The 69,863-nt window shown below is 47.7% G+C and overlaps 2 protein-coding genes, 1 long non-coding RNA gene, 1 other non-coding gene and 3 pseudogenes across 9 annotated transcripts; 3 read left to right on the forward strand and 4 right to left on the reverse strand.

The window, feature by feature from the left end:
• Positions 1–3,030: 3,030 nt before the first annotated feature.
• On the reverse strand, positions 3,031–3,140 carry LOC111761275 (U6 spliceosomal RNA). The gene has a single exon (XR_002794682.1). It is a non-coding gene; the product is annotated as a U6 spliceosomal RNA (small nuclear RNA).
• A 1,112-nt stretch (positions 3,141–4,252) lies between these two features.
• LOC101425694 (mitotic-spindle organizing protein 2B) lies at positions 4,253–16,123 on the reverse strand. 2 transcript variants are annotated; one of them, XM_004480979.4, is made up of 3 exons: positions 15,578–16,123; positions 15,237–15,385; positions 4,253–7,918 (listed from the first exon to the last, which is right to left on the reverse strand). In XM_004480979.4, the coding sequence occupies exons 1-3, from the start codon at positions 15,739–15,741 to the stop codon at positions 7,761–7,763; spliced, it is 471 nt and encodes a 156-aa protein (XP_004481036.1). In that variant the 5' UTR covers positions 15,742–16,123; the 3' UTR covers positions 4,253–7,760. The 2 variants fall into 2 exon arrangements, with proteins under 2 accessions (XP_004481036.1, XP_058137768.1); XM_058281785.2 differs by lacking the exon at positions 4,253–7,918 and adding an exon at positions 14,145–14,455 and having other exon boundaries at positions 15,578–16,063.
• Positions 16,124–16,160: 37 nt separating this feature from the next.
• SMPD4 (sphingomyelin phosphodiesterase 4) lies at positions 16,161–40,364 on the forward strand. 5 transcript variants are annotated; one of them, XM_004480975.4, is made up of 20 exons: positions 16,161–16,326; positions 20,175–20,258; positions 21,919–22,005; positions 23,036–23,178; positions 26,052–26,127; positions 26,576–26,684; positions 26,791–26,843; positions 27,580–27,731; positions 28,667–28,799; positions 30,262–30,333; positions 33,122–33,208; positions 35,154–35,299; positions 35,961–36,051; positions 36,523–36,623; positions 36,966–37,129; positions 37,669–37,874; positions 38,225–38,458; positions 38,679–38,810; positions 38,923–39,051; positions 39,190–40,364. In XM_004480975.4, the coding sequence occupies exons 1-20, from the start codon at positions 16,267–16,269 to the stop codon at positions 39,517–39,519; spliced, it is 2,589 nt and encodes an 862-aa protein (XP_004481032.1). In that variant the 5' UTR covers positions 16,161–16,266; the 3' UTR covers positions 39,520–40,364. The 5 variants fall into 5 exon arrangements, with proteins under 5 accessions (XP_004481032.1, XP_004481033.1, XP_071066022.1 ...); XM_023585349.3 differs by having other exon boundaries at positions 16,259–16,326; positions 23,036–23,182; XM_023585350.3 differs by having other exon boundaries at positions 16,259–16,326; positions 26,529–26,684.
• On the reverse strand, positions 40,293–41,830 carry LOC139436987 (uncharacterized). Its single transcript, XR_011646538.1, has 2 exons — positions 41,728–41,830; positions 40,293–41,643 (listed from the first exon to the last, which is right to left on the reverse strand). It is a non-coding gene; the product is annotated as an uncharacterized lncRNA (long non-coding RNA).
• Positions 41,831–45,587: 3,757 nt separating this feature from the next.
• On the forward strand, positions 45,588–53,824 carry LOC111761272 (general transcription factor II-I pseudogene; annotated as a pseudogene).
• A 1,162-nt stretch (positions 53,825–54,986) lies between these two features.
• Positions 54,987–58,363, reverse strand: LOC101433469 (keratin, type I cytoskeletal 18 pseudogene; annotated as a pseudogene).
• Positions 58,364–64,663: 6,300 nt separating this feature from the next.
• LOC139436949 (general transcription factor II-I-like) lies at positions 64,664–66,504 on the forward strand (annotated as a pseudogene).
• Positions 66,505–69,863: the final 3,359 nt, after the last annotated feature.

Below are 69,863 nucleotides of genomic sequence, written 5' to 3' on the forward strand. Positions count from 1 at the left end.
TTTCAATCAGCCCTGCTTCCCATCATGCTAGAATGCGGTGATAAATGGAAGCTATCAATCTCTTTCCATCTTAGGTTCAAACTTTAGTCCTTCTTATCCTTCTTAGTACTGAACTTCAGCCAGCCGATTTTACTAATCAGTGGCTAAACTCAGTGTGTGACCATCTCTTCCTCCCCCGTTTTTAGGATATGGAGCTTCCCACCCCAGCTGGGCAATAGCTTTTGAGCTGCCAGTGGAGGATGGGCTGTACTCAAGCATCTTCACTACAGATGCACAGTATCCTGCATCTCTTCTTCCAAGGATGTGGCAGGATGCTCTTTTGGTCTTCTGGTCCCCCCAACATGTGATTAAAACAGTTCTGAGGGCTCTGGAGACACCCAGGCACTATGGTCAGGGCAGCTAGCTCATGAGTTTGGTGCCTTGCCAGTGGGTCATACTTTGGGATTTGTGCTCCCCAGTGTGACAGAACTGGACTCAGTTATGGTTTCCCTACCCATGGCTCTTGGGTCCTTTCTGTTTGAACCTATAGTTGGTGCTGGAGTTGGAGGTATATGCCCAAGAGCTTTGAATCTTTGGGCTGTTCATGTGCCAGCTGGGCCCTGAGCCTCAGCAGAGTTGCAACACCTACTCTCCAGTTCATTGGACTCACCAGGACAACTAACAAGGAGGTGATGATGGACAACCTCTGTATCAAGGAACCAGGAGGGTCCACAACTGCAAGCAAGAGAGTCCCATCCATCAGCTGTATGGGACTGAAGCCCCCTCTCAATTAGAGATGGAGTGAGTGTCACCATCCCAGAATCCTCAGGTTTGGGAATGAACTATGGCCTAGAGTGGACTTACTGGTATTCTACTATAGATTTCTTGTGATTCTAGTGATGGAAGAATTTATATCACTGATGTGGAGGCAGTGGCCACTGGAGGTTATATGATCAGGGAGAGGGATAGCAGGTGTAATAAGGGGGCATTTTCAGAACTTGGGAATTGTCCTGAATGACATTGCAACAACAGATACAGGCCATTGTACATCTTGCCATAACCTACAGAATTGTATGGGAGTGTAAACTACAAAGTGAACTAAAATCCACACTTAGTGACAATACTTCAAAATGTGTTCACCAATTGCAATGAATGTACCACACTAATGAAGAATATTGTTAAAGAGGATAAATGTAGGTGATGTGGGGCACAGGGCACAAGGGAGTCTGCTATGTTTTTTTATGTAACATCTATATACTCTAAATATCTTTAAAAAAAATAAAAAATAAAAAATTACCAAAAATAAAGATAGCTCTGATTACTAACTGCACTGTAGGGCAAGCTGACTCTTAGAGCCCCTTACTTGCTGCCATCTTGCCCCTCCCTTGTCACATGCCTTTTCTGGGTCAATCAAAATGATCCTATGGTTTTTCTCCTTTGATTTGTTATTGTGGTATATTACATTAACTGATTTGCTTATGTTGAACCACCCATGAATACCTGGGATAAACCCACTTGAATATGGCGTGTAATTCCTTTGATGTGCTGTTGGAATCTATTTGAAAATATTTTATTGAGGATTTTTGCATTTGTATTCATTAGAGAGATTGGTCTATTGGTCTTATTTTATTCTAGTATCTTTATCTGCTATAGAGTTAGGTTAATGTTGGCTTCATAGAATGAGTTAGGTAGTGTTCTCTTCAATTATTTGGAATAGTGTGAGCAGGACTGGTTTTAATTCTTCTTGGAATGACTAGTAGAATTCATTTGTGAAGCCTTCTAGTCCTGGGCTTTCCTTTGTTGGAAGATATTTTTTCCTTAAAAATTTTTATTAAAACATATTCATAAACCATACAGTTCATCTAAAGTATATAATCAGTGGCATTTTGGTATAGTCAGAGTTGTGCATTAATCACTTCAGTCAATATTAGAGCATTTTCATTTACTCCCCTAAAAAGGAAATATAAAACAAAAACAGATGCACAAACAACCTACCCCTTTGTAGCCACCTCTCAGTCTATCCTTCCCCTGCCATATAAAAATTGCTAATCTATTTCTGTCTTTGTAATTTATTTGCATTTATATTTTGCATAGGTGGAATTAAACAATGTATATTACTTTTCCCCCAATATAAGCACCAATTTTATTCCTAATAATCTCACAATTTTAAAAAAAGTAATTTCTTAAACTTTTTATAAAAAGTAACCCAAGTGTCATTATATCTGGAAATTCTGGCTTGTACCTAAATACTATCTTAGTTGAACTGAAACAGTCAAAAAATTCCATAGTTTCTATAGATTTCATTTAAACAGCTTAAAAATAAAAACCTTTCTATTTAGCTTTCATGATAAATGATGCTACTAATAACTTCACTTGGTAGAATTTTAGTTACTTTCATGATTTTTACAGTTTTACAAATAGGGAACACATATATAATATATATATAACAAGCCAGTCAATTGGCTTGCATTGGAGACCAGGGAGTTGCATTTTGCTAAACCCAAATTGAACAGAGTTGAATTTAGGTTAGTACAGAGAAAGACATGCTCTGGACATGTTGTTCTTGCTATTTCTTGAAGTGCCAGATGAATCATAAAGTGTTGAAAGTGCTTATTACTATTGATTTTGTAAAATTCCTATAGAACAACACTAGGCTTTTCTAGTATTTGAAGATCAAGCTTTGGAGTTTGAAGCAACAGAGACCAAGTATGAAAAAATAAAGTATTGCTACAGACTCCCAGAAAAGGCTGCAAGAATTAGAGTCCACTATTATCTGAAGCAGACTATCAGAGACATTGGACAAGAGTCCTTTACTGGATATTCTTAGAGGACTATTACTGGTTCAGTTTGATTTTCCCAAAACAAGGTTTTTTCTTTATCTGTCTTCAAGTCCAAACAAAGAGAATCAGATGTCTGAGCCAGATAATCAGCTTATTAAAAATTTACTCTCTCCCAGCTTCCTATGATGCATTGCTTCTTTGCTATGCTATTTCAGCTTTGAGTGTCTGCTTTGAGAACAAGTGAAGTTGATAAAAAATCTCAGTGGTAAATAAAAAATATGAACACTTCACGAATTTGTGTGTCATCCTTGCATAGTAGGGACCATGCTAATCTTCTCTGTATTGCTCCAGTTTTAGTGTATGTGCTTCCGAAGTGAGCACTGTATTACTTAATGCACAATTTCTTTTATTTACTTTGTTTTTTTTTTTAACATTTCTCTCCACCCCCTTGTTGCTTCTCATTTGCTGTGTTTGTTTCCTTCCTTTTTTCTTTATGCGGTACTGGGCACCAAACCTGGGACCTCTGATGTGGGAGGGAGGTGCCTATCCACTTCAGTCACCTCCACTTCCTGCTTTTGTTCTGTCTCTCGTGTTTTTCCTCCCCGCGTGTCTTGTCAAGTCATCTTGTTGTGTCAGCTCTCCACACCTGTCACATCAGCTCGCTGTCATCTTTTAGGAGGCACCAGAAAGCTCTGCTCCCTACTTTGTTGGGTCTCTCATTATGTTTTTTCTTCTTGTATCTCGTGTCAGCTTCCCACATCTGCCCGTTGAACCAGCTCACTGTCTTCTTAGGAGGCACCAGGATCTGAGTGACCTCCCATGTGGCAGGTGGGAGCAAGTTGCCTGAGCCACATCCACTTCCCATGTTTCCTTTTATAAAGGATATTTATTTGGGGTAGAATCTTACAGTCATGGGCCATAAAGATTAAGTTACTTCCCTTGCCAAAGACTGTTGCCACATGTTGGAACAAGATGGCTCCGGTCTCTGCTAGGGTTCAGCCTTCCTCTTCCTCCTTAGGCTCCACGGTACCAGCTTCTTCTGATCTCAGACAGGCCAGCATAAGGCTCATCGCACTCCCCAGGTATTGTTTCTTTCTGGGCTTTCATAGCTGTTCAGAGCTCTGGTCTCTTCAGCTGCAAACTACCAGATGAACTATTCAGCTCTTTCCCCAGGGCTCCAGCATCCAAAACAAAACTCTCTGTGTTCTCCTTCTCTGTGTATCTACTTCCCTGTCTTTGATTGAGCATCCGTTTGTATAGCGCACAAAGCAGCTGGGGGTGGGAAATCAAACCAAGCTGCCCAAAAAAAGCCCTAATCTTGATTTAATAGAGTAAAAAGTGAAACCTCTGAATCTAATACAATCTAATATGCCCAGAGAAGCAGATCAGTTTACAAACACAATGCCTATCTATTTCTGTAGTACATAAATAATATCAAACTGCTACAACATCCTATATGGTTTTTGATTCAAAGAAAAACCATCACAATCTTCTTGTGAAGAAAATGGCAAATCTTTATTTCTCTCTTGGTTAGCATCCTAACCCTTGGCCTGACTGTACGGATTTGTGTGAATCGTCACATGACTCCTCATGGAGCCCTTCCTGTGGTTTCCAGCTCTGGAGCTCTAGATTCCTGAATCCTGTCAGTTCTTCCTATATCAGACCTCTGCCTACTCCTGCCTGGCTGGTCACGCCTCCTCCTGTGGTTCAGCCCTGTTGTCTCTGCAGGGCCACTGCAGTGTTCTTCACTTGTATTTATGTCCTGTAATTCTGAGTCAGCTGGCTGGTGGCCCAGCTGCCTGATTCTGTACATAAAGCTTCCTCTGCACTCAGTTACACCTCATCACCAGATTGCCTGTGGCTACTTCTGAGCCAGGGCAGCAGAGTGATGTGGGTGGGGCAGTGCTCTGTGGTGCCTAAGGCCTAAAATGTGTGCTGTTGGCCCCTTCAAGGCAAAGTTCGCTGACCCCTGTCCTAGTTGACCTTTTATGCTGCTCCCAGTTAGGTGTCTGTAAAACCTCTGGTCATCTTACCCCCTAGCTCTAAAACTCCCTTTTGGTCCATTCTTGGACAGTCCCACACTCCCCTCCCTCCTGCTTAATTAAGCACATGACAGGACACTTCCTGTTGCTGTGACAACAGCAACCCATACCCTTAATAGTCTGCCACCTTTGCACGTGCATGAGCTGGAGGGCAAAGGGGATGTGAACTGCCCTTATCACAGCTACATCCTCTGAACACCTCTGCATGGAAAATGTTCCGGTACAAAATTCACCACCATCTTGTGGAAGCAGGTGGAGCACATCATCTCGAAGGAACACAAAGCAGTGTCCATTTTCAGAGGGAAGACATTCCCTTCACCTGGTTTACCTGGGATGCAGTGCCCTCGGGCAGCTGGGGAGCCAGCCAGGGAGGCTTCCTCTGGTTCCTTGTCTTGGAAACCATCATCCTATTGTCCTGACACCCTGGCTGGCACAAAGGGCTCAGTGAAGGTTTGCAGGGGAGCCGAGCTTCACCCTGGAGGCCACATGGCAACGATGGCGTGTCTTCTCTTCTGCTCTAGCAAAATAGCTGCCATTTGACCCCAATCTAAAGCTCCTCTTCTCCCCCCTTCTCTGACAGGGTGGCATTAACTACCAGCCCCCCCCCCCCCGCTGTCATCCCCGGGGGCAGCTGGCCAAGGTGCCCCGGGCCACGTGCATGCTGAGCAACACCACCGCCAAACCCAAGGACTGGGCGCGCCTCAACCGCAAGTTCCACCTCATGTACACCAAGCTGCCTTCGTGCACTGGTACGTGGGGAAGGCATGGAGGAAGGAGTTCTCGGAGGCCTGCGAGGACCGGGCCACCCTGGAGGATTATGAAGAGGTGGGCATGGACTCCATGGAGGCCAAGGCTGAGGAATGGGAGGAATCCTAATGGGGAAAGTGCAGCCAGGAGGCCTCCCTTTCCACCAGCCCCTCCCCCTTTGCCTTGGCTCTTTACAGTTGTTGACGATTAGAGTTCCTGTGTCCCACCTCTTGTCTGTGCTGATGCTCCACTGGGCCACACAGGAGTGTGGCCAGGATCCCCACACCTCCTGCTACGTGGAGGACAGCCTGCCCCAGTCCACGGTTCCACCCTGTCGGGGTGGTTATGGGACACTGCCAACACCCCTCCCCGGTTTGAAGAAGCCACTGCTCAAATGACAAGACTCGGGAGAGAGAGCTCAGCGTTTCTCATCTAAGGCTTCAAAGTGGAAAGAAGTACAAGATTCTAGCAGAGTTTGTTTTCTCAAACCAAATGTGCTGTTGTTTTGGCTGCTTCTTTGATGGGACGTGCTGAGGAAGGTACAATAAAAGCTTAGAACGGGAGTGTCCAACCCGCAGGTCCATGTAAGGGCTTAGATGTGTGCATGGGGGTATAGTAGAAAAGCTCTTGGTAGATGGCCTCTCAATGTTTGGAATTTTCCATGATGGCAGTGTCCTTTTTCATGGTGGATAGACGACCACACGTGAATAGTTGATGCTAGATGATACAGAGGTTTCAGAGCCAAGTCACGTCAGCTGGACCTCTCTGACTTCTGAGATTTGAGGAGCACGTGATTCATTGATTCCATGAATCACATAACGAGACCCCAGTAAAACCTCTACACCAAAGCCCAGAAAGGTTCTGTGATTGATGCTACACATCAAAGTGCTGGAAAGGGATGTGTTGTGGTCCATATGGAGAGGACACAGAAACTTAACCCTGGAGACCCTCCCAGACCTCACCCCAGGAGTCTTTTTTTTTTTAAGATTTTGTTTATTTCTCTTCCCTTCCCCCCTGTTGTCTGCTCTGTGTCCATTTGCTGTGTGTTATTCTGCATCCGCTTACATTGTCAGGCAGCACAGGGAAACTGCCTCTTTCTTGTTGCATCATCTTGCTGCATTAGCTCTGTGTGTGCAGCTCCACTCCTGGGCAGGCTGTGTGCTTTTTTCCTTGCGGGGCGCACTCCTTGCACGTGGGGTTCCCCTATGCAGGGGGATACCCGTGTGGCACAGCACTCCTTGCGCATGGCAGCACTGCACGTGGGCCAGCTCACCGCATGGGTCAGGAGGCCCTGGGTTTTGAACCCTGGACCCTCCATATGGTAGGCACTTGCTCTATCAGTTGAGCCGCGTCTGCTTTCCAAGGAGTCTCTGCTTTTGACTGCTTCTGCTGTGAACCCTTTCCTACAGATAAATCTGTGGTCAGCAGGCTTTCCCAAGCTCTGAGTTATTCTAGCATATTAGTGAACCTGATGGGGTGGTGGAACTCCCATATGTCTAGCCAGGAGGTTAGAAGTGGGAGTGGCCCTGGGACCCCTGAACTTGCAGCCAGCATCCGAGTGAGGGGTGTCCTATGGAGGGCGGTCCTTTACTTGCAGAGTCTGCCCTCACTCCAGCTGGTCATAGTCAGAATTGTCTTGTAGTTGTTGTCTAGAGCCTTTACACTGTTTAGGTAGGGGGTAACCACAAAATTCCCAAAATGTTGGGTCGTTATTTCTCCTAGGGAAAAGGATGATTGCTTTTCCAGGATGATGAATTTTCCAGGGCATGCACAACCCACAGATTAGGACCTCTAGGTTACAAAAAAAAAAAAAAAAAAAAATTCCTCTTCTGACTTAATTGTCCCATGATCGTTTGAAAGACAGCTTTCTTCCCTCCATGCTGAAGCCAACCCCACCTTACACTGTCCATGGCCTCAGCAGAAATCACTGCACTTTCCACCTTCAGCAAAAGGCGAAGCCACAACTAGGACCAGTCCCCAGAGTACCTAATTCTACACCTTCAGCCTTATTACAGATCCCTAATTTGGAGTGAGATGACCTTTATTCAAATAGTGATAGACAACATCTTAAACCGGATCCTCATGTTTTTCCAAAAAGATTTTTCCCAGAAGGAAATGGCAGGAGGCCTCTTGTCTGCAGATGGTGGAGCCAGCAGTCAGGGTGATAGCAGTCTCTGCCCCTGTCCGCAATGTCCCAGGACGTGCTGCCGTTCTAGGTGCTGCCCCGAGTGGGGCTTTTCCCGGGCCCGCCCCCCTTGGGCAGCCTGGTGGCACTGGGCTGGCGCGGCCTCCTCTGGCTGGATCCTTCCCTGCCGCTGCGTTCCACCAGGGCCGGGGCACCGCCGACAGCAGTGCTCCCTTTATTTCTCCCTGAGAAGACACAGAGCACATGGTTAGGAGCCCCCAGAATCGCCTGCCCACTCCACTCATGTTCCCCGAGATGGTCCGTTCCTGTCCGGTAGCATTTGCAGCTAGGGACCCCACACCAGCACCAAGAGACTTGCAGCCCAGGGCTGCCGAAAGTCAGCACGTCCAAGGGAAGTCCTTGAAAGGGGCAGAAGCAGCACCAGCAGACATCGGGAAAGTTTTGAAACAGCAAAAGTCATGGGCCAACGTGACCAACAGTTAGCTGAACTGGTTAGCTCTTGTCCTAGAGGGCATTCAGCCTGCCTGTGAACACTGTACTCAGTTAGAGGGGCCCGACAGAAGGGCTGCACAGGACCCTCTGGCACCCAGCCACTTGCCTCCCTGCCTCTCCAGAACATTCTCACCTGAATCATCCATCTGAGCTGCATTGAATACACCCTTGATAAAGTAGGAAGCACACTGGTTAGCAGACAGGTAAGTCAAGGTTTTTGGTTCTGGACTCTGGCAAGTTTTTTTTTAAGGAGGTATTGGGGATTGAACCCAGGACCTTGTACATCATGGGAAGCAGGCACTCAAGCACTGAGCTACAACCACTCTCCTGGAAACTCTCTTTACACACTTTCTCCTACCCAACTTCTCAGCTACTTTTAGCCATCTTTTCTGTTATACGAGACTATTAGGATCTTCTGTTATCAATGATGTCCCCTAAGTTTCATCCTATGAATGATTACTGATAAACCTTAACATTATTTTAAGTTTGAATATTATGACTAAAGGATACTCTTAAAATTAATTTTTTTTAAAGTTCAAATACTTTCCAGACATTTTTGTCTTCCATGCTCTAGTAAGACTATGTAGCATGGGCAGGCTCAGCTCCACCTTGGGCTCATCATGCTTTACCGGCTGTCCTGTTAACTTCGGCTCCCAGGCTTGGTTTCTGGCCTTGATGGGGTGGCTCAAGAAGTATCAAAGATACATTTTTGATGTATCATTTATGTAATCTAAAGCTTCCTTAAAAATAAAACTAAATAAAAAAATAATAATAGAGCAATGTCCAAATTCAAGCCCATTTCATAGGTAGACATCTTTGGTTCCACTTTCCAAATTCTATTTTCTTTAAGTATCTAAGAAATTTAGTGGCTATAGTTCTTCCCCAAGTTAGAAACCACATTTGCAGAGTTATTTGCAGATACACAGTGGTCAAGCCTTCTCATACTACGGCTTGGCTCTTTGGTGTTGTGATTGGTTCCTGGCGAGGCTCGAACACCTGACATTTTCTCTCTGATCGCTAGTTGGTCCTATCCAGATAAATCATTTCCTCCTCAGATACAGGTGAATTTTGGTTTCCTTACTTTACTCTCTTCTCTTTGGATTGTTGCGGACAGACTGGAAGATGTGCCAAAATGGCTTGACGACGCTAAGCCAGAGAAGAGGGGACAAAATATGCTGGGTACCAGGAAGTCCCACTTGGTCACAAGCCCCACCCCAAGTGTCCTCTTCTCTGCTCAGCTTTAACCAGAGTCTGTGTCCATCCTTCTCCCCCAAGCCCCACCTTGATCTTTGTCCTTCCACAGGCCTCTAGCTCACGTTCAGTCAAATCACCTGCCCTGTGAACTGAGTTCCTGGAGGGAAAGATGCAACAGGGTGTCCTAGGGGGTTTGTTAAGTCATTTCCTTTTCACGATTCGTCACCTTCTTGAGCAAGAGGCAGCACCTTTGAAGTACTATAGACTTTCATTCCTTCAGGATTTCAAACTTGCTCTCTTCTGGTTTCTAATACTTTTATCTAAATTCTTCCTAGGATTCCTGCAGGGATAGGATGGCCTGACTTAGGAGAATTTCTGCAAAGTTGTTCTTTGGGGAACAAGAGGGTACTTGTTGCCTGGTGGGGTCAGGTGGGTTGCAGTGGTCCCACATTCAGAACTCGACAGCTCCTTCTTTTGATTTTCTTTCACCTCACCTGTCTGGGCTTCATACTCAAGTATTCATATACACGTGACTCAACAAAGATGTAACGAAGGGTGTCCAAGCCCAAGGAGGAGAGCAGGCAGAAGCATGTGGGGGGTGAAGGTGTGCCAAATCAGCTGACCACAGAGCAGATGGACACAAAACAGAATGATCCTAAGCTGTTACCACACCTTACTTTTCATAAAAAGTGCTAGTATTCTGATCCCCCCCACTGGACGATGGGCAAAGATCCCATCTCCTATGGGTGGATGGGCACTGCCATCAGCACCCTCTGCGCCCCCCCTCCGCACATGCTAGCATCCTGAGGCCCCAGTGGTCCCAGAACTGAGGTCTGCAGCCATGAGACAGAGGAGTCAGAGCAGGGCCCTGAAGCAGAAAGAGCTGCATTCAGCCTGGCTTGGCCACTCCCTCTCTGGAGACTAGGAGCCAAACCCAACATCAGGGGCTAAAGCATAAACTGCAGGCTGGGGCAGAAGGGCTGTGGTGACAGATGCTCACAGGCCCAGTTCCTCACGGCCTTCTTACATGTGCCTAATACAGACATGATCATTCATTTTTAAAAACAGGCTGGCTTCTCAAAATATTATACAAGAGAATTGCCATATGACCCAACAAACTCACTTCTAGGTGTATCCCCAAAAGAAATGAAAGCAGGGATGCAAGCAGATACACTTCTATACCAATGTCCATAGCCGTATTATTCACCATAGCCAAAAGTGGGAACAACCCATGGGTGTATCAGCAGATGTATGAAAAAACAAAAAGGAATGAAGTTCTGACACCTGCTACAATATGGTGGACCTTGAAGACATCATGTTGAGTGAAACAAGCCAGACACAAAAGGACAAATACCATGTAGTACCACTTATATGAAATCAGAATATGTAAATTCAGTCAAATTAGAATTCAGGTTTCCAGGGGTGGGGGTGGGGAATGGAGAATTAATGCTTAATGGGTGCAGGTTTCCTTTCGGGGTGATGGGAAAGTTTTGGTCAGGACATTGGTGAAGGCTCAACACTGAATGTAATGAACACCACTAAAGTGTACACTCAAAAAATGGTTAAAATGGCACATTTTATGTTATATATATGTCACCACAATAAAATTAAACAAAACCGGGCTGGCTTATTCTCTTGAATAAGTGGCTTCCCTCACTACTGAAACCAGCTGTGACCACTTGGCATTTTGTGACACCCCCTCCCATTGGAGCAAAATCCTCCAAACGCACCACCCTGAGAACTGGGGAGTTTATTTCTGGTGTGGCCTGTGTGAGCCCCAACACTGACCCCCGCGGGATGGAGTAGGCCCCATGGACACGGTTTCTTCCCTGACTTCCTGCCAGGCCCTGAGAACCATTCTCCTGTCATTCCACCCTCCATTCTCCTGGCCTAGTGGGGCACCCTTGCAGTGAGGACATGAGAGGAGAGAATGAGAGGTGAGGATGGAGAGGACACATTCCAGGGAGGTGGAGGGTCCTCTTCCAAGCCTTGCCTGTGACCTTTTCCAGGACACACTGCGGAAGGAGTGCATCTCCACTTGGGTGTCATAACATTTAACCACCGGAAATTTCCCATTTTAGTCATTTTGAAGTGTAGCGTTCACAAGGTTGTGCTACTGTCACTGCCCATCACCAAAACTCTTCCATCCCCCCAAACAAAAACTCTGTCACCATTAAAGCTCCAACTCCCTATTCTCCACCTCCGGTAACCTCTAATCCATTTTCTGGCTCTATGGACACGCCTGCTCTAGATATTTCACAAGTAGAATTGTATAGTATCTCTCGATCAATGGCACAGCAAAAGGGCCTCCCCAGTATGGCTTGCCCTGGTGGGAAGGGGCCAGTCCCCTCCCCAGGTAAAGTGCACAGCTCTCCTGCAAAGCCAGCTGGCAGAGCCTGGTGGACCCAAGAGGGTGGATGGCCAGGACAGCCCATCACTCTGCAAGTGGAGAGTCCTTGGGCCAGTTTAGCAACCCTCTGGTCTGGCATACAGCAGGGGCTTACTAAATGCTTCCAGAGCGCACAAAGATGTTAACAAATATGTGCACGTTTCCTCTTAGAAAGGTGTTCTCACATAGGGCTTCTCCGGGCCCCCACCCCCATCCATTACTTGGCGTTGCTGTGAATGTTCCAGAACAGTGCTGCCCCACAGAACTGGAATGCAAGCCACACCGTGGAATTTTAAGGTTTCTACTAGCCACGTTCAAATATAAAGAGAAAAGGTAAAGCTAATTTAAATACTATATTTTAAATTACCCAGTTATCCAATATACAAACGTTTCAAGATGTAATCAATTGGAATGAAATCTCACATGCTTTCATAGCACATCTATATTTGGACTAGCCACGTGTAGCTCGTGGCTCCATCTCAGAGAGTGTGGCCCTGGGCAAGGCATGCAGGCTCTGGACACAACTTCTCAACATGTTAGACGGACATCTTTCTAAAAACTTGTAGCTTCTCTGATAGAGAGAGAATACTCAATCGAATTAAATTTTCCCTGAGTGACTCCAGACACCCTGGCCAACGCAACCCTCATCTGATTGTGCTTTCACCATCCTGTTTTCCCCGCCTTTCTGCTGGACATGAGCGAGCTGGTGGCCCTGCAGGCTGCAGCTCACTGTCAAGCCCTTGATTCTTACTCCCTTAGTGGGGCTCTAGCTCCAAAGTAACTTCACACTTGAGTTCTGTGGGAAATCTCTGGCCATTTAACCCCAATAGCCCTAATACCTCATGGTCATCCTAGGTCACCATATCCTCCTCCCACCCTACCCCCATCACATCCCTCTGACAGCTCCCACACTTTCTCCAACCCAGATCTGCCATTAACGGGGCCACTGGCAGGTCGGTGTGGACAGCTGCTGTGACATACTTCTTGCCTGGTGGCCTTTGCCTCTTGGCTGCAGCACACTTCTGCATGGCCCCCTACCAGCCCCAATCCCCTGCAGTTCTCCCCAGGCTCCTCTCGTCCCCACTGGGCCTCTCTAGAATAGGGCGCACCCCAGGAGCCTGTGTCCTGTACCCCTGGCCTCCTGTTGCATAGCCTAGCAGAATCCCAGGCAGGGGGCCTGCTTCCTTGTGCAGGAATCGGCCCTGCGGGACCGCCCTCCATTCACATCTGTTCTCACCCTCGCTACTCCCTCAGAACCCCTCTTCAGGTATACAGTGCTCCCTAGTCCTTCTACTTCTATCTGCCTGTGCTTCCAGTGCCATCCCTACATGTTACCCAGTGGCTCTCATCCTTGCGTCTGCCAAGATACAGCTGCCTCCACCACCCTCACCTCTTGCTTCAGGCTCTGAGCTCTTGGATATCCCTCCCTGATGGGTATCCCTCTGAAGTTCCCCTAAAGCCAGCCCCCCTCTCCAATCCTAGACCTGGTTTCCTCTTGGCTATCCTCCCTGGTCCCTCCTCTTTGCTTGCATCCCCAGCTCTAGTAGATCCCCGAGGCTTGCCCCCAACATACCTTTTGATTGTCTTCCTCCTGCTATCCCAGACCAGGCCTGGCTCCCACCTAACATTGGGACACAAGCCTCATCGATGCTTCAGCTCACCCCATTCTAGCTGTGGAGAGTCTGAGGGCCACAGGGTAACACACAAAGTGCTGGCCCTTTCACCCTACTTATTAACCTTTGCTGCTACAGTAAGGCCAAAGCCCTCAAGGTTCTGGAAGCTTCTGTGGTGACTGGACAAGGTACACTGGCCTCCCCTTCAGCCTTGTCTCTATCACTGCTGGTTTCTATATTAATTACTCCTCTGTCTGGAAAGTCACCCATAGATGCCCCTTTTCCACCTTGTTGCCTGCCCAAGCCTAATCCGCCCCTGGCCTGAGCTGTGCGATGAGGCATCTGCCCCCACAGTTGGGGGCTCTCTCAGAGAGACAGCACCCCCCAAACACCCCTGGTTCTTGAGCCCCACTCTCTGCACACCTGGAAAAGTGCCCCCAAGGCCTGGAAAGTGTCCCCAGCTCAGGACCATGGAGGAAAGGGGACTCAGTTTCTGAGATGATTATGGTGGCCTGGGGAGGTGTTAGCATCTCCCTTGTAGCCTGTCTGGGTGACAGTGTTTCTCCTAACTAAGGCTGTGACCTCAACACACACCACTCTGCCTCCTTCCTGCCCCTGGGCTTGCCATCCTCCCCCTGGGGCGGGGACACCTCTGCAGAGCCACATCTCACCTACCAGGGCTTTCCTCTAGGGTGGCAGGGGGTGTTGATCCTGTCCGCCAACATCCACCTGACTGCATGTTCTAGAAACACTGCAGGCTGCCTCTAAGTAACTGAGTCAGGAAACTGTGCCCTGTCTCGAAACTGCACAGCGGGGGGCCACAGCAGTTTCCACGTAAACAAGAGAGAGAGCACCAACCACCCCCCCGCCCGAGATAAGCCAATAAACGCGACCTGTGAAAGGAGAGAACAGGCAGCAAGAGAACCGGAGGGAACCGGGGGGCCCGGGAGAGAGAGGCGAGTACGTGGCAGCTGGGCCGTGGAGCAGAACCGGAGAGGCCGCAGGCCGCGGGGCAGAGGAAAAGGAGGGCCTTGCCGGGGGGCTACGGTTCTTGGCAGAGAGAAAGGAGGCCTCTGGAGGTCAGAGAGAGACACAAAGAGAGCAGACAGCATGGATCAGTGAGGGGACATGCATGGCCAGTGCCTGGGCCTTTCAGGACTCCCACCCTTGGGGGCCTGGCTCGCCCTTTCACCCTGACCCATTGCCAGGAGGCCTGCGGGTGTCCAGGAACCCTGTTCCATTTGCCTGGGAGGTTCTCCTGCGTTTTAGAGGATCCCAGGAGCTGCGGGGGACAGACATGACTCATACGCCGAGGACGAGACAGAGCAGAGCACCATCAGCACCTTTGTCCCTCAGTCATCACCCCTAAGAGGGGAAGCTCTTTAAACCTGAGCCTGGTGCTCCCTCCCTCAGGTCCCTGTCCCCTGGGAGCTCTGCATGTGCTGGGGCAGCCAGGGGCTGGAGGACCCAGGCCAGATGGGCACCCGCCAAGGAGTGGCAGAAAGGAGCACCTCGTCGGAGACTGTACATGCCTAGAGGATAGAAACCAAAGCCTTCTTCCTCCCATGTTGTGGAATGAAGGGAGAACACAGGCGGGGCAAGGGCTGGCCCAGCGAAAGTCCCACCTGCGCCCAAGCCTCCTTGAGTTGCCCTGGGGCCCAGGCTCCTTCACCGTGATCTGGGGATGCCCCCTCTGGGCAACAACCAAGCAAGGAGTGAGCCCCTCGGATGGGCTCTGCAGTTCCTAGGGAAAGTCAGACAGAAAGGTCTGGCCGCCCTCGGGGAGCCATCGGTGCCGCCCTCCTCCTCCCCGCCCCTGCCCCTGGGCCAGGGGGCACCGGGCCTGGCTCTGACCTCGCGTGTCCGGTATGCTTGATGCGGGCAGAGGCACTGCCGCTGGGTCCGGGTTCTCACTCGCCAGCCTCTGCCCGGCACACATGGACTTGAGCATCTGGAAGACGGCGAGGGGGGCGACGTTCAGCTTCAGCAGGTCCACCAGGATCCTGGTGAGAACAAACGCCGGGCGCAATAAATCCTCCACGCCCCGGGCCAGGTCTACGAGGGAGGCCCAGGCGCGGTCACGGGATCTCCTCCCTCAAGACCCCAAATCTGCGGTGGGTCCCCCCACCCCAAGGGGACAAACAGGGGACCCGGGGGAGCGGGGGCTTTGGAAGGTAAGGCAGACGCGCGCTCACTTGAACACGTCGGGGTCGATGGCGCCGCCCGCCGCCTGCGCCAACTCGTACAGCTCCATCTCCTCGGCGTTCAGCACCTTCTTCCGCCGCAGCGCCAGCTTCTGCAGGGCCGCCTCCAGCCCCGGGGATGTCCCCGGCCCGGGTCCCGAGCCCGTCGCCGCCATCAGTGAGGCCCGCGGTAAGGTGCGCCCGTCTGCCCGCCCACAGCGCCCCCTGCCGGCCTCACGGTCGCGCCCTTGTCCCACCGACCCGGCCGCCTAGGCCGGCGGCGCTCAGGCCGGACAGCCTCCTTCACTGCACCCCCAGACAGTGCATGTGACGTTTTCGCTTAGGTTTCTTCATCCAGCTCAGTGGCTAGCATACAGAAGGCGTCAATAAAACTTCTCGGATAAAGGGCAGGCGATGCCCGGGACGTAATTGTTCCACGCGGTGTCCCTCGCAGGCCGCCGACTTCCACGCTCCTAAAAACGGCCTGTGTTTATGCGCACGCGCACTCCTTGCGGTGACGGGGCTCCACCTCTGGCGTAAAGGGCGTCTCCGTCCCCACCGTGCACGCGCCACCAGAGGCGGAGCCCACCGTACGTGGCGGGCGTTTGCTCTGCGCAGGCGTACTTTAAGCTAGAGGGGGCACAAAGAGGGAGCGGCGCATTTCTCTTCAGTCTAGGGGGCGTGGCGCCGCGCGCAGTTTGATGACGACATTTCGACTCTCGGTGTCCGAATGGCGGCCTCTGGTTCTCAAGGCACCGCAGGTGAGTGGCGGGAGCCCAGGGCGAGTCGGCCCCGCGCCCTGACTGCCTCTCTGAGCCCCGGCCGGGGGCCCCACTGGGCGTCTTCTGACCGGACCCCGGCGTTTATACCCCGGCCGGGGCGGGCCCGCGGTGAAAACGAAGGCCCTTATATTACCGTCCCGCGCGATTTGCAAGCTGGTCCCGGTAGGTGCTCGGTTAACGATCGTTAAACGAGTTAGAGGAAGGAGAGCTGCGAGTTAGTTAAGTCTTGGACTCAACGAGCGGTGTGGGAGGAAGAGCCGGGTATGGCACCCGGCCCTCCTCTCCTCCCTCCTTCTGCAGCTCGACTTCTCCGAGCTTCCGTTTCTTTATCTGTAACATGGGGCTCTCAAAGCCCACTTCGCAAATTGGGGGATCGTGTTGCTGCTTCTCAGAGAGCAAGAGGTGCAGCCAAAGGGAGGCTTTGGCAGCAGTGTGTTTGGCGTTAGCCGAGCTGCCGATCTCAGAAGAAACCCCGAAGCAGAGTCTGAAGCATTCCAGAAGAAAGTGGGTATTGAAGGGGGGAAATGAATGGAATGCTTGGTGCACAGAGGGGTCTGGTTGGGAGGAGGTGCCTGGCTTCGGGAGTATCGGAAAACAGGGCTTTCTCCTCTTTATCAGAAGCAGAGTGGACATCACCATTCCCAAATCCTCTTAACAAACATAAGGAGGGAATGCAATTATGGACTAAAGTAGACGTCATTATTCTAGTAATGGAAGAACTTGTATCATTGATATAGTAAGTGGCCCCCAGAGGTCGAGGGGAAGGAGAGGGAATAATAGGTGTAACATGGGGCACTTGTAGGACATTGGAATTGTTCTTGTGTGACATTCCGAGAACAGATACAGGCCATTATATATTTTGTGAAAACCTGTAAAATTGTGTGGTGCAAATGTAAAGCATAAGGTAAACTATACTCCATGTTTAGTAACAATGCTTCAATATGTGTTCATCAGTTGTAACAAATGTACTACACTAATGAAATGTCAATGGGGGAAATGGGGGAGGGAGAGAATGGGGCATATGGGAATCCCCTATATATTTTATTGATCCCCCCCTTTGTGGCTTTTTGCTTGCTGTCTGCTCTCTGTGTCCATTTGCTGTGCGTTCTTCCATGACTGTATTTGTTTATTTATTTATTTTAAATTTATCCCTCCTCCTTGCGGCTTGCTTGTTTTCTGATCTCTTTGCACTCTTCTGTGTTTTTGCTTGACTCTCTTTGTTGTGTCACCTTGCTGAGTTGGCTCTCCGTGGCACTCGCAGGCCAGCGGCACTCAGCAGCACCCAGGTGAGGGTCTCCGCGGCATGGGGGCGAACCTGCCTTCATAAGGAGGCCCCAGGATACAAACCCAGGGCCTCCCATATGGTAGACGGGAGCCCAACTGATTGAGCCACAGCTGCTTCCCAAATCCTCTCTGTTTTTGATGTAATATTTGTATAATTTAAAGCTCTTAAAAAATTTTTTTTTTAAATAAAGAAAAGGAAAACTGGACTTCTAGGAGACATAGTGGTCTTTTGTAAACATCCCTGATTTTGCACCGCAGGGCCTCATTCCTTCCATAGCTGCTTATGAAAGCTTTTTCTGAGCCCGTTTATCTCTAGTGCTCTGCTCTTATCAAACAGTCTGGGATTTTCTGCTCCTTTGATCTTTTCAGCGTAGTATACAGTATTCTCTTGACCAAATGGTTCAGGGCTGAGGCGTTTTGTCTTAAGTTTTCTTTAAAACTGAAATGGGTAGCCAGTTTAAATTGAAAATTGAAAAAATTGGGAGGTGTCTGCTAAACCGCAAGGACAGGTGTCTGCTCTAAATGTCCCAACTGCCTTCACAGTCTCCTTGTGCCCAGCCCCTATCCTTCCACATAGACTGTAAGTTGCTGCCTTAGCACCTTTACAAAGACAAAAACAGCAATAGGTTTTATTATTTTCCCCCATAACTGAAAAATTCCACAAGCAATCAATTTTTCTCTGTCCACATGATCAACTGACTCACACAAGTACACAGGTACTAAAACACGTACAATTACAAGTTTTTAATTGGGGTCTTGCTACTTCTGGGGGTCATTTGGTGGAATGCTAAGATGCATTGCCAACAACATGGTGAATACACTCCGTTTTCCCAGACAACAGTGTTTCCTCGATGCTAAGTAACCACTTACTTGTTTTTCAAAAATTTTAAATGGAAGCATTTTTTCTCCAAATAAAATATATATAAAGCCCCAATATATAAAAAAAAGCTCTAAGGAAACTGCTTTGGTGGTGGTTAGTAGTGAGCTGGTGTGAATTCTCCCTTCAAGTGTGTCACCTCCCCTCCACCATGGTGTACACCCAGGAATAAGTGAGAAGCATGGACTTCCGTGTGTTTGGCAGAACATGCTGCACTGCCTTTCGATCTCTAATTCCGAGACTGGGCATCCTGCCTGGGACACAGAAGGGTCCTCACTGGAGTCTGGGAGTCACAGGGCTGTGTCCATCCAGCTTGCTTCTTTTCAGGGAAATAGTAGTTGGAGGAAGCAGACTTGGTATTTTATGTGCTTGAAGTTGAGCTTTTTAAACTCTTGTGGCTTTTCAGTCATTTTGATTGCAGTATGTTTCAACAAAGTAATATTTCCACTTATGTTAAGGTAGTGCCTCAGCACCTTTACTTCTATACCGTGGACAGAGCTGTGCCAGGAAAGCCATCACTAGTCCATCAGTGGGACTCAGGCAGGTTTCCTCTTTGCTCAGTTCAAGTCTGGGTATTATGTTTCTGTGCAGGGTGGGCAGGAATCTGGTGGGCAGCTCGTGTTTTTCCAGTGGCCCATTCAAATGCTTCCTTGGCTGAACTTGCCCTTCCCCTCCATTCATTCCCATAGAGAGCACAAGTAATAGAGTTTACCTGCCTGTCTCAGAGATTTGTGAGGATGTCTGTGGAGCTGTATCTTGGCCTTCCTAATCATTACCTAGGTGAGGGCAAGTGATTCTTATTCCTCACCTCTAACTGAGCACAGAGAATTGTCGTGGTGTGTTTTCTATTGCTGTGCAATGAACTTTGAAGCTTAAGATAACATCCATTTATTATCTCATCCTTATGCAGTCATAGTTCAGGCGGGCTCAGCTGGGCTCTGCTTAGAACAACACAAAGGTGCCAGCCAACTTTACTCGTATGTGGAGGCTCTGGGGAAGAATCTGCTTCCAAGCTCATTCAGGTTGCTGGCAGAATCCAGTTCCTTGGGGTTGGAGTACTAAGGTCTTCATTTCCTTGCTTTGCTGGCTGCCACCCAGGGGCTGCTCTGTTTCTAGAGCCACCTGTATTCCTTCTTGTATGGCCTCCTCCTCCTTCAAAGGAGCCACTGCACTTTGAGTCCTTGTCATGCTTTGAATTTCTCTGACTTGCCCTTCTGTTTCCAGCCAGAGCAAATGACTTGCTTTTAAAGATCTCCGAATCAGTCCCACCTGGACAGTCTGTATCTTAAGGTCAACTGACCTAGGACTTTAATTATAGCTGCAACATCCCTTCACAGCAGTGTCTGGATTAGTGTTTGATTGAATAACCAGAGAATAGGAATAATCTTGTGGGGGCCATTTTTAGGATTCTGCCTACTTCAGAGAATTAAAGGAGGAAATATCAGGAGAGCCCTTAGGACTGGGTTTTGTACAGAGTGAATACTACCTCAGTCTTACCAAAGATTCTCTGCCACAAACTCGACTGCAGCTGGCCATGTAGGTCTGGATTTCACAAGAATGGCATTTCTATAAAACAAAGGATTTGACAGTTCTCCTGGGCATCATGAAATTACATATAATTCTGTCGTGTGGCATATATTGAGATTTCGTCTTCGTTTTTCCACAGTGGTTTCCTAAGGCGGCCTGTTTAGACACTCCACAGGAGACTGCTATGGCATTCCCTCACTTGCAGCAGCCCAGCTTCCTACTGGTAAGTATCAGCTATCTGCATGATTTCAGCATGATGATATTTCTGTAGGTGAGAGGCTTGTGAGTTCTTTCCATTGACCTGCAGTGGTTGTTTTCTACAGGGCATGCGTCCTGGTCTGCTAGGCTGCCAAAATGCAATAAACGAGAAATGGGTTGACTTTTACATTGGGGATTTATTTAGCTTACAGTGTTACAGTTTGGAGACCATGAAACTGTCCAACTCAAGGCAGACAGAAATTCTTCCTGAAGATCAGCTGCCAGCGATCTTCTGGACTCCTCTGTCATATGGCAAGGCACATGGCTGTGTCTGCTGGTCTCTCCCTTCTCTTCCTGGTTTCCTTTCCTTCTTCTGTGGCTTTTTCTCTTGTCTGAGTTTCATAAAGGACTTAAGTAAGAGAATTAAGACCCACCCTGGGCCATGCTGTAATGGAAATAACCTAACCAAAAGGGCCTACTTACAACTGGTTTACACCCACAGGAATGGGTTAGCTTTAAGAACATACTTTTCTGGGATCCTTGTAGTTTCAAACCATCACAACATTTGATGGAAATAACAATGGAGTTAGGGTTAGAATCCTTAAGCTCCATTCTGCTTCCTATTTTATGAATCCATTCAATCTCTGAGCTCTGGTTTTCGCATCTGGAAGACAAGTTGATCCAAATGCCCATTTCTTCCTGCTTCCCAAGTTATGTGACGGAGCAAGTGAAATGATGTACATGAGAATTCCCATGTCCTATAAATCATTACAAATATGAGGTGGTCTACTAATTGTAACTGTCGTCAGCAAAGAGTGGTAGGGACAACCAGGACTGCTTTGGGAGTCAAACCTGATGCTGGGAAGTTAGGTGTAGGGCAAATATTGGTGACAAAAGTTCCTAGATTCAGTTCTCAGAAGGTGCATTTAGAAACATTTATTTGGAAGGACGTTCTTCCTCAACTCACAACACTAGAGCCAACAGGCCCAACCTATGACCTGTACAGCCCAGGGCTCCCTTCCTGACTGATGCTCTGTGGAATCTGCCATCATTTGGAGGTTGACACAGCCTTCGATATGCTTGGGCAAAAGCTCTCTTGGTTAAGCTCCTGGCATTTCCTCCTGATATTAATCCATACAAGCTCTCCCCTTGTCCCATGACCTTGTGTGTGTTTCCTTAGTTCTTGTCCTGAATGCTTTCTAGCCATTGTCATCGTGATAGTCAGCACTGACTTTGTTTCTTCAGGTAACATGCCCGGTGGGTTGGCTATCTACTGTATAAAGGACTACTCATTTTGTTGTACATTCTCACCAGTAGTTGTAGTTGTGCAAATTCATAGGCGATCCATCACATGGGAAATTGCCAAATCATGCTCACAACTCATAGACTACTCTGTGGTCTGTGAGGGTCTCCTACACAGTTGGGGTCCTCTCCTGGCCTTGGAGCTGACCCTTTCTCTCCTCTTGTGGATCCTGTAGAAGTCAGCTTTATTCTGATCCTATGCAGTGTTCTAAGGTTACTTGTGATGCCTGAGGGAAGGTGCTGGAAGCAAGTCCGAGAATTGCTGACTAGAACCAGGCCAGTGGTTTCTGTCACTTGGATTTATTTTGATTTGAGTCAGACTATCAGCAAAAGCTGTAAAATGATTATGCGTAAGATTTTTTTTGGTTTGCTCTGTCTTCTAGGCTAGTCTGAAAGCTGACTCTATAAATAAGCCCTTTGCACAGCGTTGCCAAGACTTGGTTAAAGTCATCGAGGATTTTCCAGCAAAGGTACAGCTCTGTTAGCATCTCTTGGGGCATGTTTTATGCACTCCTTGGAAAGCCTAATTGTAGTCCCTGATTCCCATATCTGAGCACTGCCTGGCACAGAGGCCTGTCCTAGTGTTGTGACTTAACATTTATGGGCACATGTGAGGACCTGACACAGGTATTCTTGATCATGGGTCCTTGTACCCTGCTGGGGACACTTGGCCATGTCTGGAGACATTTTTGGTTCCCAGAAGTTGGGTGGGTGGGGTGGGACAGTTGCTACTGTCTTCCAATGAGTAGAGGCCTAGGGTGCTGCCAAAAACCCTACAGTGCGTGGGATAGTCCCCAATGTCATTTAACCCTAAAGCAGTATCTGACCCAAAATATCAGTTGTGTCAAGGTTGAGAAAACTTGATGTGTATATTTAAAATACGTATTTAAATCATACCCAGAATTGCCAAATAATTAATGTAACTAAGCTCAAGTTGCCAGCTTGGACAAGTAGCTAATACTGAGTGACAGTAAGTTTTAGTTATGTTTCAGGAACTCACTCTGAGAAAGGACTTTTCCACTCCTTTAACAGAGCTCTCTTCAGAACAAAAATCTTTGGTATTTATAAAAAAAATAATTTAAAAAACCCCACATTTTAATCATAGCTGACTGTTTGGCCTAAGCATGAAGCTCTACTGTTTTGTTTTCTTTTGCATTATTTTGTGTTAATAGAACAAGCCTTATTTAGGGTATTCATTTGACAGTTGATAGGTGTATAAGTTTTGTTTTAGTATTCTGGAATTTCCTATAGAAACGAAAAGATAAAAGCTTTTGCTCCATAACAAAGAGGAGGACTGGAAGTACTACTGTTCTGCATGCTGTGTAGCCACAGTAAAAGAATCGAAAGCTGTTCCTCCCATTACATGAGGGGTTCCCTGACGGTGGGTCCAGTCCACACACTCATCCTTTTGTGGTGGGTGGCCCAGAGTGGCACATGGCCTTGGGAGTAGGCCTGATCCTTGCCAAATCTGCCCACACCCTAACCAGTATGCTATTTCAGGAGCTGCACACCATTTTCCCATGGCTGGTGGAGAGCATTTTTGGCAGCCTGGATGGCGTCCTTATCGGCTGGAATCTTCGCTGCCTACAGGGACGTGTGAGCCCTGTAGAATTCAGCATCGCTATGGAATTTCTAGACCCTGGGTGGGTAGGTTTGTCACCTGAGAGGTGTCTGATAATTTCCTCATGGTGCCCCCCTTTGTTTTTTTTCCTCGGTAAACTGTAGAGTTTTGTTGTTGTTTTTTAAGATTTATTTATCTCCCCCACCCCCATTGCTCGCACTTGCTGTCTGCCCTCTGTGTCCATTCACTGTGTGTTCTGTGTCTGCTTGTCTCCCTTTGTTGCGTCATCTTGCTGCGCCAGCTCTCTGTGGCATGGGCTGTGAGCTTGCTATAGCACAGGCCAGTTTGCCTTCATAAGGAAGCCCCAGCAATTGAACCCAGGGCCTCCCCATATGGTAGATGGGGGCCCAATCTCTCGAGCCATGTCCGCTCCCCTAGACTATTTTTTATGAAGTTAAGTAGACAGATAAACACAGAAGGCTGTTCCATTTAACTTTCCTAAATTCATATTCCACTTTCTTCATCTAACCCATACTGCCAGAAATCTTAGAAGAAATAAGCAAGACTTCTAGAAGGCCTTTTCTTCCTACTTCTCCTTAGTAGTAATACCTAACAAATTACTTACAAAGAATTAAGTTGCTACTAAGTTAAATTTTCATTGTCCAAAGAACCTCATCCCTTTAAGAAGTTCGCATATGTCAGTAGAATCTGCCACTACTCTGACAGGAGAGTAGAGTACAAATGACTAATTCTATAGGAGGCTACAAGAGAAATTTCAGTTAGAGTTTCTGTTGTTAAATCCCTGTGCCTGTTAGGGGAGAAGCTGGAGACACCATGGAAGAGCCCAGCATGGTCAGATGGCTCTGAATGGTTGTTGACTCGTGATACTATTTTTATTTATTTATTTATTTATTTATTAATGCACCCACTCCCCCACCCCCAGTTGTCTGCTGTCTATGTCCATCCGCTGTGTGTTCTTCTGTGACCGCTTCTATCCTTATCAGCGGCACCGGGAATCTGTGTTTCTTTTTGTTGCATCATCTTGCTGTGTCAGCTCTCCATGTGTGCAGCGCCATTCTTCGGCAGGCTGCACTTTCTTTCGCCTGGGCGGCTCTCATTATGGAGTGCACTCCTTGCGCATGGGACACCCCTGCATTGCACGGCACTCCTTGCGCACATCAGCACTGCTCATGGGTCAGCTCCACACGGGTCAAGGAGGCCCAGGGTTTGAACCACGGACCTCCCATGTGGTAGGCGGACGCCCTATCCATTGGGCAAAGTCCACTTCCCGATACTGTTTTTAAATTATCCTATTTCTTAAAGTCAAGAAATGATCAAAACAGTTTGTAATTCACTTACCCTGTTTTTAATTTTATTTTTATTCTCAGTTTTGTGTGGTAATTTATTATTTTTTAATTTTAAAAGTTATTTTATTTTTATTTTAACTTTTTATGTTTGGAGGTACTGGGGATTGAACCTGGGACTTGTGCATGGGAAGCAGGTGCTCAACCAGTAAGCTTTATCTGCTCCCATAAAAATTTATTTTTTATGTCAGTGTTACATGTTACTCAGTTAACAAGATAACTATAGTAACAATAAATCTGCTTAAGTTAGCAGTTACACTCTTCCCTTATTTTTGTTCATGCCTCAAATATTTTGATGTCTATTCATGCCTCAAATATTTTGATGTCTATTCTGAACATAGATGTTATGGGGCAGAGGAGCTGTTTTGCTTGCAGTTGAAGATACTCCTCCCTTTTGGGCTGGGGCTGGTCCATCATCATTGGGTTTGTTGTCCAGGGCAGTCCCGAAGAACTGGAGAGGAGTTGGACATGTATCTGCTGGCTTTCAGACTCCGCCAGCACAGGAACAGTACAAAAGGCTTTAAGTCTCTGAGACATATACTAAACAAGTAAATTGAGAATTATAGATTCAAAAAAGAATAATAATCATGGTTAAGGGATTTATAAATGAGCATGACTATATGATATTGGGGAAATAGCTTTCATATAGATAAAGCCCGCTGAGGGTGTGCTGGTTTCATGAGGCTGTGGGACTTGCCTATGGTGTCGAGACATTACTAGGGCCTTCAGGAGCACTTTTGTTTGTGGCTTTTTTTTACTGTAGCATTTTGTGGAGTCTGGCTGAGACCTGCATAAATGCAATCTCTGGAATGACCTCCTGACTCACTTTGAAATCTCTTAGCTATAAAAACTCTATTTTATTTAATATTTCCCCCTTTTGATCAATCTTTCTTCAAGTGTGTTGCTTATTAATGCTTGGTAATAATCCCTCAGTACCAGGGAGGCTCATCCCTGGGAGTCATGTCCCTTTTAGGAGGCTTGGGGGGTGAATGTAGTGAGTTTATTTGCAGTGTTTGACTTAGAGAGAGGCTACATTTGAGTAACAAGGAAGTTTTCAGGAGGCACCTCTTGGGCATTAATTATAGTTACATTAGTTTCATTATTACAGTAATAAGGTTCATAGATATTATCATTAAAATTGAGGTCTCACCTTATTAGCCTATTTTCTTTTATTAGGCAAGGCTTCTATATTCCAGAGCTTCTGGCCATCTTATTTGATAAAGTAGCAAGACTTCCCCAGGAGGGAAGTTTATTATTTTGTTAACTACCTGTGTGTCTCTATTCAGTCAGAAAACATACCAGTGGCAACAAGGCTATACATTTATATCCCATAGAAGTATGTAGCTATATATCATTCAAACTGATTAAAAGACTCTATTTGTCTAGATACCTGATGGTGTAAAACAGCATAACTTACAGGGAAATCTGGTTGTTCCTGTGACATAATAATGTTTCCCTAATAGTAAAATATGCAACATTTCCAACCCCTGCCCCCATCATTGACACTTAACATTGGTGTGGTACCTCTGTTACATTTGATATAAGAATGTTATCACTTGCTCTGTTTTTATTTGTTTAATTTTGTGTTCAGCGGCCCAATGATGAAGCTGGTTTATAAACTTCAAGCCGAAGACTATAAATTTGACTTTCCAGTCTCCTACCTGCCTGTAAGTCAGCTAGCTGTGTTGGTGAGTGGGGTGTGGGACAGTGAGGGCCCTGCTTGGTGGCTGCAAGCAGGTGGGTGTGCGGGGGCTGGTGGGGGGCTGTGACAGTGAGCAGGGCCATGCCACAGTTACTCCACACTCTGCATGTGAAGAAGATGCCATGCTGCCTGGTTTGCTGCAGGGCTGGGTGACCTGGTTGTTTAGTTCATCCGAATCTCTAGTCCTTTGGGAGCACATTGAGGGACAACTTGAAACTAGTCCCAGCGAGTGCCCTTGCTGTTGGCGATTTTTTATGAGGATGTCAAGAGGGATTCTAAGCCGAGGCTATTTTGCTTGAGTTCTACCCAGGGGAAAGGCTTCATTCACATAGGCAGGGCTCTGCATGCTGGTCTCTTCCTTGGCAGGGTCACTGTGCCCAGCACCCATGTGGGAGCCCCACCTCTCTCCGCAGGGCCCCGTGAAGGCATCCATCCAAGAGCGCGTGCTCCCGGACAGCCCTCTGTACCACAACAAGCTCCAGTTTCCCCCAACCGGGGGAGTCGGCCTGAACCTGGCCCTCAGTATCCTTGGTGTCTGGGGTTAGGGGGCGCCGGGGGTGGCCCAGCACGTGGTGGCAAGGACAGCACGGCAACCTCTCATGCAGTTGCTCCTTGACACTACCCTCAGATCCGTTTGAGTATTACATTTTCTTCTTTGCCCTGAGCCTCATCACTCAAAAGGTACTTGAGGGATGCCTCTCAGCAGAGCCTTCCATGCAGGGGTGGAGGGGGTGTGGACCTGGCTGTCAGGCCTCGCATGGGGAGCCTTGCCTCTGCCATCTCTATCTTCCAGCACTCCGCTCCCTCTGGCATGGCTTCCTGCCTCGTTTCTCTGAGTCATTCTTTGGTTCCCTCCTCCAGCCTTTGTTCCTTGCCCTTGGGTAGTCCTCCTCTAATGACAGGGATTTGGGGGCAGACTTGATGGACAGTGAGGGTGATCAGTGCACCCAAGTGGTGGTCAGGGCAGCTTCCTGGCGGAGGAGCTGGGCTGGGGCCAGGGCAGGAAGCAGCCAGCGGGAGCACTGGCACTGCCTCTTTTTCCATTTTCCTAATCCCCCTTTTCATCTCTCTTTCCTTTACTCTCTCACCCCTTTACCTGTCACTTCTACAGTTTTTCCCATCTGGGACACTTTTGCTAAGTTTTTACTTTAAAAGTCTAGTGAAAAAAAAAACTTGGGCAGCATTGAAAGCTGTAAGACAGTGCCCTCTGGGGGAGGTGTGCCTGCTGGGCTCACTCAGCAGGAGGCACCTGGCCTGCCTGCAGGATCAGGCCAAGCCCTCTGTGGTGGGACTGGCCTCGGGGACATAGTGCCATGTTCCAGGACCCCTGGACAGCCGAAACCAGAGCCCTGCAGTTGCTGGGCTCCATGGCCTGAGTGGGTAGAGCCCCTCACTGACGAGCCATTTCGTCTTCCAGCCACTTCCCGGGTCCCTCCACATCCGTACTTCAGACTGTGCCTACTTCATCCTGGTGGACAGGTACCTATCGTGGTTCCTGCCCACAGAAGGCAGCGTGCTCCCTCCACTCCCCTCCAGCCCTGGGGGGCCCAGCCCCTCGCCAGCTCCCAGGTAAGCCCCTCCCCCACTAGCATGGCCCATCCCTGCGACAAGGCATCCACTCAGAAGGACTCAGAAGTCAGATGTCGTTGCCCAACAGGACAATTGTGCCACCCTTTGTCCAGAGCTCACAATTTTTCTTGGGCCTCAAATTCCCCAAGCCTTGCTGCTGCAATACAGGGTGGAGAGTCGGGCGGGCGTCAGGTCGGCTTTTGTGCTGGAGTTTCTGGTGGTCTGTGGCTATGGTAGGGACTGAGGGCCTCGGTCTAGTATCGGACAGGCTTGGGGTCTGCTCTTAGCAGCCCTCCCCACACTCGGAGGCCATAAGCAGGATGGGGAGGGACACAGCTGTGTCGTGATTGTTGATTGCAGACTGAGGGGTGTTTGTTCTAGATAGAAAGGACTTACAGGTCAGGCCACGGAAGGGTTGTCCTGTGGATGACAGAAAAATAGTAGGGTCCCTGTGGGCCCTGGGATCAGATAGCAGGATCCGTGTGGGCCCCTGGGATGGGACCAGAAGCCATGCCCTGGACTGTCAGGTCTTCTGGTTACCGCAAGGTCAGCACTGGCTGCTTTGTTCAGGAGTGGTGGTCCATTCTTTCCACTGTAAAGTTAAGGCAATTCTTAGTGCCTGAATTAGTCACTCTATTTTATTTACTTATTTTATTTTTAAGCAGTTTTGTTGATATATGCTCACATACTATATGATCTACTCAAAGTGTATAATCAGTGGCTTTTAGTATAATCACAAAGTTAATCATCTCTGAGGGTGTCCTGGGGAGACATTTTGAGATTCACACCCATCACCAGCGTTGGCATCTTTGGATGGTTCTTGGCAGAGTCAGTCATATCAGCGTGGGTTCAGGGGTAGTTGTGTGGGTCAATAGGTCGTAACCTGTTACCGCCCCCATTTATTTTGACATCCCCCTCATCATTGCTTCTCCCAGGACACCTGCTGTGCCCTTCGCCTCCTATGGCCTCCACCACACCAGCCTCCTGAAGCGGCACATCGCTCACCAGACGCCAGTGAACGCAGATCCTGCCTCCCACGAGATCTGGAGGTCTGAGACCCTGCTTCAGGTGAGCACCCGGGAGGCTCATAGCAGGATCAAAGCTCAGCCTGCCCCCTCCCACTACATTGGGCAGCGTCCCCAAAGACTGCCTCCTAGCCTAGAGATGATTCTAAACCATTAGCATTTCCTGCGGTGAAATCTAGAAAACCTCTGTGTCATGGACCGTGTTTTATTTTGTTTTGTTTTCAAGATTTTATTTTTTTATTTATTTCTCTCCCCTTCCCCCCCCCTCCCCCGTTGTCTGCTTTCTCTGTCCATTTGCTGTGTGTTCTTCTGTGTCCGCTTGTGTTCTTATCAGCAGCACGAGGAATCTGTGTCTCTTTTTGTCAGCTCTCTGTGAGTGCAGCTGCACTTTTTTCGCACTGAGCGGCTCTCCTTACGGGGCGCACTCCTTACGCATGGGGCTCTCCTATGTGGGGGACACCCCTGCGTGGCACGGCACTCCTTGTGCACATCAGCACTGCATGTGGGCCAGCTCATCACATGGGTTGGGAGGCCCTGGGTTTAAACCCTGGACCCCCCATGTAGTAGGTGGACACTCTATCTGTTGAGCCAAATCCACTTCCCAGCTTGCATTCTTGAGGCACCAGAAATCTGTGTCTCTTTTTGTTGCATCGTCTTGCTGCATCAGCTCTCCATATGTGTGGCGCCATTCCTTTACAGGCTGCACTTTTTTTGCAGGGCACACTCCTTTTGCATGGGGTTCTCCTATACCGGGGACACCCCTGCATGGCACGGCACTCCTTGAGTGCATCAGCGCTGCATGAGGGCTTATCACACAGGTGAGGAGGCCCTGGGTACCAAACCCTGGACCTTCCATGTGGTAGTTGGACGCTCTGCAGTTGAGCCATATCCGCTTCCCATGGACCGTGTTTTTCATTCCTGATTTTTTTTTAGTTTCTGACAGGTCTATGTTGGTACATCTCCCCCCCACACACACTCCCACCCATAGGAGACATTTCCCTGTAGTCACTGTCATGGGGCTGTTAAACCCTGCCCCCTGCCACCTCACGATAGCAATTTCATGAGGTTGGTGGAAGGGACTTGTGGAGCCTGCACTTTGGTCAGTAGCGGCCGCTGGCCCTTCAGTGTCCCCAGCCCCCAAGCAGCCCCCCATGGGTCTGCCCTGTGGGCTCCAGCCTCCTGTGCACTTCTGCCCACCTTGCTGAGCACCGGCTGACTCCCACGCTGGAGTCTGGGGTATGTCGGTGGCCCCAGAATCGCCTGTTGGCGATCTGGAACGTCTCCCACCTCGTACGTCACTCCTGGCAAGCAGGCACCATGCTTTTGAAGGCGTCCTTTGATTTTATTTGCACAGCAGCCCCAGAAGGCAGGAAGGTACAGAGAGGGCTCTGCTGGCTCGGACGTCATCAGGCAGACGTGGGCCATAGACCAGGACGTGGGCTCACCGTGCAGAACTGGTGGTTCTGTTTCCTGGGCTGAAAACCAATGCTCATGCTCTCATGCAGGTTTTCGTCGAGATGTGGCTTCACCATTACTCACTGGAGATGTACCAAAAGTTGCAGTCCCCTCATGCCAAGGTAGGTTTCTGCTGTCTTCCTTCCTTGCCCTGGTGAGCCAGCTCATCCTGCCACTGCCTGTCCTCGAGCTGGGTTAGTTTTGGAGGCTGGCGAGTAGGAAGCACCTACCCACTGTCACCCCCTCAGCTCAGATGCTGAACAGAAGGTGGGGCCGTCCTGCCATGGGGGGCAGCACTGCACCCCAAGGTGGGCAGGGATCAGGAGGTCTGTCCATTCCAGAAGACGGGGGAGGGTCTGCTGCTCTTGCTTTCGGGGCAGGGGGGCTGCATACCCCTCTGGGAGTCATGGCTGTGTCTGTCCCATCTAATCAGCAGCACCAATTGCTTTCCTGACAAGGTGTGGCCCTGGGTAGGGCAGACCACACCCCACCCCCGCCTCAAGGACTGGCTCAAGCCCTTCTGCCTTCCCACCCTACCCTCTCACCTCAGAGCACCCCAAGCAGCTGCCATAGTGGCGGGTGGGGCATGGGGCCCTCCTGCCTGCGCCTGGCCTGTCTCCTCCTGCACCCGTACCTCTCCCCCATCTGTCCCTGGGCAGTGCAATGGAGATGGGGAGGGGCCAGCAGCCCTACCCAGTGGCTCTATTCAGTGAGTCAAGTGGCTGGGCTGGACCCTTCGAGTCACAGCTCATTTCACACTCCAGGAAACAGCTCATGCCATGCACCCTGGCCACTGCTGAAGGCAGCGTTGGCTTGTCTCTCTGCTGCTCATGGGTCCTGTACACCAGCTTGCTCCTTTGATTTCATCCCTGGCAGATAAAATTCTTGAGGACTTCCTCAAGAATTAAGAATGTGCAGGTGATGGCATGGAAATTGAGAATGGTGTCTTGTCGCTTGCCTGGGAGCCGGTTGTCCTGCTGCTGCTGGGGGCCTGGCTTGCCACTATATGGGGGCTGGGCTGTGGCCCTCCCTGTTGCTCTCTCAGAGGGTAGAGAGCACCAGGGATCCCTAATCTCTGTCCCTGACATCCCCATTTGGAAAACAGGAGTAAAAGCCGCGGGGATCTGTCAGGGGTCTCTTGCGTCACCAACAGCCTGCAATGCCCTTCCTGCTTCCAAAAGCCAGTTTGCTGCATGTTCCCCACAGGAGCCCCTCGGGGCCCTGTTCTCCCTCGGACCCTGAGGGGCTCATCAGCCTGTGTCCGTGGCTCGGTCTCGCAGGGCCGCCTCACCACGTCGGCCCTCCTGGCGGCTTGCCCTGTCTTCTGCCACTTCGCCCTTTCCTTCAGCACTAGGTTCACCGGCCAGGAAGGTCCCTGCTGTGAGGGTATTGAGCCCTTGGGGGCACCAGGAAGGGCAGTGGGCATCCCTGCTGAGGCTGCCTTCCCTTTTATCTTCCTTCTGGCCAGCCTGGAGCTGGATGGGCCCTGCAGGGGCCACAGGGTGAGCCGGGGAAGTCCCCAGCAGGCCCCTCCTGTTGAGGCAGAGAGGAAGACAGAAAAGCCAGAATGCAAGAACTGGGGAAAGGCAGCTGTGAGGTCTGCGTCACCCCCAGACCCTCCTGACTTTACTGCCACAGGGGGTGTGGGGCTGGGCCGGGTGCAGGGTGCTGCTGCTGTGGGGGGCCCCCTGCTCCCCCAGGTGGGTGCGTCCTTTGGCCCACCGGGCCTGGATTAGAGTTTCGTTGGCTGCCCGCTTCCTCCCTGACATCACCTGCTGTGCTCCTTCTCACCCTGCTCTGTGTACCTGGCTGCTTGCTCCCAAGGCTGCACTCCTCCTCAGCGCCTGGCTCACGGGTTCTGGCTGCCCCTGTGTGAAGTCTGCTGGGCATGCAGCTGGGGTGGGAGGCCTGTCCTCGCGGGATGGGGGTGCTGCACGGGCAGGGCAGAGCCAGTTCCCCACCATGGATGGCCTGCCTTGGGGTCCCTGTTGCAGCCGTGACCAGATCCTGATGAAAGCCTCTGCTTACCCAGGCAGTGGGAGGAAGTTCCTGGTGAGGTAGGAGAGGCTAGAGGGCCTCCCAGGATTAGAGCTCATGGGTGATTTGTACCCTCTCTAGGTAGGAGATCACCACCTTCGATAGTTCAGAATGTGGGATCTGGGGGACGTTAGGCAGTGCTGGGAAAATTGTCCTTTGATGGGGTGGGGCCAAGCGCTGAGCTGCCTTTGGGGACCAATCTCCATTCTCTTGGTTCTCAGAGAAAGTCATGTCTAGGGAGGGTCTACCAACCGGAATTTAGGCAGAAGTTTACTTAGAGAAAGATTTGGTCAATTTCTCCTCACGAAGACCCAAGGAAATACATCTGTTCTTCAGTGGGCAGAGGCCTCCACTGGGAGCTGGCCCCTCAGGAGTTTCCTCTCTGAGCCTCACGGCCGTCAGGACCTCAGCAGCCGATGGCAGAGCCCTGGGAGGACGCCTCAGCCCCTGCCACCCATCCACGCCGCCCACTCTGTGGTCTTGGGGTCAGGTGGGTGGGCAGCTCCCTTCAGGAAGGAAAGTGGGTCGGGCTGCTCGTTGGAACATGGAGAGGCTTGAGACCCCAGCGACATGGAGGTGGCCCCCAGGCAGTCTCGAGGGTCTCTGTTCTCTGCCAGGCGTGGCTCTTACTTGGAGGTCTCCCTGCCCCCTGCTTTGGGCTGCCGAGGGGGTGGCATCTCACTGGCGTGAGGCCACTGGGCGTGATGATTTGGATTGTCACTGACTGCTTTTGTTTTTGTTCTTTTGTCTTTCTTCCTTCTGGGCTCATGCTCCCCTCTTCCCTCTCTCTCCTCACTCCCCCAACCCCACCCTTGTCCCCCGCCCTCCCTCCTGCTGCTCTCGGCCTTCCTCCCTCATTTTGTTGTCTCTCAGCTGGAGGTCCTGCACTACCGGCTCAGTGTCTCCAGCGCCCTCCACAGTCCTGCCCACCCCAGCTGCCAGGCCCTCCACGCCTACCAAGTACCGGCGCTCGTGTCTCGTGGTTTTGTCCTGCCCCTTGCGTCACCCTGGCCTGTGCGCCAGAGTGGTGGTGGTGCAAGGCTGGCCCGGGCGAGCCTGGCACTAGGTCCAAGCAGAGTGGAGGCCGTGCGGGGCGGCACCAAGATGACAGCGGGCAGGGCTGGGACCAGGGCCGAGTGCCACCCTGGACCAGCTGGTGGTGGGATCCACGAATCCACCTAGCCAAGCCCCCAGGCAGCCGAGGGGTCAGGCCTTCGGTCCCTGGGTTGAGGGAGCTGAAAATGCACATCCTCAAAATGGTCCCACTCACCTCCCTCAGGCGGTGCCCGCTCTTGTCCGGTCAGAGGTGTCATCCAGCCTGGGGCTGACCCTGACCCTGTGTGTGAAGCAGAGGGGTAGGGGAGAATGAGGTACTTGGGCTGTCAGGCTCTTGAATTTATTATGAGATGAGAAATTGGGTGGGACAGGGTGAGTGAGGGCAGCACACAGCAGGGATTACTTCCAGGGGAGGCAGCATGGCCAGGAGGGGAGAGGGGAGTCCAGAAGGGCTGGCAGTGGGAGGGCGGCGGCGTGGAAGTGGGTGCCGGCTCTGAGGGGGTGTAGTCGCGCTTGGCCAGCAGCAAGGTGGAGAGATCACTGCTCCATGGCCTGGATGTGGGGCGCCAGCCTTGGGAGGGGAGAGCTTTGGGCCAGGTTCTTGACAAGGTGCAGGTGGAAGACGCAAAGCTTGACTGTGGCCAGAGATGCCCAGGGGGTGACAAGGAGTTGAGGAAAGTACAACAATGAAGAAAGCCAGAGAGGACTGGAGCGTGGCTGCAGGGGAGTGTAGCAGGAGCTGGGGCTCCCAGGGATTTCCTGGAGAGCTGGAGAGGGCCAGGGAGCAGGCCAGCTCCCAGGGGTCCGGCGGGTGCTGCCTCCTCCCCTCAGGGCTGAAGGGATGCGTCTGGCCAAGGGTGGGTCCTTGTGGGGAGATGGGGCCTGGCGCTGATGCCCTGTAGCGTTTTAGTCTTCTATCGCAGTCATCACTAAAATAGCCCAGATTGCTTTTCCTGTTTCAGAAACAGTGCAAATTCACTGCACAGATTTAAAAATACAGCTCAGACGAAAATAACATGGCACCTGTAGCTTCGTCCTGAGACATGGCCAGCAGGCCGTGCTTGTGTCCTCTGGCCTGTAGAAGCGCTTTTGTGGCAGGGAGACCCGAGCGGGCTGGGCCGTGGGGGTGTAGCTCCCTGCACAGGCCAGCTTCCTCCACTCCTGGGCTTCTGAAGGCCAGGCCCAAGGCTGTTCTTGATTTGGGAGAAGCTGCCAAAGGCTCTTCCATCACACTTGTTGAAGGCCCAGGAGGTTGGTGGGTGGGGGGCACTTGTGTTAGCCTGGCCGGCCCCAGAGCGGGGAGCTCCCTGCGGGTCCGCCTGCCACCCCCGCACCAAGGTCAGCTCACACCCCCTCACAATCTGCAAAGTGCACTTCCTGGTGCAGCCTGGCCTCAGGTCCCCCACTGACTTTGTGAATCCAGCTTGGGCTCCCAAGTTTGATGCCTCCTATCCTGGGGGTTTTAGCTGGTCACAGGTGAGAGCCAGGGAGGACGTGGCACCAGGGCTCCCCCTTGTCCCCTGTGCCTCTGGCTGGCCAAGAGGTGGGGACCCCCAGAAGGGGCCTCAGTGCCCAAAGGCAGGAACCATGCTTTGGGTGCGTTTTCACAAGGCCTCAGTTAGGCTGAGCGGGTGCTGGGCCAAGTACTTTGCCCCACTAGCTAGTCTCAACCGCCACAGCGTGAGGCTTAGTGCCGGGCTGGCCCTGGGTGGTGGGTCTGCTCTCCCAGCCTGGGTGACACCCCCTGTGGGGAGCAAAGAGGTCCAAGGGTGGGGTGTGGACAGATTCCTGTGGGCACAGAGTCCCCATCCCAGAGCAGCTGGGTCCTGACCTGCCTCCTCAACCACAGGAGTCATTCACGCCCACCGAGGAGCACGTACTGGTGGTGCGGCTGCTGCTCAAACACCTGCACGCCTTTGCCAACAGTCTGAAGCCCGAGCAGGCCCCTCCCTCGGCCCACTCCCACGCCACCAGCCCCCTGGAGGAATTCAAACGGTGCGTACGCAGCTGAGGGTACAGGGGTCGGCCCACTCTCTGCCTCGTCCTCTCGTAGGGCCTGGTCGCCCAGGGCGGGCCGGGCAGCAGATCATTCTCCATCCTCCCCAGCTGTCTCCTCACACACTGTGGCCCCAGGCCCAGCTCAGGGGTGGGTGGTGAGCTCCTGGCTGTTTCTCCAGCTGCTCCAGCCTTTCCCTCCCAGCCCTACCGTTGTTCACTCTTGTCCCTTCCTCCCAAGTGGCGGGCAGAAGTGGGGGCTCTGCATCGACCAATTTCCACGGAATGACCCGGCAAGTAGATGGGCTGGGGACACCTGCTCACTCTGAGTGTATTGAGCTCCTTCACAGCAGAGTGGCTCGTGGTGACCAGGTTCTGCTGCTGTCCCCTCCTCCTCCTCCGTCAGCACCAGGGCATGGACCTGGCCTTAGTCCCAGGTTGACTCAGCAGCCTGCTGTGTGTCCTTGAGATATTCCCTAACCTTTCTGAACCTCGGGTCTTTCTCCAGTGAACGGGGCTGTAAATCAGCCGTCCTTCCTGGGGGGTGCTGTGAGAACTTACAGGGTCACACATGCCCAGCATCCCCTGGGTTTACCCTCAGCTCATGGGGGGCACATGGTTAGCAGGTTAACCACCCCCCGTCCTGGCCTCTCCCCTCCAGAGCCGCCATTCCACGGTTTGTCCAGCAGAAGCTCTACCTCTTCCTGCAGCACTGTTTTGGCCACTGGCCCCTAGATGCATCCTTCAGAGCCGTGAGTGTTGGCCCTTTTGCCTGGGCAGCAGGATTCAGGTGGAATGGGTTCCCCTTTGCCCTCTTTGTTTACCCCAAAGAGGCCTGGGGTAGGACACGTGAGGGAAGTAAGGCAGAGGCCAAGAAAAGAGGCTTAGGTGGTCTCATCACTGCCCATTTGTTTCCAGTGCAGAAAAGTTCTACCCTGTAAGACTGAGCTTGGATGGGAAGAGCAGCTGACTCTTTTTCTGAAGGGTTAAATCAAACTCCCTACCTAGAGATTTTCCAAGTCCCTCCTGTGCTCTCTTTAGGAGACCCTGGGAGAGCCAATAGCTTATCAGCATCTGCATTGAAGTCATAGAAAAGGCCAGAACCTTCCCCTCTCCCCGTCAAGCTGCAGCTCCCCGCAAGGGAAGGGGACCTGGAGCCAAACCCCAGGCAGCCAGAGGAGCCACTCGAAGGCTCAGCCATGGGCATGTGTCTCTCTCACCAGGTCCTAGAGATGTGGCTGAGCTACCTGCAGCCGTGGAGGTATGCTCCTGAGAAACAGGCCCAGGGCACCGACCCCCAGGCCCGCTGTGTGTCAGAGAAATGGTGAGCCCCTGCTTAGCATGCTGTCAGGCCCTCGGTTTCCAGTGGAGATGGGGTGAGCCCATCCCCTTGCCCTTCCCTACGTCAGCTCAAGTATGTTCCAGGCTCTTCCATTCTCTGTCACCCCTCTGCTGGCACTGGTGTCACCACTGATGGTTCCTGATGACACAGATTTCCTGGACAATCTCCCTCTTGTGCCCCTGTCCCTCTGCCAGCCATAGGCCCCTCAAAAGGTCTTGGCCCCCAAGAAAGTCAGAGACCCAAATAAGAGCAGAGGGAGTGTAGGCCAGCACAGCCCCTGCCCGCAGCGCAAGGTCCAACCTGACCTGCTACCTGGGTCCGCAGGGCACCCTTTGTTCAGGAGAACCTGCTGATGTACACCAAGCTCTTCATGGGTTTCCTGAACCGCGCGCTCCGTACCGACCTGGTCAGCCCCAAGAATGCGCTCATGGTCTTCCGAGTGGCCAAGGTCTTCGCCCAGCCCAACCTGGCAGAGATGATCCAGAAAGGTGAGCGCCGGGCCCCCCAGGTAGGCCCTTGCCCCTGGCCCTTGAGTCTGGCCCTCGCTGGCAGCGAGCAGCATGAGGGGTCCACAGACCCCAGCAGGGCTTGGCGGGTACCTCAGAGCAGGACGGTGTGGAGATCCTGATTGAGGCCCAGTGACCACCTTAACCCCTGTGGCCTCAGAGCTAGAATGAAGCAGCAGGGACACCTGGTGGGGGCACGAGGAGGCCCATCTTCTGTGTCCCTGCTGTGCTTTATGTCTTAGTTGGCTTCAGTGGGTGTAAGCACCTGTTGCCTTCTCGGCGAGGGCCTTTCTGTCGGCACTGGTGGGAGCACCATGGGCATCAGGGCAGGCCCTCTGGCCCTGAAGTCCCTCTGGCTATCTTCAAGCCAGCCTGCGTGCTCCAAGGGCAGGATGCCACCATCAAAGGGTGCTTGGAGTCCAGTGCTCCTCGGAAACCTCAGGAAGCACTCAGGAAATTTTCTAGTGGCCAGTGTCTCATGTCCTTGGAAATGGAAACTAGACCCGTTTCTCCCCTCCCAGGGGAGCAGCTGTTCCTGGAGCCGGAACTCGTTATCCCCCACCGGCAGCACCGCACCTTCGCGGCCCCCACATTCACCGGGAGCTTCCTGTCATCCTGGCCGCCGGCCGTCACTGACGCCTCCTTCAAGGTGAAGAGCCACGTCTACAGCCTGGAGGGCCAGGACTGCAAGTACACCCCGCTGTTTGGGCCCGAGGCCCGCGCCCTGGTGAGTGGGGCCCCTACACGCAGACCTGCTGGGCTGCTCCGAGGCCCGGGGCTTGTGCTGGGGGAGGGCACATGCTGGAGGAAGACGGGGTGGGGCAGCTGTGCCATACTCCCTGCCCTTTTGTGCAGAGGAGCCTCATTTTTTTTCAAGAAAAGCAATAATGGAAAATGTTTAAACTGAGAAGGTGCAGCATCCCACAGTCTATAAAAGTCCTTCCCGCCTGGAGGCTGCCCCCTGCTGGATGACACCATTGCACTCACCCACCTGGGCCCCCTGGGCCCCCTCTGCCTCCCTTCTGCCTCCAGGGCACAGTAGGCCCCACAGTCAACGTGCACGCACCTTGTCTGCAGGTCCTGCGCCTGGCTCAACTCATTGCCCAGGCCAAGCAGACCGCCAAGACCATCTCCGACCAGGCGGTGGAGAGCATGACCGGCCGCTCCTTCCTCTCGTGGCTGCGCCTCTGTCCTGCAGACCCAAATGGCTCCAGCTCAGGCAACGACCTCGACGAGGGGGGCCAGGACAGCGTCCGGAAGACAGACGAGCACCTGGAGAAGGCCCTTGAGTATCTGTGCCAGATCTTCCGGGTATGCCCTGGGCCCCTTGAGATTCCTGCCGCCTTTGCCAGCCTGCCTGGGCGCGGTCAGCCCCCTCACAGGTGACAGTCTGCTTCTGTCTCGGGCCTCTTCCGGGTCACTGTCAGAGGCCAGAGGGGAGAGCATCGGGCAACTTCCCTCACCCTGACACTGAAAGCAGTTGGCAGGAAGCCGGCTGTGGCTCATCGAGGTGGTTGCTTTTCTCCGCCAGCTCAGCGAGACCCAGCTTGCCCAGCTCACACTCGCACTGGGGACCACTCAGGATGAGAACGGGAAGAAGCAGCTCCCAGACTGCATTGTGGGGGAGGCTGGTCTCATCCTCACCCCGCTGGGCCGGTACCAGGTACGGGGCGCTCCCACCGGCCACCAACCCACCCACCTCCCATTACCCAGGAGGCTACCTTGTGGGTGTGTTTCCCAACTCACATGGGGCTTGTCTCTCCTGTGGCTTCTAGATCATCAACGGCCTGCGGAGGTTTGAAATCGAATACCAGGGGGACGCAGAGCTGCAGCCCATCCGCAGTTACGAGATTGCCAGCCTGGTCCGCGTGCTCTTCCAGCTGTCCTCCGCCATCAACCACAGGGTGAGAAGGGGCAGCCGGCGGGCCCGGGGGATGCGGTCCCACAAAAGCTGGGCAGAGGTGGGGTAAGGAGTCACAGGCCCCTGAGGCGGGGAGCTCTGCCAGCCTCCGCCTCCCACTGAGCCTCTGCCTCGGCTTCAGTTTGCAGACCAGATGGCAGCCCTGTGTTCCCGGGCCGACTTCCTGGGCAGCTTTTGCCGCTACCACCTGACTGAGTCTGCACAGGCCGGGCGGCGCCTGCTGAGCCCAGTAGGGCCTGGGCGAAGGGCCCCCCAGGTGCAGGGTCCCCGACTCAGCCTGCGCTTCCTGGGCAGCTACCACACGCTGCTCTCACTCCTGCTGGCCTTCTTTGTGGCCTCCCTGTTCTGCGTCGGGCCCCTGCCCTGCGCCCTCATCCTCACCCTGGGCTACCTCCTCTACGCTGTGGCCATGACGCTGCTCACCGAGCGGGCAAAGCTGCACCAGCCCTGACGGCCAGGGGTGAGGAGGAGGGCCTGGCGCAAGCAACTTCACTTCTGCCACCCGCAAGCCATGGTGTAGCTGGCTTCACACTCTGCAGGATGTTGTCTGCAACAGCGCAGCTGGCAGAAGCAGGCCTGCAAGAGAGGGGTGGACGGCCCAGGCCCCAGGCCCGGCATGGGAGGAAGTGGCACCCGGGCTCTCGCAGTTCTCCGCCCGAGGACCTCAGCCCCAGCTGCCAGTCACCTCCTCCTTCTGCCTGAGGACTCACAACCGAAAGAGTTCTGCAGGCCTTGTTGGGTTCTTTCCTAACCATTTTGGGCTCTAGCGAGGTGACGCTCAGGAAGCTCGTGTGCTGCCCTGGCAGGGCTGGGCCTGGCCTGCGCCTCTCCCCTCGGTGGTGCTGGACTTGAGGACCTCCCCTCTCGCCTTGGCACACCAGGGCAGTGGTTCAGACCAGGCAAGAACCGGTTCCTAAAACAGGTTCCTGAGCAAAGCAGATCATGGCTCTACTCCGATTCCTCGTTTTAAAGGCAAACTTTGCCACCACTTTTGGCAAAACGAAGAGCGTTCTCCCGTGTCTTGCCCTGGCGAGGCTGGACAAGAAAGTTCCATCTTCAGGAGGTGGAGCGGCTCTGTGAGCACCAACGTATGATGGGTGATGCTTAGCTCAGGCTCCCCACTGGCCCCCACGCCATCGCACATGTGACCCAGGAGGCGGCTGGGCCTTGCCACCTGCTGTAACTCGACAGGCCTTGTGCGGGCTGCTGTCCACAGAGACAGCTTCTCAGCTTCTAGTCGTGACTAAGGACGGGCACAAGCATTGTACGTATCTCCAATAAAATCAAGTACTTAAAGATACAGTCACCTTTGTTAAAACTTGAAAAACATTCAGAACAAAACAATTATGTGTTCGCCCTCAAAACCAGTGACCGCAGGTTACACAGCCCTTTAATCCCACCAGAAAGAACAGTCTACGATTATCATCCGGTCTTGGTTTTTCAGTGTGTGTTTGGTTGCTTGAAGTTTTTCAAAAAGCAAATTTTGGGTTTTATATTTTGATGTAAACACAAAATAATGGCATTTTGGGACCTGTGACCAAAAATCAAATCAAACTTCTAACTAGCCGCAACTCTGCATAAACCCTATTCTGGCTCCATGCGTCTTCCAGTTGTAAGACTCCTTCTCCAGTACATTCACCTGCGCAGGGTCCCCCTGAGAACTCAGGGGCTGCGGGAAAGGCTGCTGGAGGCTCCACTGTTCTTTTTTGCCCCAGGGTTAGCAAACGTAGTCATCTGGCCTGGCCCTCATTGGCTTTCCAGACACAAACGGTTGGGGGGTTTCTTTGACAGCAGCAACAAAACAGGTTTGAGCAGCACAATCCCTGAATGGGAAGGATGGGGTCCCTTGGGCACTCCAGGGACCAGGCCCAGGGTGGGCCTTGGCAAGCACAGCCCCACGCTGCAGCTCAGCCTCACGAATTCTGCCCCCCTAGTAGGCCAGGGTTTTCCCTGACGTGACAGTCCTGGGTCGTGAATTGTTTTCTGCACCTTTGCATATCCTGGTTCTGGAAGCTCAGATGGTCCCATGTACTGCTAGGAGCTGAACTGCCCTACCAGCCTGTGGTGGTCTGAAGTTTTTGTATCCCAGAAAAACACATTCTTAATTCTGATCCATTCCTATGGATGTAAAGGACTGGAATCCTTTTATAACAGAATGAAGTTTATAAATCCACAGAAGCAAGAAGCTGAAAGCGGTGAAACCCAAAAGAAGGGAGAGACCAGCAGAAGCCGCCACGTGCTTTACCGTGTGGCAGAGGAGCCAAGGATTGCTGGCAGCCAATCTTTGGGAAGAAAGCATTGCCTTGATCAATGCCTTGATTTGGACATTTTCTCATCCTCAAAACTGTAAGCTAATACATTCCCATTGTTTAGCTGAACCATTCCATGATACTTTTAAGTGGCCTAGGAAACTAAAACACAGCCCCCCAAGAACGCCTCACCAAACCCTTCAGAGAATGCAACCATTGGGAGCCAAGCTTTACCACCAGTCTCCTGTGTACTGACTGCATACCGAGATGGCCCTAAGAAGAAACTCCAATCTTCCCTCTGTCTAGTTCCCAGTCTGCCCAGAGACCTGCAGACCAAGAAAGAGATGTGATGTCATCACCATATTCGGTGAGGGTGAACACTGGTGTCCCAAACATAAAGGGCAGCCTACCATGGCCAGAAGTTGGCACTTCACAATCCTCAGCCTCCATGTGGTTGTTGAGTGTTAAATGTCCCCAGTCTCTTGGTAGGTCAGTTGCTTTTGGTCACATTTGCTGGAAATGGGATACGATAATTTCTACAGGTTCCAGATTAACAAATGACTCGTTTTTTCATTAAGTCAAGACAATGTTTGGCCAGAAGATATTCTGGGGTCAGGCACTGAGGACACCATTTCCCTGCAGCACCCCTTCATAGCTTCCCCCAACAAACTTACCTGCTTCCCTCCCCTGTGAGGATGGAATGTCCCTCTGTGATGTTCCACATGGCTTCACCCTCCCACATACCCACCCTTTCACCAGCATTTCTTGCACTCTTTTTCTTTCATCTGAAAACATGCTCAGAGCTCCAATACCTTCATGAGCAAAATCAAACAATGCATTCCATTTTGTCTACTCATCCACTAACCATGAAACAGCTGCCCAGTGTGTGCCATCCTTGGCTGTGCTGGGGACACTGGGGAGCAGAACCAACTGCTGTTCCTAGAGCTTGTGTGGCAGAGTAAACAGAGTCTGAAAGTCGGGTGAGAGCAAAAGTTGAAATACAGTTGGGAGGCCCTGCAAGGGTCCAAGAAGGCAGAGCAGGGTGGAGAAAGGGGCCAGGTGCAGGAGGCCTGTGAAGGAGGGCCAGCCAACACCTAGCTGGGGGTGGACTTGTGACTGAGTCTTGGGGTTTGGGGCCAAACAGCTGGGGCAGGTGGGAGGGTGCCTGTTAAAAGAGCCATCTGGAGTCTGGAGCTTTTCTCTACCCCTCACCTGTAAGCCTCAAAGGTGGTATTCCAACTGCCTCCACTTCCTCAACTCCCTTCTCAAATTTGGTTCTCAGACTGCTACCCCAGCTGCCTCTGAAGTGATCTCACTGCAAAAGGCTCTTCTCAGACCATGTTGCCCATGCCTTCTTTCTGGAAGTGCCCTACATGGGCACTGGGGTTCTCTGCACCACCCCTTTTTACCACCAGCTGGCCCCCACGTTATTCTGTCTCCAGAGCCCATCCTTGGCCTACTGTCCTTCTTAGGAAACATCCCTTTGGAAACTTCAGGAAACCCAACCCCATAACCCAAAACCTCTATGCAACTGCGGTGGAAGTAGCTCAGACTAAGGCTCTGCTACAGACTAAGACAAGCTACTGGGATATACCAGAGACATTGCTCACCCTACAGGTCCAAAGGCAGATGACTGTCTTCTCCCTAGGACTAACACCTCTCCTGGCAACCTAGTGGTAACCTGGCAGACAGGTGTAAGTCTAAGAAGCTATCCTGATTTGTGTCCCCGACTCCGTCACCCATCCCTAACTGAGCCCATGCCAAGTGGCCAGAACATGGTCACTGCAGGCCATCTCTAGGGAGCCTTTCAATTACAGGTCTACACACATGGGCCACTGGGCAGGGTAGCATACAGCCTACAAGGCCTTAGAGGAGTGGCTGGGCAGCCAGAGTGACAGCACATTGCACCCTTGTTCCCCCTGACTGCCAAGGGACAGTGACCTACACATAGGAATCTCACCTCTGCCACTCTCTCATGCTGTCTCAGCTGAGACCACCCTTTACCTGGCCTTTTGGGGAACACTTAGCCTTCTCACCCTATAAGACTTCTTGGGCATCTGTGATCCCCTGTGCAGTGCTCCTCCCTCACAGGTGCCTGGGTGCTGATTGTCTCTGCTCACCCCACCCACCATGTCTGAGCCCCTTCCTCTGCCTCCTTTTGGACTTATCTTCACCCCATAAGTGGATGGTGGAATTAGACACTCCAGGCAGGGCTCTGTACCTCTACAGAAGCTTTAATCAGTAAGCAAGACCTGGAAGAAACATCTTTTTCCAAGTCCTAGAAAACAATGAAAGGTTTATAGTGAGCACTGAACCAAGAAAAAGGCAACAATGGTGGGGTTCCCCGGCATCCTTGCTGCTTCCCCAACCCGCTAACCAGCTGAGCAAGAATATGCGCATGCTCCCAATCAGGTCTCTGGTTTCAGTTCTGGAAGCAACAGCATGACCTTTGTGCATATACTAGGGTGCATGCATGTCCATTCCTTTGTGCCTGGGGGCAGCCTGAAGGGTGAACCTGGACACTCATTGCAGGCTTGCTATCCCAGAGATTGCCCTGCACAGAGACTCAGAGCTCTCCTGTAGAACACTATAGGAAAACAGTCAAATTGCACTCATCTGGTGCAAAGGACTGCAGGTCGTGGGACATACGGTGTAGCACCTGGGACCATGAGGAAACACTTGTTTCCTAGGAGAATGAGGATATTCATCTCCCATGTAAGTGAGAAAATTCCTAGGGTTACATGCCCAGGACAAGAGAAAAGACTTAGGAGGGCCCTATGCTTTTGCCTTGGGCTATTCTCTATACTCATTATTAGAACAGCCAGGCTCTGAAGAACAGCACTCACACAGGTCAATCTACAAAGACTGGAAAAGGTTTTCTTTTTTCTTTTTCTTTTTTTTTTTTTTTTTTTTTGTTAGCTCCTGACAATCAAGGAAACCTCTGTCATAACACTAGTTGAATACAAATATAAGGAATAGATGCCTCAGTCTCTAAATTTCAGAGTTAGCACCTTAAAATATTAAAATGTCCAGGTTGCAACAAGACTGCAAAACATAAAAACAAACAGGAAGTGATAGCTCATGCAAAGGAATAGGATAAAAAATTAGAAACTATCATTGAGGAAGATTGGACACTGCCCAGAAGAGAGAGAGACATAGGAGGGAATTCACGATGACGGCAAAACTGAGATGAAACCAAGAGCTGCTACTGCCAGCACCCTCCCACACACTAAAGACACTCTAGAATTCCTAGGCCTCTGAGCCAGCTACAAAGTGGGTTCCAGGGACCAACTGCCCCAGGAAAGGGGAGAGAGAGGGACACATCCTAAGGCTGATAGCTTCTGACCTATAAATTTGGTCTGTTGTGTTCCACCAGCCCTTCCAGCCCAGGTGGGACCGTGACGTTGTCCACCCTGGGGGACAGCACAGGACTGGAGAGATCCTACCCTGACAATCTCCTCTCTTCTAGCCAGGACTGATTGTTGAGGACGCACCTCCCCAGGAAAGGGGAGAGAGGGGAACACAGCCTAAGGCTGACTCAGCTTCTGATCCACACACTTCGTCTGCTTTGTCCCATGAGCCCTTCCAGGCTGTGTGGGCCACACCATTGTCTGCCTTGGGAGTTGGAATGGGCTAAAGAGATACAACCCTCCCAATCTCCTTCTCTACCAACCAGGACTGATTGTTGAGGATACAGAGGGTAGTGGGTATTATTTCCTACCTTGGAAAAGGGGAGGGGGCTGCCATGAAGACTGTCTGAATGTCAAGACTGTTAGCCTCCAGGCAGGAGCCTCTACCATGGTGATTCTGTCCGTGTTGCAGGAAATACTCCCACCAGGCATTGAACTGAGAGGACTGCTAAAGTGCACCATCTGCTGACAGAACAAGGAAGTGCACGTGAGAAAATTAAAGGTAAGAGAGGCCTTTATAGCCTCCCAAACATCCTAGGAAGCGAATCTACACCCATTCCTGGGTCAAAAGCCCAGTTTTGAGCAACTAACAGGGACAATTCTAAGAATCAAAGAACAGGAGTAACACACCCTCCCACCACTAAACCCTACAAAAGAGAAAGAACCTGAGCATCTGACTAAAATACCATCCTAATAAGAAGCCTAGGCATCAGCAAAAAGTTATGAGCAATACTAAGAAAATGGAAAACATGGCACAAGAAAATGAATCTCAAAGCACTGAAAGAGATGCATGATTTGAGCAAACTAATTAACAAGAGCACACAAATTTCCAAAATCAAATTAATGAGTTAAAAGACAATATGGCTAAAGAGATAAATGACATCAAGAAGACATTGAGTAAGCACAAAGAAGAATTTGAAATCCTGCATAGAAAAGTAACAGAGCTCATGAAAATGAAAGACCATAGGTGAGATAAAATTTTGAAAAACCACATTAGAGGCACACAACAGCAGACTTGAAATGACAGAAGAAAGAATAGGTGATACTGAGGACAGAACAGCTGAAGTTGAAGAAAGAAAAGAACAGAGAGAGAAAAGAATGGAAAAAATTGAGCAGGGGCTCAGGCTGTTAAATGACAGTATGAAATGCAACATACATGTCACGGGAGTTCCAGAAGAAAAAAAGGGAAATGGGGCAAGAAGAGTATTTGAGAAAATAATGTCTGAAAATTTCCCAACTCTTACATATTGAAGAAATACACCATACCCCATTCAGAATAAATCTGAAAAGACCTACTCTAAGACACATACTATTCAGAAAGTCAAACGTCAAAGAGAAAATTCTGAGAGCAGGGAGAAGTAAACCATCATAAGGAACGCCCAGTGTGACTTAATGTGGATTTCTCTTCAGAAACCATGGAGGAAAGAAGACAGTGGTATGATACAATTAGGATACTGGAAGAGGAAAAACTGCCAGCCAAGAATTCTCTACTTCACATATGAAGGTGAGTATAAAATATTCACAAACAGAAACTAAGAGAGTTCATAAAAAAGAATCCACTTTTGCAGGAAATATTAAAGGAAGCATCAGAACCTGAAAGAAAAATACAGGAGAGAGAGGCTTGGAGGAGAGTATAGAATAAAGAATAAAGGATAACCAGAAGAGTAAAAAGACAGATTAAAAGCAAAGAAGAAAATGGAAGAAGTAAATAATGCATTTACAGTAATATCATTGAATGTGAGTGGATTAAACTCCCCAATCAAAAGATATAGGCTGACAGAACTGATAAAAACATGGGCCATCCATATGCTGTTTACAAGAGACTCCCTTAGACCCAGGGATACAAACCAGTTGAAGTAAAATGTTGGAAAAAGATTCTCCAAGCAAATAGTAACCAAAAAAGAGCAGGGTAGCTATACTAATATCAGATAAAACAGACTTTAAATGTAAAAAAAAGTTATGAGATATAGAAGGCCATTATATATTAATAAAGGGGACAATCCACCAGGAAGATATAACAGTCATAAATATCTATGAACCTAACCATGGTGCCTCAAAATGTATGAGACAAACTGAGAAAACTGAAGGGAGAAATATACATCTCTACAGTAATCTTTGGAGGCTTCAAAACACCACTCACATCATTAGATAGAACAACTAGACAGAAGAACAACAAGGAAACAGAGAACTTGAATAATATGAATAACAAGTTAGACTTAACAGACATATACAAAACACTGCATCCAAACTCAGTGGGTTATACATTCTTCTCAAGTGCTCATGGATCTTTCTCCAGGATAGACCACATGTTGGGTCACAATGCAGCTCTCAATAAATATAAAAAGATTGAAATTCTACAAAGCACATTCTCAGATCATAATGGAATGAAACTGGAAATCGATAATAGGAAAAAAGTAAACCAGCAAATGTGTGGAGGCTGAACAACACACTCCTAAATAATCAGTGTGTCAAAGAAGAAATTGCAAGTGAAATCAGTAAATGTATTGAGACAAATGAAAACGAGACCATATCAAAACTTATGAGGGAAGCAAATTTGGCTCAACTGGTAGAGCGCCCACCTACCATATGGGAGGCCCAGGGTTCAAACCCAGGGCCTCCTGACCTGTGTGATGAACTGACCCATGCACAGTGCTGATGTGCACAATAAGTCCCATGCCATGCAGGGGTGTCCCCCACGTAAGGGACCCCCATGTGCGAGGAGAGTGCCCACACAAGGAGAGCCACCCCATGCAAAAAGAGCACAGCCTGCCCAGGAGTGGTGCCATACACACGGAGAGCTGATGCAGCAAGATGATGCAACAAAAAGAGACACAGACTCCTGGTGCCGCTGACAAGAATACAGGCGGACACAGAAGAACACACAGTGAATGGACACAGAGAGCAGACAACCGTGGGGGGGGGGGGCGGTGCAGGGAAGACAAATAAATAAAAAATAAATCTTAAAAAAAAATTCATGGAAAACGGACTTTGGCCCAGTGGTTAGGGCGTCCGTCTACCATATGGGAGGTCCGCGGTTCAAACCCCGGGCCTCCTTGACCCGTGTGGAGCTGGCCATGCGCAGTGCTGATGCGCGCAAGGAGTGCCGTGCCACGCAAGGGTGTCCCCCGCGTAGGGGAGCCCCACGCGCAAGGAGTGCGCCCGTGAGGAGAGCCGCCCAGCGTGAAAAGAAAGTGCAGCCTGCCCAGGAATGGCGCCGCCCACACTTCCCGAGCCGCTGACGACAACAGAAGCGGACAAAGAAACAAGACGCAGCAAATAGACACCAAGAACAGACAACCGGGGGAGGGGGGGAATTAAATAAAATAAATAAATCTTTAAAAAAAAAAAAAAAAAAAAAAAAAATTCATGATAGTAAAAAAAAAAAAACAACTTATAAGATACAGCAAAGGCAGTCTTGAGAGGGAAATTTATAGCCCCAAACAACTATATTAAAAGAGAAGAGGAAAGTGGATTTGGCTCAACTGATAAGAGTGTCTGCCTACCATATGGGAGGTCCAGGGTTCAAACCCAGGGCCTCCTGACCCATGTGGTGAGCTGGCCCATGCGCAGTGCTGATGTGCTCAATGAGTGCCATGCCACGCAGGGGTGTCTCCCACATAGGGGAGCCCCACATGCAAGGAGCACTTCCCATAAGGAGAGCCGCCCCGCGCAAAAAAAGTGCAGCCTGTCCAGGAGTGGCGCTGCACACATGGAGAGCTGATGCAGCAAGATGATGCAACAAAAAGAGACACAGATTCCCCGTGCCACTGATAAGAATACAAACAATGCTGGACATTGTATGTCCTGCCATGGCCCACTGGGTTGACTGGGGGAGAGTGTAAACTACAATGTAAACCATTATCCATGTGGTGCAGCAATGTTCTGAAATGTATTCACCAAATGCAATGAATGTCCCATGATGATGAAAGAGGTTGTTGATATGGGAGGAGTGGGGTGAGGGTGTGGGGGGTATATGGGACCTCCTATTTTTTCAATGTAATATTTTTAAAAAATAAAGAGAGGGGGAAAAAGAATACGAGTGGACATAGAAGAACACAGAACAAATGGACAGAGAGAGCAGACAACTGGGGGAGTGGGAAGGGGAGAGAAATAAAAAATCTTCAAAAAAAAGACGCACTAACCGTAGAGATTTAACTGAACAACTAGAGAAAACAGAAAAAGAACAGCAAACCAATTCCAAAGCAAGCAAAAGGGAAGAAATAATAAAAGATTAGAGCAGAAATATGTGAAATTGAGAACAATAAAACAATAGAGAAACTCACCAATACCAAGAGCTGGTTCTTTGAGAAGATCAATAAAATTGACAAACCCTTAGCTAGACAAACAAAATAAAAAAGAGAGCAGATGCAAATAAAATCAGAAATGAAGGGAAGTTACGACTGAACCCACAGAAATAAAAAGGATCATTATGAGAAACTGGATACCAACAAACTAGACAACTTAGATGAAATAGACAAATTCCTAGAAATGCACAAACAACTTTCACTGAGGCTACAAGAAATATAAGAACTTAACAAACTAATCACATTTAAGGAGATTGACTCCATCATCAAAAATCTCCCATCAAAGAGAATTCCAGGACCAGATGGCTACAGTCAACTGGTTTTTGCAAACTTACCAAGTCCATGTTAATGGGAATAAACAGTCTCTTCAACAAATGGTGCTGGGAGAACTGGATATCTATAGCCAAAAAATAAAAGAGGATCCCTATCTCACTCCCTATACAAGAATCAACTCAAAATGGATCAAAGACCTAAGTATAAAAGCCAGGTCTATAAAACTACTAGAAGAAAATGTAGGGAAATACCTTAAAGATCTTGTGGTAGGTAGTGGTTTCTTGGACCTTAGAGCCAAAGCATGCACAACCAAAGAAAACATAGATAAATGGGGCCCCCTCAAAATTAAACACCTTTGCATCTCAAAGGAATTTGTCAAAAGGGTGAAAAGGTAGCTAACTCAATGGGAGAAAATATTTGGGAATCTCATATCTGATAAATGTTTAAAATTCATTATATATAAAGAGATGCTACAACTCAACAAGACAAATGACCCAATTAAAAAATGGGCAAAAGACTCGAATAGACATTAGTCCAAAGAAGAAATACAAACAGTGAAAAACACATGAAAAAAAGTTCAGCATCACTAGTGATTAGGGAAATGCAAATCAAAACTACATTTAACATCCATTAGAATGGCCACTATTAAAGAGACAGAAAGCCACAAGTGCTGGAGAGGAAGTGGAGAGATAGGAATGCTTATTCACTATATGTGGCGATGTAGAATGGTACAGCCACTCTGAAGGACTGTTTGGCAGTTACTAAGGAAGTTGAATACAAATTTGCCACATGATCCAGCTATACCACTACTAGGTAAATACCCAGAAGAACTGAGAGCAGTGACACAAACAGACATCTGCACACTGATGTTCATAGTGGTGTTATTCATGACTGTCAAAAGATGGAACCAATCCAGGTTTCTCTCAACTGATGAATGCACAAGCAAATGTATAAACACGCAATGGAATATTATGCAGCCGTAAGAAGAAATGAAGCCATGAAACATTTGACAACATGGATGACCCTTGAGGACATTATGTTAAGTGAAACAAGCCAGACATGAAAGGACAAATACTGTATGATTGTGCTACTGTGACTTAAATATATTGTGTAAACTCATGGAGTTAATAACTAGAATGTAGGTCACCAGAAAATAGAATGAGGTTAGAGAATGGAAAGCTGAGGATTAACAAAACTGGTAAAATGGTTGTTTGTTAATCTTTGGAAATGAATAGAAATGGTGAAAAGATATCACAGTGTTTGTAATGAACAGTTCAAAATAAATGGATATGACAGTGTTAAAAGGGAGTCTAAGGACATGTATATATTACTAGAAAGAGCTAAAAAATGTAACATAAGACTGTATAGCATAGCAAAACCTCATGTGAAATATGAGTCTGGGTAATATTGCATATATGACTGTTTTTCTTTGAAACAGAACAAATGCATGTTAATGTTACAAGATGTTGGTATCAGGCAAAAATACAACCAAAGCAAACTATGGATAGTAGAGTATAATAATATATTAATAATCTTCCATTAAGAGCAAAAAATAAATAAACTAAATGAAAGAAACTAAACAAAAGGTACTATATATTGTTTTGACTCCATCTATACAAAATATAAATACAAACAGAAACTGAATAGCAGGTATGTATGACAGGGGAAGGATAGAGATATTGAGAGGTTATTAAGGGGTACAGGGGCTTTTTGCTTATTATTTTTACTGGAATAATGCTCTAATAATTATTGAAGTAATGAATGCACAACTCTGTGATTATACCAAATACCACTGATTGTACACATTGGATGGATTGTATGCTTTGTGAATATGTATCAATAAAATTGATTTAAGAAAATCCATAGAACTGTACAGCACAAAAATGTGAACCTTGATGTAAACTATAGACTTTAGTTACTAATAATGTACCAATATTACTTCATCAATTATAACAAATGCAGCAGACTGATGCAACATCTTACTAATAGGGAAATATGTCTGGGACAGTTCTGGGAATTCTGTACTTTCTGTGCAATTTTTCTGTAAATCTAAAACTTCTCTAAAAATAAGATTTAATTTTAAAAATTGACTTTAAGTAAAAAACTATTAGAAGGGACAAAGAAGGGCACTATATATTGAAAATTGATCAATTCATCAAGAAGATACAGTGATTATAAACATATGCACCTAGTAAAGTAACAGAGCCCCAAAATATATGAAGCAAATACATTTTTTAAAGATTTATTTTATTTATTTATTTCTCCCCCTATTGTTTGCACTTGCTGTGTCTGTTCATCTTTCGTTTCTTTGTCCTGGAAACTGAACCCAGGACCTCCAATGTGGGAGGGAGGTGACTAATTGCTTAAGCCATCTTTGTTCCCTGCTTTGTTGTGTTGCTCATTAGGGTTTTTTTTCTTGTGTGTCTTGTGTATCATCTTGTGTCAGCTTGCCATGCCTGCCTGTCATGCCAGCTTGTTGTCTTCTTTAGGAGGCACCAGGAATCAAACCATGGACCTCCCATTTGGTAGGCAGAAACCCAATCACTTGAGCCATATCCGCTTCCCTGAAGCAAATATTGAGAGATATGAAGGGCTATATTAACAGTCTACATTAAGAGTAGGAGACTTCAGTACACCACTTTCAGTAATGGCCATACTTATAGACAGAAGATCAATAAGAAAATAGGGGTCTTGAACAATATTATAAACCAACTAGTCAAAGTAGACATATATAGAACTTCACCCAACAACAGCTGAGTATACATTCTTCTCTAGGGTAGAACAAATGCTCTCGAGTCTCAAGAAATTGAAAAAAGATAGAAAACATTAAAAAGTATCTTCTCCAACCACAATGAAATGAAGGTAGAAATGACAGAGTGAAAACTGCAAAAAAAAAAAAAAAAAAAGAAATTAAACAATAGACTCAATCAACCAATGGGTCAAAGGAAAATTAAGACATATCTTGTGATGAATGAAAACAAGAACAACACAACATACCCAAACTTATGGAGGTATCAAAGGCAGTGCTCAGAGGAAACTATATAACTCTAAATGCCTACATTATAAAAGAAGGAAGATCTCAAATCAGAAACTTAACTGCACACCTGGAGGAATTAGAAAAATAAAAAGAAAGCAAACATGAAATGAGCAGAAGGAAATAATACTGATTAGAGCATAGATAAATGAAATAGAGAAATAGAAAAACAGTAGAAAGAATCAAAACAAAAAGAGGGTTCTTTGAAAAGATCAATAAATTGACAAAACTTTAGCTAGACTAACAAAGGATAAAAGAGAGGATTCTTAAAACCAAAATCAGAAATGAGGAGAAAAACTCAGCAGAGAAAAAGGGCTGCCAATCGACCCTCTGCATCCCTGCTCGTGCTCTTTAGCCATGGTGCTTGCCTGCTGCGGTTACCCCAGCCTCCCTTTCTGTGATCACATCAAGGCCCTGTCGGGTCAGTCAGGTGGTAGTGACAGGAGCTTGGTTGAAATGCATGGACCCCCCACCCTCTCATCTCCTGCTCACTTTCCAGTTCAGCTCAGCTTTTATACTGATCGGTGGCAACTGCAGTTGGTTGTAGCCCACATTCACTTCCCTTTGGCACTTCAGCCCTGGCAATATCTTGAGGTGATGGCTCTCTAGTATCGTGGCCAAAGTAGCAATGTTTGCCCTGCTTGTTGAAAATGAGGCATCTTTGGAGAGCAGGATGGCAGTTCCTCATGTCTACTCTCGAGTCAATATGTAAAGAACTGGCCAAAGTCCAAGGCAGAAGTAGCCTGCATTGCAGGGTATAAAAGAGATGTGTTTGTTGTTGAAACTGAGAGAGGATGTGCTTTGGTCAATACCAGGAAGAATTTTCAGAAAGATTTAGTAAAATACTATGTTGAAGAAGAAAAGCCTGCAGAGATGCGTAAAATGAAATCTACAACTCATATAAATTGGATGAGTGTAGATGCTGTGGAAACTGAGACACTGAGAAAAACAGTTGAGGACTATGTCTGCCTTTGCTATGGAAAAGCTTTAGACAAATCAATAGTAGAACCTCTTTCATATGAGAAGATGTTAAGAGACCATTTGGCTGTGGTAGTTCAGAGACTTCCTGAAGGAGTTACTTTTAAACATCCTGAGAATTATGAACTTGCAACCCTGAAATGGATTTTGGAGAACAAACCAGGGACTTCATTTATTCTTAAGAGACATTTCCTAGAGCTAAGGAAGCACCTAGGTGGTTGGGTGACAGTAGCAGATGCTGAAAGGTCTGTGTGGAAGTTGTGGCCCTGACCAAAGTGAAAACTGATCCTGTGGAAGATTCTGGAATTTTCCCAGAAATGGAAGCTGTGACAATAAAGGAAGAATCAGAAGATCCTGATTACTCTCAAAATACAACATTCAAGGAAGCCATCATTGTTCAGAAGGCAATGAAGGAACAGAAACAGAAATACCAGCTGAAGATTCTACTCAGTTTTTAAAGATTCTACCTTTAGAAACAAGTGAGGAACAAACTTCTAGAAGATGGTGAACTAGAAAGACATGGGACTCTCTTCTCTCCCAGAAAAATAGCTAGAGGACAGTGAAAAAAATGGCCTGGAAAAAAAAATGTTCTAGGGCTTAGGATACCATGAGAAGGCTGGACACCACCCTGAAGAGAAAGGGACAAAGGAAAAGAATTGCAACAGCAAAACTGTGAGTTAAAATGTGCAGCTGCAACTGCTGGCATCCTCCGCCACCCTATAGACTCTTGAATTCTCCGGCCTCAGGGCCAGTGGCAACAGTAAAGTGGGACCCAGAGAGCCACCTCCCCAGGAAAGGAGAAAGAGACACAGCCTAAGGCTGACTCGGCTTTTTTGCTTTTTTCTTTTTTTTAGGTACCGGGGCTGGGGTACCGGGGCTGACCAACAAATTTGGTCTCCTTTATCCCCTGAGCCCTTCCAGGCTGGATGGGTCTGTGCCATTGTTTGCCTTTGGAGCCAGCAGGGGACTAGAGATCCAACCCTTTCATCTCCCTCTCTACTGACTGAGTCGGGTTGTTGAGGATGGATGCAGAGGGGAGAGGAATTATTTCCTACCTGGGAAGAGAGGGGGCTGCCAGCAAAGGTTGCAGAACTACCTCTGAGAAAGTTTGAATGAGGCTCTTACTTTCTAGGTAGAGGATCCTCTATCACATTGATCCAGCTCATGTTGCAGCCAACACACCCCAACCAGTCTCTGAACTGAGAGGGCTGTCAAAGAGCTCCATATTCTGGTGGAACAAGGAAGTGCACTTAAGGAAATTGCAAGTAAACAGATAACTGAGGCTTTTCTGGCATCTACAGTCTCCCTCCCCAAGGCCCTGGGAAGTGGGTCTGCAACCCAATACTGGCTCCAGTGCCCAGATTTGAGCAGCTGGGGCAATCCTAAAGACCCATAACAGGTTGAATCAAGAATCAAAGAACAGCAGTAACACACAGCCTCCCGATACTAAATCCCTGTGAAAGAGAGAGATTGAGCATCTGAGTAAACTCACCATCTCAATCAGATGCCTAGACATCGGCAAAAAATTACAAGCCATACTATGAAAATGGAAGAAATGCCCCAAGCAAAGGAATATATCAAAGCCCCAAATGAGACACAGAACTTTTTTAAAGATGCAGATGTGTTTATTGGCCATCCATTCCCCAAAGGGTACCCTGCTTCTTGCTGCCTCAATGCTTCAGAACTTGGGAGTTGTTGGTCTCAGATATCACTTTGTCATCATGGATGATCCTGCGGGTGGTTGTCTTCTGAATGGTTTGCACAGAGTAGCTGCTGTCCAGGGAGTCGCAAAGCTTGAAGTTCTCCCCATCTTCCAGCAGGCGGCAGTAGGTGGCAATCTCAGCCTCCAGCTAGACCTTGATGTTCAGCAGGGCCTCTTACTCCTGGGCTTGGCACTGCCCCTCTGCCCAGGTCTGTGCCAGCTCTGTCTCCAGGTGCAACAGGACCCCGCAGAGCTGCTCCATCTTCAGCGTGTAGTGGACTTTCACCTCCCTCAGGCTGTTCTCCAAGCTGGCCTGCAGATTTCTCGTGGAGTCCAGATTGATTTCCAAGAACTGGACTGTCCATCTCAGCTCCATGAGTGTCATCTCAGAAGGCCCTATGTCAGCAGACTGAGAGGTGACCACTGTGGTGTTCTCTTCAATCTGCTGAGACCAGTACTCGTCCAGCTCCTCTTGGTCCTTCTGAGCCAACTCACATATTGGGCCCGCACGTCTGCCATGATCTTGCTGAGGTCCTGTGATTTGGGGGCGTCCACTTCCATGGTCAGCCCACAGCTGGCAATCTGGGCTTGTAGGCCCTCTACTTCCTCCTCATGGTTCTTCATGAAGAGCAACTCCTCCTTCAGAGCTTCAGTCTCAGTCTCCAGCTGCAGCTGAGTGATGCTGGTGTCAGCAGTGACCTTGTGGAGCCCATGGATGTTGATCTCCACAGACTGGCGAATGGGCGGCTCAGTCTCATACTTGAGAATGCAGAACAATGCAGACATTGCAAAGATCTGAGCATTTAGTTCCTTAATGATCTTGAAGTAATGCCCCCAGTCCCTGACCTGGGGTCCCTTCTTCTCCATGTTTTCCCGAATTTTGCCCTCCAGTCTCCAATTGTCAGTCTCCAGATTCCTCCACTCAGTCCAGGTAGGAGTCCAAACAGTTGTTCAATTCTTGCATGGTCTTCTTGGATGCCCCCCATTCTCACCAGACACCTGGTCATCTTGGCGGACAGGCTGCCACAACCCCAGCCACCCTGGGATCTAGAGGAGCAAACACGAGATCCAGAAGCCCGAGCCTCCAGTGTCAGCATAAGCACTGGCCATGCTGCTGGCCAGCTGGACTTGGTGGCTGGGCATCTGGATGGAGGCCAGTGACCAGTAGTTGGTAGAGTAGGTGGTGAAGCTTATGCTCTCTGGGGAAGATGGCTTTAGAGGCCAGGACTCAGAATAAGACTGTAGATCAAGACAACTAATCAACAAGATTCACAAAAATCAAAATTAATGAGCTGAAAAACAATATGGCTAAAGAGATAAAGGATATCAAGTAGACACAGAATGAATGTGGTAATTTGAGATTATTCATGAACTCCCAAAAAGATAAGGATTATGTTTGTAAACTGGTCTGTTTCTCTGGGCGTGATACCCTTTGATTGTATTAGCTTCGGCTGAGATGTCTTTGATTAATTTATATTAAGATTATGACTTTGATTCGACCCAGTCAGTAGGGTGTAACTCAGGTTAAGTCCCCAACCCCTTGGTGGGCTGATATAAATATGCACTCACTCGAGAAGACACAAAGAAGAAGATACACAGGAAGAGAGAGAGCTCCAAAACATGGCAGCAGAGAGAACTTTGTTCCTGTGGCTCTGGGGAGAAATAAGCCATTTGCCTGATAGTTTACATTGCTGAGAAAACCCAGAAAGAAACAAGTCCTATGCCAATCTGGAGCTGAGAGAAAGGAAGGCTGAACCCTCATAGATACTGCCATCCACCTTGCTTCAACAAATGGCAACCTTGAGTTGGACTCTTTAGGGTCTTGTAACTAACTGTAAGCTTTTATGTGCTCCCCAAATACCCTTTATAAAAGCCAACAGAGTTTTGGTACTTTGCATCAACACCCCTTTGGCTAACTAATACAGTGAGCCTAAAGAAGAATCTGAAAACCTGAATTAAAAAGTAACAGAAGTCATGGGAATGAAAGACATGATAGGTGAAATCAAAAACTCAGGAGGTGGGAAGCGGACTTGGCCCAGTGGTTAGGGCTTCCGTCTACCACATGGGAGGACCACGGTTCAAACCCCAGGCCTCCTTGACCTGTGTGGAGCTGGCCCATGCGCAGTGCTGATGTGCACAAGGAGTGCCCTGCCACACAGGGTTGTCCCCCGTGTAGGGGAGCCCCACGCGCAAGGAGTGTTCCCCGTAAGGAGAGCCGCCCAGGGCCAAAGAAAGTGCAGCCTGCCCAGGAATGGCGCCGCCCACACGGAGAGATGACACAAGATGATGCAGCAAAAAGAAACACAGATTCCCATGCTGCTGACAACAACAGAAGTGGACAAAGAAGACGCAGCAAATAGACACAGAAAACAGACAACCGGGGTGGGGGAAAAGGGAGAGAAATAAATAAATAAATCTTTAAAAAAACAAAACACAGGAGAACTGAATCTCTGGACTGTCCATGTGACAGCCAGGCCCTGAGCCTCAGCAGACTTGTAACTCCTGCCCTCTGGATTACTGGACTCACCCTAGCCAGCTAACAGGGAGGTGAAGGTCAACCACTACAACAGGGAGCCAAGAGTGCCTACAGCTGCAAGCAGGAGAATTGCATCCAGCATCCATGTGGAATCTAAGGCCCCTCCCATTATAGAGGTGGAATGGACATAACCATTCCAGGGTCCACGGGATGGAGGAATAGAGTATGGATCAGAGTGGACTTACTGATATTCTACTATGGAACTTTTGTGATTAGTAATGAAAGAAATTGTAGCATTGATGTGGAGAAAGTGGCCACGGTAGCTGCTGAGGGTAGGGAGAGGGAAGAAGAGATATGATGTGGGGGCATTTTCAGGACTTGAAGTTGTCCTGGGTGGTACTGCAGGGACAGATGCATTGTATGTCCTGCCATGGCCCACTAGGTGGACTAGGGGAGAGTGTAAACGAGAGTGTAAACTACAGTGTAAACCATTATCCATGTGGTGCAGCAATGCTCAAAAATGTATTCACCAAATGCAATGAATGTCCCACGATGATGAAAGAGGTTGTTGATGTGGGAGGAGTGGGGTGAGGGGGGTGGGGTATATGGGGACCTGTCATTTTTTTTTAATGTAACATTTTTAAAAAATAAAGAGAGATCATGTATGAATGATATACTTCAATAAAAAATTTAAAAAATAAAAACAAAAAAATAAAGATTAAAAAAAATACATTAGAGGGAAGTGGATGTGGCTCAAACAACTGTGCACCTGCCTACCACATGGGAGGTTCTGGATTTGGATCCTGCTGCCTTCTTAAGAAGATGAGCAGAGGCCACACCTGCCGCAACGAGTAGATGTCACAGCCCATGGGCAGCAGATGTGGCTCAGGCTGTTGGGCAGTAACCTCCCATGTGGGAGGTCCCAAGTTCAGTTCTTGGTGTTCCTGGAGAAGACAAGCAAACAATGAGCAGACAGACAAGAGAACCATCTGGGGGATATAAATAAATAAACAAACAAACGAACAAACAAATCAAGCTTTTTAAAAAGCATATTAGAGGCATACAACAGCAGACTTGAAATTATAGAGAAAGGATAAGTGATACAGTAGACAGAATAGCTGGAATTGAAGAGAGAAAAGAATAGAAAAAATTGAGCAGGGGCTTAGGGAGTTAGAAAATAACATGAAACATAACAACATACATGTCATATGAGTTCCAGAAAGGGAAGAGAAGGGAAAAGGGGCAGAAAGAATATTTGAGGCAATAATGGCTAAAAATTTCCCAACTCATGAAAAAAAGGAATTTATATGCACAAGAAATGCAGTGTGGCGGCAGACTTGGCCAAGTGGTTAGGGCGTCCGTCTACCACATGGGAGGATCGCAGTTCAAACCCCAGGCCTCCTTGACCCATGTGGAGCTGGCCCATGCGCAGTGGTGATGCGTGCAAGGAATGCCCTGCCATGCAGGGGTGTCCCCCACGTAGGGGAGTCCCACATGCAAGGAGTATGCCCTATAAGGAGAGCTGCCCAGCGCGAAAGAAAGTGCAGCCTGCCCAGGAATGGCGCCGCACACATGGAGAGCTGACACACAAGATGACGCAACAAAAGAAACACAGATTCCTGTGCCACTGACAACAGAAGCGGACAAAGAAGAACACACAAATAGACACAGAGAATAGACAACCAGGATTGGGAGGGAAGGGGAGAGAAATAAATAAATAAAATAAATCTTTAAAAAAAAAAGAAAGAAATGCAGTGTACTCCAATCACAATAAATGCAAATAGACATACTCCAACACACATACTACTCAGAATGTCAAACATCAAATATAGAATAGAAAATTCTGAGATCAGCAAGGGAGAAGCAAACCATCACACACAAGGGATGTCTCGTAAGACTTAGTGTGGATTTCTCATCAGACCATGGAGGTGAGAAGACAGTGGTATGATACAATTAGGATACTGAAAGAGAATAACTGTCAACTGAGAATTCTTTATCCAGGAAAACTGTCTTTCAGATATGAAGGTGAGTATAAAATATTCACAAACAAACAAAAACTAAGAGTTTGTAAAAAACAATATTAAATGGAACCCTAAAGCCTGAAAGAAAAATACAGGGAGAGAGGCTTGTAGGAGAGTATATAAGACAAGAATAGCAAAAAGGATAACCAAAAGAGTGAAAAAAACAGACAAAAATAAGATATGACATATGAAAGCCAAAGAATAAAATGGTAAAAGTAAATAATGCATTTACAGTAATATCACTGAATGTGAATGGATTAAATTCCCCAATCAAAAGATATAGGCTGGGAGTGGATGTAGCTAAAGCAGTTGAACCCCCACCTCCCACATGGGAGGTCCCAAGTTTGGTTCCTGGTGCCTCCAGATAAAACAAAAAAACAAGCAACATGTAAAACAAATGCAAAAGCCAACTCTGGGAAGCTGATGTGGCTCAGTGACTGAGCACTGGTTTCCCGCATACAAGGTTCTGGGTTCAATCCCCAGCCCCTGGCAACTCAAAAAAAAGTTATAGGCTGACAGAGTAGATATTTAAAAACACAAGTCATCCACAAGAGATTCACCTTAGACCCAGGATATAAACCAGGTGAAAGTGAAATACTGGGAAAAGATGCTCCACACAAACAGTAACCAAAAAAGAGCAGGGGAAGCTATACCAATATCGGACAAAAAAAAGACTATAAATGCAAAAATTATAAGATATACAGGTGGCCATTATATATTAATAAAAAGGACTATCCACTGGGGAAAAATAACAGCCATAAATATATATGTACCTATTCGGGGTGCCCCAAAATACATAAGGTAAACTCTGGCAAAACTGAAGGGAGAAACAGACATCCCTATACTGATGGTTGGAGACTTCAACACACCACTCACATCATTAGATAGAACAACTAGACAGAAGATCAACAAGGAAACAGAGAACTTGAACAATATGATAAACAAGCTAGACCCAACAGACATATACACAACACTGCACCCAAACTCAGTGCGTTATACATTCTTCTCAAGTGCTCATGGATCTTTCTCCAGGATAGATGACATGTTAGCACAAGGCAGTTCTCAATAAATACAAAAAGATCAAAATTATACAAAGCACCTTCTCAGATCACAATGGAGTGAAACTGGAAATCAATAATTGACAGAAAAGAGGTAAATTTGTGAATATTTGGAGCCTGAACAAAAGACACACCTGAATAATCAGCAGGTCAAAGAAGAAATAAATAAGTGAAATTAGTAAAAATATATTGAGATAAATGAAAACGAGAACACACTTACCAAAACTTATGGGATAAAGCATAGGCAATGCTGAAAGGGAAATTTATAACATTATAGACCTATATTTTTAAGAAAGAAGAAAAAGCTAAAGTCAAAGATCTAACTGAACAATGAGAAACTAGGAAAGAACAGCAAACCATTCCCAAAGCAAGCAGAAGAAAGAAATAATAAAGATTACAGCAGAAATAAATGATTTTGAGGACAAGAAACAGTAGAAAATCAACAAAACCAAAAGCTGGTTCTTTGAGAAGATCAATACAATGGACAAAACCTTAGCTAGACTAACAAAGAGAAAAAGAGAGATGTAAATAAATTAAATCAGAAATGAAAGGGGGAAGTTACAACTGACCCTGCAGAAATGAAATAAAAAAGATTAGAGGATATTATAATAAACTACATGCCAACAAACTAGACAACCTAAATTAAATGGACAAATTCCTAGAAATGCACAAACAGCCTACACTGACACTGTAAGAAATACAAGAATTTAACAAACCAATCACATTTAAAGAGATTGAATCAGTCATTAAAAGTTTCCCAAAAGTTAAGCACATGTGACTCAAGCAGTTGGGTGTCTGCCTACCACATGGGAGGTCCTGGGTTCAGTTCCTGATGCTTCCTAAAGAAGATGGGCAAGACAGCAAGTTGACAAAATGGGCTGTTGCAGTGAGCTGACACAACAAGATGATGCAACAAGATGCAATGAAGAGGGAAGCAGCTGTGGCTCAATCAGTTAGGCTCCCGTCTACTATATGGGAGGCCCTGGATTCACGTTCCAGAGCCTCCTTGTGAAGGCAGGCTTACCCGCATGCTGCAGAGAGCCGCCCAGCCCATAGTCACCATGGAGAGCTGACTCAGCAAGGTGATGCAACTAAAAGGGAGACAAGCCAAAACACAGAAGAGTGTGCAGTGAATGGACACAGAGCGCAGACAACAAGCAAGCCTCAAGTGGGGAGGGGAAATTAAATAAATAAATACAGACACAGAAGAATGCACAACAAATAGACACAGAGAGCAGACAGCACGCAAAAAGCCACAAGGGGGGGGATAAAAAAAAAAGATGCAATGAAGAGACACAACAAGGAAACCACAATGAAAGACACAAAAAGTGGGAGTGGAGGTGGCTCAAGTGATTGGGTGCTTCTCTCCTACATAGGAGGTCCAGGGCTCGGTTCCTGGTGCCTCCTAAAAAAAGAAGACAAGTGTACAGCAAACAGAAAAGAGAGCAGACAGTTAGTACAAACAACGAGGCAGGGGGGAGAAGTAAATAAATAATAAATCTTAAAAAAAAAAAAAGCCCAGCAAAGAAAATCCAGGACCAAATGGCTCCACAGGTGAGTTCTACCAAGCATTAAGACCAATCCTGTTTAAACTCTTGAGAAAAATTAACACCAATCCTTTTTAAACTCTTCTAAAAAATTGAAGAGGAGTTAAAATTAACCCAATACATTTTATGAAGCCAATGTCACACTAATACCAAAGCCAGATAAAGATATTACAAGAAAATAAAATAACAGACCAATGTCTCTAATAAACATAGATGCACAAATTCTCGACAAAATGCTTGCAAATAGAATCCAACAGCATATCAAAAGAATTATACACCATGATCAAGTGGGACTTATTCCTGGTATGCAAGGGTGGTTCAACATAAGAAAATCAATTAGTGTAATATACCACATTAACAAATTGAAGAAGAAAAACACATGATCATCTTGGTCAATGCAGAAAAGTCAGTTGACAAAATCAAGCACTCTTTCTTGATAAAAACAGAAAGATGGAAGTAGAAGGAAAATTCCTCAGTATAATAAAGGGCATATTTGAAAAACCCACATCCAATATATCATACTCAATAGGGAAATGTTGATAGCTTCGCCTATAAGATAAGGAACAAGACAAGAATGCCCACTGTCACCATTGTTATTCAACATTGTGCTAGAAGTTCTAGTTAGAGCAATTTGGCAAGAAAAAAATAATAATAAAAGGCATCCAAATAGGAAATAAGGAAGTAAAACTCTCACTATTTATGGAACTCTGAAATGTCTATGACAAAGCTACTGGAACTAATAAATGAGTTCAGCCAATTGGCAGGATACAAGATCAACATGCAAAAATCAGTAATGTTTGTCTACATTGGTATTGAACAATCTGAGGAGGATCAGAGAACAAATTCAATTTGCAATAGCAACAAAAAGACTTAAATATCTAGGAATCAATTTAACCAAAGAAGTACAGGACCTATATGCAGGAAACTACAAAACAATGCTAAAAGAAATCAATGAAGGCCTAAACAAATGGAAAGAAATTCCAATGTTCATGGATTGGAGGACTAAATATCATGAAAATGCCAATCCTACCCAAACTGATTGACAGATTTTATGCAATACCAATCAAAATTCTGGTAATGTGCTTTAGAGAAATAAAAAAAGGCAATTGCCAAATTCATTGGGAAGGGAAAGGGCACCCAAATAGTCAAAAGCATTCTAGAAAGAGAAATGTGGAATGAATTTCACTCCCTGACCTTGAAACATATTACAAAGCTACAGTGTCAAAACAGCATGGCATTGGCATAAAGTTAGACACATCATCCAGTGGAATAGAATTGAGATTTCAGAAATAAACCCTCACCTCTTCAGCCAAACAGTTTTCAACAAACATACCATATCTGTGTTCACAGGACAAAACAGTCTCTTTTTCTTAAAGAGTGCTGGGAGAATTGGATATCTATAACCAAAAGAATGAATGAGGACCCCTACCTCACTCCCTATACAAGAATCAATGCAAAATGGATCAAGGACCTAAATATAAAAGCCAGGACCATAAAACTTCTAGAAGAAAATGTAGGGAAACATTTTAGAGACCTGGTGGTAGGTGACGATTTCTTGCACCTTATACCCAAAGCACAAGCAACAAAAGAAAAAGTAGATAAATGGGACCTCCTCAAAATTAAACACTTTTGCATCTCAAAGGACTTTTCAAAAGGGTGAAAGTGCAGCCAATTTGATTGGAAAAAAATATTTGGAAATCACATATCTGATAAGGGTTTAATATCTATGGTATATAAGGAGATGATACAACTCAACAATAAAAAGACAAAGAACCCAATTTAAAAATGCACAAAAGACTTGAATAGACATTTGTCCTAAGAAGAAATACATATGTCAAAAAAAATTTTTAAATCCACATAAAACATCACTAGCGTTTAGGGAAATGCAAATCAAAGCCACAATGAGATATCATTTCATACTTATTAGAATGGCCATTATTAAAAAGACAGACGGGAAGTGGATGTGGCTTAAGCAGCTGAATGCCCATCTCCCACATGGGAAGTCCCATGGAAACAAGAGCAAGAGATTGTTCATTTGAAGTTTGCTCAACATCTTGGACTCACAGAGGCAATAAAAATACCATACACTGTGTTTGAATCAAAGCCTGAGTTCCTTTATGCAGAAACCTTGTCAGAAGGAATTCCCCTTTTTTTTTAAAGATTTATTTTATTTTTACTTATTTCTTCCCATCTCCCCCATCCCCCTGTTGTCTGCTCTCTTGTGTCCATTTGCTTTGTGTTCTTCTGTGTCTGCCTGCATTCTCGACGGCACTGGGAAGCTGTATCTCTTTTTTTGTTGTTGTTGCATCATCTTGCTGCATCAGCTCTCTGTGTGTGCCGCGCCACTCCTGGGCAGGCAGCACTTTTCGCGCGGGGTGGCTTTCTTTGCAGGGCACACTCCTTGCACGTTGGGCTCCCCTACGCGGGAGACACCCCGGCGTGGCATGGCACCCCTTGCGCGCGACAGCACTGTACGTGGGCCAGCTCACCACATGGGCCAGGAGGCCCTGGGTTTGAACCTGGACCTCCTATATGGTAGGTGGATGCTCTATCCGTTGAGCCATATCTGCTTCCCAGAAGGAATTCCCTTTTGAAGCCCTACCTCGTTTGAAATTCCATGATTTGAAAGGATCATGTGTGGTAATAAAATCAAGTGTGTTGGGATGGACACAGAGAGTAGGCAACAGGGGGGATGGGAAGAGAAATAAATAAATTTTTTAAAAAATCAAGTGTGTTGTTAAAAAGCTTTAACTAGTTATTTCCTGTTGACCTCCTAGAATGGCTAGTAATATAAACACTAAAGCGCAGAAGAAAGCCCAGATAACAATAAACCTCAAACTTCAGCAGTTCAAATTCCTACCCATACTTAGGAGTCTAATGTTTCCTCCAAACCTCGAGGAAGGGTGTTTTCCTTTGAGGCCTGGAATGCCAAAATCACAGCCCTAAAATGAAAATCTTTGCAATGAAAAATGCAGTGAAGCTCTCAGCCTACAACAAGATGTGAAAGTGCCATCTGCATTCTTTGAGTCTTTCCCAGAAGACTTTTATGTGGAAGGCTTACCTGAGGGTGTGCCATTCTGAAGACAGTCTACTTTTGGTACTCCAAGGCTGGGGAAGATATTCAGAAACAAAACCAAGATGAAATTCATCACTCAAAAGCCTAGAATGTTTGAGACAGCTATTTAGGAAAGCATCTCCCCTAAGAGACCTCCAAGAAAAATAAATTCATCACCCAATGTCTATATTACTGTGCCAGGTGTTGAAGATCTTAACATCATTCAGGTGACAATTCCAGATGATAATGAAAGACTGTCAAAAGTTGAATAAATGGGAACAATGTAGCTCAAGTGGTTGAGCACCTGCTTCCCATGTATGAGGTCCTGGGTTTGATTCCCCATACCTCCTAAAAACAATCACCAAAAAAACAAACAAACAAACAAACTCAGGGTTGTCAGTGTAGCTCATTGGTTGAGCACAGGGATACCATTTGAGGTCCTGGGTTCAATCCCTGGCCCTGCTACCTTAAAAAAAAAATGTTGAAAAAGCTAAACAGCTAAGGGAACAAGCAAAGGACCTCTTCAGTCAAAAATTCAGGGAAACAGATGTGCCTCAAGTAGTTGGGCACCCACTTACCACATGGGAGGTCCCAGGTTGGCTCTCAGTGCCTCATAAAGAGAGCGAGAGGCAGGCTGACGCGGCGAGATGACGCGGCGAGATGACGCAAGTGATTGAGTGCCTCCTTCCCACAAGGGAGGTCCCAGGTTTGGTTTCCAGTGCCTCCTAAAAAGAAGACAAGCAGACTCAGAAAGTACACAACGAACAGACACAGTGAGCAGAAAGTGAGTGCAAACAAGGGAGAGTGAAATTAAAATAAAAAATTCGGGCAGGAAATTGGTATGAGTTTCCTGTTAAAGTTCCCTACAGGAAAATCACAATTAACCTTGGCTTTGTGGTGGTGAATGTAAGTTTCCCTGGCAGTGTCATTCAAAGCCCCCATTTACCTGGAAATCAGCTTCATGGAAGGATCTTTGATTCTGCAGAATTTATCAAATTCACAGTCATTTGACTCTCTCCAGGTCTTGTGGATTAATAATAACCAGTTGGTGGATCAAAGTGAGGCAGAAGGCCCAGCAGTGATACAAGGATCAGCTGGGCCAAGCTGATTAGAGGGTCCTGCAAGAGAAGAAATAAAAGAAACTGACAGAAGCTCTCAGATCAAGCAAGAACCAGACTCAGTGTGGTATTCCCTGCTAGGCTTAAAGTTGTCCGTGTTTGAGAGGCGCTTTTCAGAACGTTTACTGCCCCAAACTGTGTCATGTACTTGTATAACAGAAATATCTTCTATACTAACCATTTCTTTTTCTTTTTTTTAACTTTCAGGTAGAAATGTCTACTTTTTCAGCAGTTCTGTAGATTTGGAATGGCTGGTTTACTTTGGAAAGTATTATAAGGATTTTACAGCAGTGATGGAAAATTACAGGGGAAATGACTGGGATAAATCTTATCAGATTTTTTACATATTCAACAGAGCCTTCAGCTATGATGTTTATTTTCCAATCAAGTAACGATATCTCCTACTGGAACATCTCAGCTTCTGCAGTGAAGAAAACACCTGTGGGCGGCGGACTTGGCCCAGTGGTTAGGGCATTGTCTACCACATGGGAGGCCCACAGTTCAAACCCCGGGCCTCCTTGATCCACGTGGAGCTGGCCCATGTGCAGTGCTGATGCGCACAAGGAGTGCCGTGCCATACAGGGGTGTCCCCCGTGTAGGGGAGCCCCACACACAAGGAGTGTGCCCCGTAAGGAGAGCCACCCAGCACGAAAGAAAGTGCAGCCTACCCAGGAATGGTGCCGCACACACAGAGAGCTGACACAACAAGATGACACAACAAAAAGAAACAGATTCCCATGCTGCTGACAACAACAGAATTGGACAAAGAAGACACAGCAAATAGACACAGAGAACAGACAACTGGGGTTGGGGGGGAGGAGAGAGAAATAAATACATATTTTTTTGAAAAAAGATGCAAAAGGACAAATATTTTTTAAAAAACACCTGTGATTATTCAGTACTTTCATTTTTCTATTTGAAAACCATTGAGGGGAATGGGTGTAGCTCAGTGGTTTGGGTGCCTGTTTTCCGTGTACGAGGTCCTGGGTTCAATCCCTGATACCTCTTTAAAATAATAAATAATTGGAATGATCCTTTGTTCATAGCTCTCCTTAATGATTGAGTGAATAATTAGTATATTTGACTAAACCTTTCCCTAAGCTTATCAATCATGGTGATATGGTTTTTCATTGTAATTTTAAAAACCTCCTGGATTGCCTAACCTCGTAAGAGGGTAATACCTCAGCGTGTGGATTATGTGTGAATTACAGAGAACCTCTTCCACTTCCACTTTTTGTCCAAATAAAATGTGTGGTGTATCAGAAGTTTAAGATCAGGTATGGGAAGTGGATGTGGCTCAAGTGATAGGGCTTCTGTCTACCATATGGGAAGACCTGTGTTCAATCCCTAGGGCCTCCTGATGAAAAAGAAGAGAAAGTGCCCACACGGCAAACCAGTGCCTGCACAAGTGAGTCATGCAGCAAGATGATGATGCAACAAAAGAGAGATGAAGGGGACAGTCAAGGTGAAGCACAGTAGAAATCAGGAACTTAGGTGGCCCAGCTGACAGGGAACCTCTCTCCACATCAGAGGTCCCCAGCATCAAATCCTGGTGAATCCTAGAGGAGAAAAAGTAAAAAAGAAGGCAAAAAGAAACAGATACAGAAGATCACACAGCAAATGGACACAGACAGCAAAAATAGCAGGGTGGGGTGAGGGGAAGGGGGAAAAATAAATCTTTGGGGAAAAAAATCAGGTATGAGTATTTGGGCAAGCTAAATGACACTACAGCCTCATTTTCAGATAACCTATTGTGGTGTGGAAGTCTTTGGAACACTGTGCCAGCTTAGATCAGGCTCAAGGGGGTTTCACTGCCTCCATTACCTTATAACTCTACTCATAACATGGAGGCTCCAGTGTGGAGAGTAAGGGGTTGTATTAGTCTGCCAAAGAGCTGCTAATGCAAAGTATCAGAAATCTATTGACTTTTATCCAGGGTAAAAGCTTATAGTTACAAGTCGATAAAAAGTCCATCTCAAGGTTGCTCTCTCACCAAAGCCAGTTGCCACGTGTGGAAGCAAGATGGTCGCCGTCTCCGGCTGGCCTCTGCCTCCCTCTGGGCTTCCTCTTCCTCTTGAGGCTCCGTGGCCCGGCCTCTTGAGGCTTCATAATTAAGTGAGGCCCTCCCTCTCCTTGCACAGGGTTGTTTCTTTCCAGGCTTATATCAGTCTCGGTTGTTCTGCTTTTTTCTGAATCTCAGCTGTAAACTATCAGGCAAAATGTCTCGTCCCTCCCTGGGGCTTGAGCTGTTTGAGCCTCCTCCTTTCCGTCACGTGGCAGAATAAAAAATGACAGAGCTCTCTTCCGTGTGTCTGTCTGAGTGTCCGTTTATTTCAGACCCACCCACACAAGGGGGTGGGACTCAACCTGAGCCACGACCACTGACATAGTCAAATCAAAAGCCCTAATCTTAACAGGTAATCCGATCAAAGACACCCCCGTTGACTTTAATGCAATCAAAGGTTATCACACTCAGAGGAATAAATTAATTTACAAGCATATTCTTTCTCTTTTTGGGCTTCATAAAATAATCTCAAACTGCCACAGGGACCAATAAGCTAACTGTGCTCCCTCTGATATCTTTGCCAGTTGTAGGAGAATCTTACACGTGTCAAAATTTCACAAACAATAAGAGTTATGAAATACCAGCTATACGAAAAGCTAGAGTATGTAATGGCATAGAGTTTTCATTAGCTTTGAAACAATATTCACAATGGAGAGCTACATTATATGTAGCAGAAGTAGGCATTTTTATGTGTTGCTTATATTTTGCCTTTAATTGTAGATATAAGGTAATACATAAAAACAAAAATAAAAAACAAATGAAAAAGAAGAAAGGGTAATAAAAACCCATGCATGCCTTTCAAAAAAAAAATCAGAAATAAAAGTGGGGACATTAGTACCAAATAAAAAGGCGTATAAGAGGACTTTATGAACAATTATACACAAATTAGATACTACATAAACTACATAAAGAAGAAATAGAAGGTCTCAATGGACCAGTAACAAGCAAAGAGATTGAATCAGTAAGCAAAAGCCTCCCAACAAAGAAACACTCCCTAACTCATTCAATGCAGCCAACATCACCCTAATATACCAAAGCCAGCTAGAGATATCACAAGAAAAGAAAAGGTCGATAGCAATATAGATGCAAAACTTCTCAACAAAATATTAGCAAACCAAATCTAGCAGCATATCAAAAAGATTGTACTTGCGGTATTTATTCCCAGGTATGCAAGGGTGGTTTGATAGAAGAAAAACAATATAATTTACCATATTAATAGAGTAAAGGGAAAAAATATGACAATCTCAATTAATACAGGAAAGACAATTGACAAAATCCAGCACTGCTTTTTGATTAAAAAAAAAAAACACTCAGAAAAATAGGAATAGAAAGGGATTTCCTAAATAGAATCAAGGGCAAATATGAAAAACCCACAGCTAACATCATACTCAATGGTAATAGACTTAAAGCTTTCCCCCTAATGTCAGGAACAAGACATGGGTGCCTGCTATCGATATTGCCATTCAACATTGTACTGGAAGTGCTAGAACAACTAGGCAAGAAAA

This window comes from Dasypus novemcinctus, chromosome 19 (assembly GCF_030445035.2).
Source record: "Dasypus novemcinctus isolate mDasNov1 chromosome 19, mDasNov1.1.hap2, whole genome shotgun sequence".
Lineage (NCBI taxonomy): Eukaryota > Metazoa > Chordata > Mammalia > Cingulata > Dasypodidae > Dasypus > Dasypus novemcinctus.

Coding starts and splice junctions, on each gene's coding strand:
- SMPD4 (XM_004480975.4), top strand. CDS start 16,267: ATGACGACATTTCGACTCTCGGTGTCCGAATGGCGGCCTCTGGTTCTC. Junction 23,179..26,051: donor ATGGAATTTCTAGACCCTGG/GTGGGTAGGTTT, acceptor TTTTGTGTTCAG/CGGCCCAATGATGAAGCTGG. Junction 36,624..36,965: donor CGCTGTGTGTCAGAGAAATG/GTGAGCCCCTGC, acceptor CTGGGTCCGCAG/GGCACCCTTTGTTCAGGAGA.
- LOC101425694 (XM_058281785.2), bottom strand. CDS start 15,741: ATGGCGGCGACGGGCTCGGGACCCGGGCCGGGGACATCCCCGGGGCTG. Junction 15,386..15,577: donor ATCGACCCCGACGTGTTCAA/GTGAGCGCGCGT, acceptor TGTTCTCACCAG/GATCCTGGTGGACCTGCTGA. Junction 14,456..15,236: donor AAGCATACCGGACACGCGAG/GTCAGAGCCAGG, acceptor TCTGACCTCCAG/AGGCCTCCTTTCTCTCTGCC.